At 37.9% G+C, this 64667-nt stretch overlaps 1 protein-coding gene across 1 annotated transcript; it reads right to left on the bottom strand.

Moving 5' to 3' along the window:
• Positions 1-40634: 40634 nt before the first annotated feature.
• Positions 40635-43841, bottom strand: LOC120249159 (transforming protein RhoA-like). Its single transcript, XM_039257644.1, has 3 exons — positions 43675-43841; positions 42166-42227; positions 40635-42120 (listed from the first exon to the last, which is right to left on the bottom strand). The coding sequence occupies exons 1-3, from the start codon at positions 43839-43841 to the stop codon at positions 41354-41356; spliced, it is 996 nt and encodes a 331-aa protein (XP_039113575.1). The 3' UTR covers positions 40635-41353.
• Between the last annotated feature and the right edge of the window lie 20826 nt (positions 43842-64667).

Consider the following 64667-nt stretch of genomic DNA (forward strand, 5'->3'; position numbering starts at 1 on the left):
ACAAACTGTGAGAACATGACCAGAATGAAAGTTGAACACTTAACTCACCGAGCCACCCTGGCACCCCAAGCATGAACTTTCAAATTGTGTTGGAACTATTCACTGTAAATGTGATTTGAACAATGTTATTTAATTTTATTTTGAAAGAAATGTTGCTAAGTATATAAAAAAAAAATGAAGCTGGAATAAGGAGATGAAAAGACTGGGAGTTTGTTGCTTTCTCACTAATTATCTTTTCCTCTGACCATGACTTTCCCTCTGAGTTCCCTCTTCTGAGTGAGGGCAACTCCATTCCTATTAGAACCTCTGAAGTTAACTTTGACTTTGCCCTCTCCTTCTATCCATCTCCAGTATGCAGTCAGACATTAGATGTTAGACATTCACTGACAAAATATGTTTGGAATATGACCATTTCTCCTCACTCCCACTGCTACTGATATCGTCACTGCCTTAACTAGGGCTTTATCCTTAAGTATGCTGGACCGCCATGTTGAACTTGCTGTTTTCAGCCCTTTCTCTTATTCCATTTAATTCCCAATGCTTCCAACAAGAATTTATATATCAAACACATATATGGAACACTCACACATATATGGAACAAGGTGAGTTTCAGGAGCCTGAAATATCCAGATGAAATCCACTAAATAGCTAATAATTTGGATCTCAAACATACCAGTAGAAAAGCAGAGTGTGTTTTTCTTTTGGTAAAAACTATCAGAGACAATATAGATAGATGATAGATAGATAGATAGGTAGACAGGTAGACAGGATTATGATAACTTTTTCTAAAGAAAATAATCCAAACTCATTAACAGACCATACAGACCTTTTCTCTGTCTCTCTGATTAATTTTCCTTATTCTTTGATGCGTGTCAAATAGTACTTACATCTAACCTTCCTTTCTCCTTCTGCATGGATTAGTATAATTTTTCCTCTGTGCCATCAATGCATCTTTTAGGCAACATTACACTATAATCATTTTTTTTTTTTTATGTCTTCCTCCTCCCTTAGACATAGAGCAACTTTAACGGCAGAGAACAGCTGTGACTTACCTGTATCTGGCAAGCAGTACTTTGTCCAGAAAAGAACATATGCTGAATATTTTCAAGTATTTGGGGATTATGATTTACCACAAGCAAATTAGCTATGGCTTTTGAAGTAAACAGTTTATTATTAGCCAGTTCATCCAGTTAAGTAGTCAACTTAAACACAATATCTTTATTTGACCAGTATGCTAGGAAGATAACTTTTTTCTTTCTTTTTTTTCAAGACAATCTCCAACCTAAATCATACAGGATAGGGAAAAATAAGTTGAATATCTTTCTTTTTTATGTCTGTAATGGAGAAATGTTGGGCAACTTGCTTCTCTAGAGGAGAGATGATTTTCAGAGGTAGACAGGTCTTTTCTGCCTCTTGAGGGCACTTGAGGTAAACTTTGTTTCCTTTTCAGACTTAAAAGGTGTCTAAAAGGCACAAAACTTTAAAAGGCACAAAACTTTGGTGCCTACAACAGTGCCTAGAACATGGTGTGAATTCAATAAGTGTTTATCAAATACCTGAATCTAATATTTTCTTCCCAGATATAAACCTGACCTTTATGTAAACTACTAAGCTCATGTTACACTTTCTATTTGCTTGCAAACTAATTGTATGCCCAGTAATTTAATTTAATTAATTGCTCTGCAAAGTGTTTGGGGAAACCCAGGGTGGAAGAGGCTGTATGTTAAAATCAAACACTACCATTTTCCATGTACCCTAAAGCACTTTACAGATTAATGACTTGAACACTATAGGTCAGGGACCACATTGGCAGAGAGCCAAACTACCCCCCGATCTGTTTTGGTTCACTCAAAGCAGTGAATAAGTTTTATAAAAAAGTAGAATAGTACACAGGGCACTGAAGTCTCCCTCCTCCCCTATTCAATAAATGCCACAAAATCTGATGTTTAGATACCAATCTCTGGCCAATGTCTTGGCTTAGATTATAGATGACATAATAGCTTCACAGCCGGGAAGACTCTCTAATTATCAGTAATGTGTTTTTGGCTGTACAAAGTGGAGTATGAAAAAAATAATTGGGATTCACAGGAGGAGATATAAAGGAAAAAAATTACCAGTGCACTTACATGTCATAATTAGTGAAAAATTTTATCTTTTGTAGATCAATGCTAATGGATTTGGAAGTTCTGGTCATGTTCAATAGTGAGGTAGTTTTGTGATCAATTTATATCTGTGTCTGTCTCATTAGATTATGAATTCTCAAAGTAAATAACCATGTCATTTTTATCCTGTGTCCCATGAACTAACCAATGTCTACCCCAGAGTAAATGCCTAGTAATGGCAGCTACTGTTACTTTTTATTCATAGTGCCTCTTGTTCAAATCTTCTGAGCCTGAGGCAAAGCTTAGATGGAAAATACAAACTCAGGGCTTTTACTGATAACACAAATATCTTATATAAATCTTTTACCATTGTCTGTTTCCCTAGAATTTTAGTTGTGTGATTCTATGTCTTGGTATGTCTAGAACTTTTTGATTGAATGCTAGACATTTTATTTGGCTTTGTTTTTCTTGGTGGAACCTTGTTTTGCTTCAAAATATTTCATCCTACCTTGAAGTGGAAGTTCTTTAAATTAAAAATTAAAAATTGATGTCAAATATTACAGATATTACAAAATCTATAAAAATAACTACTGCATGTAATGCGTCTATAAAACTTTTTTCCTACACATTGAGCTGCATGCTCTTTAATCGCTTCCTCATGTGACAACATATGTATCATAGATACATACTAAGAAAGAAATTATGTATTTTATATACATAATATTATTTCAATGTACTTGATTAAAATTTACTTTTAGTTACTAATAGATTAGAAAAATTTATTTCAGTTTTACAATTTATTATTAATGATATTAACATTAATTTATTAATTGATAAATTTAAGGAAACCTGTACAGATTTATAGTCATAAAAGCTGCTATTACAAATGCATTACTGACTTCAATACCGCTACCAATTTGTGCATTATAGAAATTCTGATAAATACTCTTTCACACAATTTCCATTATGTATAAATACACCACACTCCATTATCAATCAAATATATTTCTGACATGAGAAAATGTCTGTTGTGACTAAGCATTGATGAGAACTCAAACTTTTACTTATATTTTATATGTCTGATGACTGGAGTAATTTTTTTTCACAGAACAGCTTCTGGCTTTATACTTTTCAACTCTTTTTTTCTTTTCCAAAGTAACATGTTTGCAGAGCTGTGCACTACAGGACATTGGCCATATTATAAAATTGTCCTTGTCCTTTGCCCATGCATTATATTGCTAGTTAATACAATAGGAAATAAAAGTATTTCTGGAAGTCATTCTTATAATAGGACAGTAAATAGTCAATTATACATAGTAGTATTTGAAATTACATAATAGCCTCAAATTGAATTCCCGCTTAACTACATGTCTCAAAATCTGTTGGCCATCCGAATAGAATAGAATAGAATAGAATAGAATAGAATAGAATAGAATAGAATAGAATCAGAAGGGAATACACTGGAGGGAAAATTGAAACAGAAAGAGATAGTGATCTTACCTGACTGTAGTTCAACTATCTAACCTTCAAAAACTTTGCAAAAACATTTGATTACATGTTCTGGTGGGTTTTCCTGGGATCTAAAAGGTACCCATAGAAGTGTCGAGCTTCATTAACTTCTAAGTAAATCTGCCTTCCATATGTAGTGGTTGAGAGAAGGGTTATAGAAGGAATGGTAAGTTGGGGCACCTGGGTGGCTCAGTTGGTTAAGCATCTAACTCTTGATTTTGACTTAGGTCATGATCTCACAGTTAAGGGATCGAGCCCCACATCGGGCTCTGCACTGACAGCATGGAGTCTGTTTGGGACCCACTCTCTCTGCCCCTCCCCTTCTCCCACACACTTCCTGCCTCTCTGTCTCTCAAAAGAAATAATTTTTAAAAAACATTTGAAAAAGTTTAAAAAAAAAGGAATGATACGTTATTAGAAATGGACAAAGGATGGACTTTTTAATATGAAAATAAAAGGAAATAGCTGAATGGGGGGACTTAGGTGACTGAGGAAGAAAGATATTAAAGGGAACAAAAAATTGCCAAAACAAAAATTCCACTGAGAAAGATGTAATAATCTGGTAACAATTTTTGGTTACTTACTGTATGACTGGCCCTATTTAAATTCATGCTTTCATTTAACTTTGTAACATATATGTGAGGCTGATGATTTCTCTGAGCATTATTTTATAAAAGAGGAAACCAAGGCCTAGACAGGTTAAGTAACTTGCCTAACACTACACAGATAGTAAGTGGTTATCATAAACTTAAACTTGGGTTTGCTGGGATTCGTGGTCTCTGCTGATAGCCACCTTGTTAGAACAGAAACACATGAGAAGCTAATGTATGAAACTTACTATTTTTCTTGTTTGTTTATTTATTTATGTATTTAAGTATTTATTTATTTACAAGTTGAGGAACATTAAAGTTTTTTTATTTTATTTAAATCCAAAGGGAGGAGTTAGAGAAGTAGGGGGACCAGGATTTTCCTCACCCCTCAAACACATCTGACCTGAGGTCAGATCACCTGGAACACCCAGGAAACCAATCTGTGGAGTGGCAGAAGGATCTCCACAGCTGGAGAGAGACAGCTTGGCAGGATCGAGTTGTGTGTGTGTCAGTTGGAGGAGATAAAATGACATAGGTACAGAGGGGAGGGAAGCCTTTCTGTGGAGACAAAAGGGAGAGAAAGCAAGAAGGCTTCAGTATCAAGTCTGCACACGAGGAGGAAACCTCTCCGGACCACGGACTCAGACATGAGAATGACACAGAGTGCTGGTTTCCATTTTGCAAACAGCTTTAGGAGCTGAAACTCAGATGTTCCCAAAGCGGTGACTTTCTCTGGAGTAAAGCTGGGAGCCAGCTGTGTGTACTCCTGGGGAGCAGGGAGCAGACATGGCAGGTATCTCAGGGGTGGCCTCGGACAGAACAGTCTCCTTTCTTGAGTACTAAGCCTTTTATTGGCAGGGCTGAGTGGAGCTACCCCAGAACAGGGTCTGTGTTTGGTGCAGGGCCCGTGAGACATTCTGGTTTTGAATCCGAACTGTGCACCTAGGAGATGCAAGGGACTGAGGGGCAAGGCAAGCCTGCCACCCAGACTACTCTGTGAGGGCTGCCTGAACAGCCTGGCCTGAGACACCCAGTCTGGGGGGGCGAGATTGCGGTGTTGCCATTTTTCTTCCCATCACCAACATGGTAGGGTTTCAGGGAGCAGCACTGCGGTCCGCAACAGAGGCGAACTGCTTACATCAAAACCCTCCCCTCTGTGCCTGGCAACTGCTTATCTACCAGAGCAGGATTGACACGGTGCGAACCAGACTCTCCTCCAGACCAGCATAGCCACGGGTCTCAGGCACCAACAGACAAGGGTTTTTTGTTTGTTTGTTTGTTTTGTTTTTATTTGATTGTCTATTTGGCTTTCCCTTCCCTTCCCTTCCCTTCCCTTCCCTTCCCTTCCCTTCCCTTCCCTTCCCTTCCCTTCCCTTCCCTTTCCTTCCCTTCGCTTCCCTTCCCTTCCCTTCACCTCTCTTCTCCCCTCCCCTCCCTTCCCATCCTCTCCCCTCCTCCTCTCCTCTCCTCTCCTCTCCTTCCTTTTTCTTTCTACCCTCTTCTTTGTTTCTTTTGGAATCAGGTCATAGTTTCTGATTTGTTTCTGGTCAATTCACATATAGATACACACACAAACAAATGAACAGAAATTACACCCCCCCATATATATATATATTTTTTGATCCAGCAATTTTACTCTATTTTTTTTACATCTTTTATATCTCTTTATATCTCTGTATTTTTTTTTCCCTCTGGATTTAGCCTTATAGGTTTTTGATTCTCTGATTGGTCTTCTTTTTTTCCCTTTCATTTTACTCTTTTTATGGGATTAAGCTTCCCCCTACCTTTTGCCCTTTTTTCCCCAGGGTTACTGCAAGAAACAAATCAAAGCACACTTGGTGGAAGGTCCAAACACTCCACCACTCTGAGCAAGGAGGGACTCCGCAGAGGACTGGCCAGTGGGATGGAGCAGCCAAATACACAATAAAGGTTCACTCAACACACTCCAAACACACTTCCTGAAGTTCCAGCCCTGGGCAGTACTACTTTTTAATATAGTAGTACTCACAGGTGCAAAACACATAACAAGCAATTAAAACACAAAAAAGACAGAAACTTAGCCCAAATGATGAAATGGAAGAGTTCTCTCCAAAAGAAAATTCAGGAAGAAATGACAGCAGAGAATTGCTCAAAACAGGTATAACCAATATATCTGAATAAGAATTTAGAATAACAGTCATAAGACTAGTAGCTGGACTTGAGAGAAGCATAGAAGACAGTACAGAATCTACTGTGGCAGAGATCAAAGACCTGAGAACTAGTCACGACGAATTAAGAAATGCTATAAATGGGATGCAAAATAAACTAGCCACAGTGACTGTGGGGATGGAAAAAGCAGAAGAGAGAATAGATGAGATAGAAGATAAAATAATGGAAATGATGAAGCTGGAATAAAAAAGAGAAAAAAGAAATTAGTTGATCACAAGAGGAAAATTAGAGACCTAAGTGATTCCATGAAACAAAACAATATCTGTATCATAGGAGTTCTAGAAGATGAAAAGCAAGAGAAAGGGGCAGAAGGTTTATTTGAACAAATTATAGCTGAGAACTTCCCTAATCTGGAGAAGGAAACAGGCATCCAAGTCTAAGAGGCACAGAGAATGCCCTTCAAAATTAACAAAAACAGGTCAACACCACTACATATTATAGTGAAACTAGAAAAATACAAAGATAAAGAGAGAATTCTTAAAGCAGCTAGGGACAAACAGTCTTTAACTTGCAAGGGCAGACACATAAATGTAGTAGCAGACTTGTCCACTGAAACTTGGTAGGCCAGAAGGGAGTGGCAGGAAATATTCAATTTGCGGAATAATAAAAACAAGCAACTAAGGATCTTTTTTTTGTAATTTTTTTTAATGTTTTGTTTTATTTATTTGTGAGAGAGAGAGAGAGACAGTGTGAACACGGGAGGGTCCAAGAGAGAGGGAGACACAGAATCCAAAGCAGGCTCCAGGCTCCAAGCCGTCAGCACAGAGCCTGACATGGGGCTTGAACCCAAGAACTGTGAGATCATGAACTGAACCGAAGTTGGACGCTTAATCGACTGAGCCACCCAGGTGCCCCACAACGAAGGATCTTTTATCCAGCAACGCTGTCATTCAGAATACAAGGAGAAATAAAGGTTTTCCCAGACAAAACTAAAGGAGTTTATGACCACTAAACCAGCCCTGCAAGAGACTGTAAGGGGGGATTCTGTGACTGGAAAGCAGCAAAGGCTACAAAGGACCAGATAAATCACCACAAACACGAAATCTACAGATAACAAAATGGCACTCAATTCATATCTTTCAGTAATCCCTCTGAATACAAATGGACTAAATGCCCCAATCAAAAGACATAGGGTGTCAGAATGGATAAAAACCAAGATCCAGCCACATGCTGCCTACAAGAGATTTATTTAAGTTAAATCCAAGTTAGTTAACATATATTGTAATAATGGCTTCAGGAATAGTATTTAGTGATTCATCATTTGCATATAACACCCAACGTTCATCCCAACAAGTGCCCTCCTTAGTGACCATCACCCATTTAGCCCATCCCTCAACCACAACAGCCTCCAGCATCCCTCAGTTTATTTCTGTATTTAAGAGTCTTTTATAGTTTGCCTCCCTCTTTTTGTCTTATTTTTCCTTCCCTTCCACTATATTCATCTGTTTTGTTTCTTAAATTCCACATATGCATGAAAACATATGATATTCACCTTTCTCTGACTGACTTATTTCACTTAGTGCAACACATTCTAGTTCCATGCAAGTTGTTGCAAATGGCAAGATTTTATGCTTTTTGATTGCCGGGTAATGTTCCATTGTATCAAATCTTCTTTATCCATTCATCAGTCCATGGACACTTGAGCTCTTTCCATAATCTGGCTACCATTGATAGTGCTGCTATAAACATTGGGGTGTATGAACCCTTCAAATCAGCATTTTTGTATCCTTTTTCTTATTTAATTATTACCATAAGTTAGCATATAAAAATCTACTACTACCATCTTTGTTTTGCTAAATTCAAAATAAGACTTCTTTCATCAATAGTATGATTTTACTGTAGCAGTGAGAATTAACAAATATTTAATCATTGACAAACACCTTTTAACAATACCCAGGTGGCCTGCCTGGGTGGCTCAATCAGTTAATCATCCTACTCTTGATTTCAGCTCAGGTCATGACCTCATGGTTCATGGGTTGGAGCCCTGTGTGGGGCTCTGGGATGACAGCAGGGAGCCTGCTTAGGATTCTCTCTTTCCCTCACTCTCTGCCCCTCCCCTACTCACACTCACTCTTTCTGTCTCAAAATAAATAAACATTTAAAAACATAGCCAGTTATGAGGTATGACAAATGTGATGAGTATAAGTTAGCTAATGTTTTCAGAGCTTTTTAAACATCAAAAGGAGTCTCTGAGGTTTTAGCCTTATATACAATCTTGCTTTAATTATTGGTGGCTTGGAAAAACCATTTTACATCTTCTGATCTTATGGTATTGAAATTCACAACTGTAATGTTTTTCACGCAGACTATGTTAATGATGAAGGAAACCCAGTCATGTATTTCATTTCCAACTGGACAGATAGCAAAAACAGAACAAGATAAAAACCACACGTTTGTTTGGATGAACTCTTTATTTCTTCTAAGACAAATACATAAGTTATTTTTACTCCATGATTAAGACAAAAGAGGTGGAAGAGGGTAGTATTAAGAATTGGACTAGTAGTAGGGACGCCTGGGTGGCTTAGTCGGTTAAGCGTCCGACTTTCACTTAGGTCATGATCTCGCGGTTCGTGGGTTCGAGCCCCGCGTCGGGCTCTGTGCTGACTGCCAGCTCAGAGCCTGGAGCCTGTTTCAGTCTGTGTCTCCCTCTCTCTCTGACCCTCCCCTGCTCATGCTGTCTCTCTCTCTCTCCTAGCAATAAATAAAAACATTAAAAAAAAAAAGAATTGCACTAGTAGCTAGACTGTTAGTTTCCACGTCAAATTACACTTACATCTCCTGTCAATGTTGTTAATAGAGACTGTTATTTTACTAATCCTTATGATCCAATGATTCTTTTTTTTTTTTTCATGTTTTGGGGCACAGCAGGTGACAGAGTGGATTTGTTAAGCTGGGTGAGTTTATCCTTCTTTTATGTGTTCATTCAATTTTATGTTCGTTTCCTTATTGTACACATATGGCAATAGAAGCTGCTAAAGCAATCACTGTTATCCTGGAAAAACAGCAAGGCACAGAAGCAGATGTCTTATTTCTGAGATTCCCCCCCTCTCCCCAGGATTATTATGATTAAAGATCCTTCCCTCACCCTCCTTTGAAGAGAACCTGAGACTGCTTGCTAGAAGTTTTATTTAATGACTTGAGGGAAGGCTCAAATATCTCCCCATTATGGCAATCTACCCCAGGGCAAACAGCCCATGAACCTTATGGATTTATTTTATTTTTCTGTCCTCTCAAAGGTATTGCTCAGCCTGTTAGAATTTTTTAAACGTACTGTCAAATTTTAAAATTACATGAATGAGAAGAAAATAGGGAGTAAGGTCTTTGACATTGGGCTTTAGCAATATATTTTTGGATCTATGTCCTCAGGCAAGGAAAACAAAAGCAAAAATAAGTAACTGCAACTACATAAACTAAAAGGAGCCTTCACAGCAAAGTAAATGATCAACAAAATGGAAAGAAAACCTACTGAATGGGAGACAATATTCACAAATTATATATTTGGTAAAGGGTTAACATCCAAAGTATCTAAAAAGCTCATACAACTCAATATTAAAACAAACAAACAAACAAACAAACAAACAAACAAACACAGTGGCCCTTGGGTAGCTCAGTCAGTTAAGTTCTTGATTTCAGGTCATGATCTCATGGTTCATAAGTTTGAGGCCATATAAGGCTCCACACTGACAGCAGGAAGCCTGCTTGGGATTCTCTCTCTCTCTCTTTCTCTGTATCCCCCTCCACTCCAAAATAAATAAATAAACCTTTAAAAAACCACAACCTAATTAAAGAATGGGCAGGGACACCTGAGTGGCTCAGTTGGTTAAGCCTCTGACTCTTGATTTCAGCTCAAGTCATGATCTCACAGTTTGCAAGTTTGAATCCCACATCGGGCTCTGTTCTGACAACATGAACCTGCTTGAAATTCTCTATCTCCATCTTTCTATGCCCCTACCTCACTCTTGCTCTCTCTTTCTCTCAAAATAAACATCAAAAAATGGGCAGGGAACCTGAATAAACATTTTCCCAAAGAACATATACAGATGGCCAACACATGAAAAGACACTTAACGTCACTATCAAGGAAATGCAAATCTGCAATGATATTTCACCCTACACCTGTCAGAATGGTGATTGTCAAAGAAAAAAAAACAAATAAGAAATAAGTGTGGCAAGGATGCATTGTAAAGGGAAACTTTGTGTACTGTTGGTGGGAATGCAGAATGGTGCAGCCACTATGGAAAACAATATATAGGTTGCTCAAAAAATTAAAAATAGAACTACCATATGATCTAGCAATTCCACTTCTAAATATCATTCTGAAGAAAAAGAGAACACTAATTTGAAAGTATGTATGCACCCCTATGTTCATTGCAGCATTATTTACAATAGCTAAGATATGGAAGCAACTTAAATGTCTATGGTAGATTGGTAGACAAGGAAGATGTTGTGTACACACACACACACACCAGAATATTACTCAGCCATAAGAAAGAATGAATCTTACCATTTGCAATAAAATGGATGGACCTAGAGAGTATTATGCTAAGTGAAACAAGTCAGAGAAAAAACAAGTACTGTATTGTCACTATTTTCTTATTTTAGCAGTTTTCATAGACATGAAGTGATAGCTCATTATGGTTTTAATTTGCATTTCCTTAATGGCTAATGATATTGAATATCTTTTCATGTGCTTATTTGCCATCTGTATATTCTCTTCCATGAAATGTCTATTCATGTCTTTTGCCCATTTTCTAATTTGATTTTTTTTCAAGTTGAGTGTTGAGAGTTCTTTATACTTTATAAACCCAAGCTGTTTGTCTGATATCAGATGGCCTGTGGATGTCCAATTGTCTCAGTACCATTCATTGAAAAGTCTATTCTTTCTTCATTGAATTGCTTTTGCACGGTTGTCAAAAATAAGTTGAATATATTTCTGTGGGTCTATTTCTACGTTGTCTGTTCTGTTCCATTGATCTGTGTGTCTATCCCTACACCAATGCCAAATCTTGAAATCATGTAGATTAATTCCTCCCATTTTATTGTTCTTTAACAAAATTGTTTTAGCTATTCTCAGGCTTTTTGCTTTCCACATGAGTTTTAGAATAACAACACCCCAGGCCCCCATGTCTACAAAAGGTTTGAGGGTTTAAATAGTAATTCTGTTAAGCCTATTAGGGACAATTGACATCTTTACTATATCGTGTCTTCTAGTCCATGAATAAGGTATATCTTTCCATTTGTTTGGGACTTCATCAATTTCCTTCATCAGCATTTTGTAATTTTTAGCATACAGATCCTATAAATGATTAATTAGGCTTCTATCTAAATATTTAATTTTATTTAGATTGACTGTGAATGACATTGTATTTTTCTTAGTCTTCACATGTTTGTTGTTAGTATGTCGAAATACAGTTGATTTTTGTGTCAATCATGTACCTTACAACATTGGCTAACTTATTATTTCTAATAAGCAATTTATAGATTATTGGAAAATTTTCCCATGTCATCTGCATTACATAGTCATGTCATCTGCAGAAAGAGACAGTTTTATTTCTATTTATTCAGCATACCTTTTGTCTTTTAAATATAATTTAAACATTTTTAAAATTTTTAAATTAATGTATTTGTTTAATTGTTCTGGCTGGAACCTTCAGTAATGTGTTGAAAAGTAAGAGTAGTGAGAGCAGACATCATCACCGTGCCCCTGATCATATAGAGAAAGCATCCAATTTTTCACAATTAAGTATAATGCTAGATGTAGGCTGTTTGTAGATCATCTTTATGAGTTTGAGTAAGTTTTTTCTCTATTTCTAGCTTGCTTAGTTTTTTCTTTCTTTTTTTTAAACTCATAAATGGGGTTGGATTTTGTCAAATGCTTTTTCTGCATAAATGGATATGATCACATGAATTTTTTTCTTTAGCCTATTGATATGGTGGATTACATTGTTTGATTTTCAAATATTTAACCAACTTTGCATAACTGGATAAATCCCACTTGGATATAGTATATTATTCTTTTATACATTTCTGGATTTAATTTGTTAATATTTGGTTGGGGATTTTTACAGCTAAATTCATGAGAAATATTGGTCTGCAGTTTTGTTCTTTCTATACTATCTTTGTCCAGTTTTGGAATCAAGGTTACAATGACCCATAAAATGAATTAGGAAGCATTTCCTCTACTTACATTTCTTGTAAAAATTGTGTGAAATGGTGTTAATTCTTAAAATCTTTGGTAAAATTGAAATCGTATACACCTGAATATTTCTTCGGGAGTTTTTTAAATGAAAAGTACAGTGTTTTTAATGCTTGTCAAAATATTCTATCTATTTCATCTTGGCTGAGTCTTGGGAGTTTGGTTTAGAAGAATTGGTTCAGGGGTGCTGGGGTGGCTCAGTGGGTTAAGAGGCCGACTTTGGCTCAGGTCATGATCTCATGGTTCCTGAGTTTGAGTCTCACATTGAGCTCTGCACTGAGCCTGGAGCCTACTTTGGATTCTGTGTCTCCCTCTCTCTCTCTGCTCATTTCTGCTTGTTTTCTCTCTCTCTCAAAAATAAACATTTTTTTAAATAAGAAGCACTTGTTCATTTTCTATTATGTTTTGAATTTATAGTGCAGACTTGTTCATTATAACTTGTCCCTTATTATCCTACAAAATATGTCATAATCTTCCTCATTACATTTCTGATATTTATAATTTGTATTTTCTTTTAGTCTTTGTTAATCTTACTAGATTTTTATTGATTAGACTTATTTTTAAAGAAACACTTTTTGTTTCACTGATATTTTTCTATTATTTTCATTTTCAATTTTATTGACTTCTGCTTTTACCATTATTATTTCCTTCCTTCTGCTTGCTTTGATTTCATTTTTCTCTTTTTTCTAGTATCTTAATATAGAAAATGAAAATATTGCTTTCAAATAATTTTTTTCTAATTTAGTGTTATAAATTTCCCTTAAGTATTGTTTTTAGCTGCATTCCATAAATTTTGACCTGTTGTATTTTCATTTTCTTTTAGCCTATACATTTAAAAAATTTTTCTTGAGACTTCCTTTCTGACCCATGAACCACTTGGGAGTGTGCTTAATTCCCATATATTTGAGATTTTCCCATTTTCTTTCTGTTATTGATTTCAAGTTTGATTCCATTTGGATCAGAGAACATCTTATGTATGATTTCAATTGTTTTAAGTTCACTAATGTATGTTTTATGATCCAATATATGGTCTATGGGTGAATATTTCATGAACAATTGAAAGAAATATGTGTTCTGTTCTCGTTGAGTAGAGTGTGTTTTATAAAAGTCACTTAGATCCTGTGGATTTATGGTGATATTCAGTTTTTCTAAATCCCTGCCTTTTTTTCCTGTCTATTAGTTCTATTAATTGCTGTGTTGAAGTCTCAAACAACACTTATGGATATTTTCTATTTCCCCTTTTAGCTCTTTCAGTGTTCACTTCATGTATTTAAACTTCTTGTTTGGTACATATGTGTTTAACATCCTTCGATCCTATTGTCTTTATGTAATGTCCCTCTTTGTCCCTAATAATTTCCTTTGCTCTGAAGTTTACCTTATCTGTTATTAATACAGTCACTCCTGCTTTTTTTTTTTATTACTGTTTGTATGATGTATCTTTTACATCCTTTTACTTTCAAACTACCGATACCACGTTTGAAATAAATTTATTGTAGACGGTGTATAATTGGATCATGCTTGTTTTTCTTTAAGTTCATTCACTCTTCCACTCAGTTAGTTAGATCATTTACATTTAATATAATATTGCTGTGTTAGAGATTAGGTCTGCTGTTCTTTGTTTTTGTTTTTATTACCTTTGTTTCTTATTCTTTTGTTTCTTTTTTCTTGCCTTTTATGTGGGGGTCACTTGGACATTCCATTTTAATTTACTTATGATTCTTTGAGTATATTGTTTTCTATACTTAGTGGTTTCTCATGATATTACAGTATGCATATGTAATTATCACAGCCTGTAAGCCGTGTTTTATTATGTCAAGTGAAGTTTCAAAATTCTACTTTCCATTTAGGTCTCTTGAACATCTCCACTTTTTAAGTTGATATTGTTGATTTTTTTAATTTATTGTTTATATATATATATGTTTTTTTATATTTATTGTTGATGTTTCTTCTTTATACATTGAGAACCATATCAGATGTAGTCATAATTTTGCTTTAACCTTCAAATAAGACTTAAAAAACTCATGAGGTGAGCGAGTTTCCATTATATTTATCCCTATTTTTACCCATTCCATCATTCTTCCCCTTTCCCCCTGAAGGTTCCTGTCTTCTTCTGTTATTATTTCCTTTCTGTTTTCAGAACTTCAATCCCAGCAGGTGCTTTCTGGACTCCTGACGGCCAATGGGTATGAGTTTCAGAAAACATTAAGCCTAGGGGCTCCTGGGTGGCTCAGTCGGTTAAGCATCTGACTTTGGCTCAGGTCATGATCTCATGGTTTGTGGGTTCAAGCCCCACATCGGGCTCTGTGCTGACAGCTCAGAGCCTGGAGCCTGCTTCGGATTCTGTGTCTCCCTCTCTCTGCCCCTCCCCCACTCATGCCCTGTTTCTCTCTGTCTCAATAATAAATAAACATAAAAAAATCATTAAGCCTAGATTACTTAGTGCTTGTGGTGGAGGGTGGGATATTGGGCCTGTTGGCATAGCAGATGCCGACAGGTTAGGCTTACTGGTATAGGTACATGTGGAGCAGGAAAATGGGTCTCTATTCAGGCTATGCTACTGCTACAGTAGACAGGTCACCCTCTGACCCACCACTGTCACTGCTTTCTAGTAAGCCACTTTTGGGGCACCTGGGTGGCTCAGGTGGTTAAGTATCTGACTCAGTTTCAGCTCAGATCATAATCTCATGGTTCATGAGTTCAAGCCCCACATAGGGTTCTGTGCTGACAGTGTGTAGCCTGCTTGGGATTTTCTCTCTTTGCCTGTCCTGCACTCTTTCCTTCTCTCTCTCTCAAAATAAATAAAGGTAAAACAATATTTTTTTTTAAAAGCTGCTTTTACTCCAAAGTGGGGTGGGATATTACTGAAGGTGCCACTGCTGCACTACCTGTCATAAGGCTGGATTCCATTTTAGAAATGCTTAGATCTAAAGATATATTACTGTTGACTCTGGTAGGAACTTCATGCTTGTTTTCTAGTGCTGTCATGCAAAATTACCACAAACTTAGTGACTCAAAACAACATAAATGTATTATCTTACAAGTCTGACATGGACTAAAGGAAAGGTGTTGGCAGGACTGCAATTCCTTCTAGAAGCTCTAGTCTGTTTGTTGAACTTTACCAGCTTCTAGAGGACACTTGCAGTCCTATGCTCAGGGTCCCCTCCATCCATCTTCAAAGCCAGCAATGTTACACCTCTCTGACCCTGCTTTGATTATGACCTATCTCCCTCCTCTCTCTCTCTTTCTCCCTGTCTCTCTCTTCCTCACTCACTCATTACAGCTGGGCATGGTTCTCCACTTTTAAGGACTCATACAATTAAATTTGTCCCATGAATACTACCTGACAATGAGAAAGAATAAAATCTGGCCATTTGTGGCAACGTAGATGAGTATAACTCAAGGGTGTTATACTAAGTGAAATAAGTCAGGCAGAGAAGGACAGATAACATGTGTTTGCACTTATACGAGGAACAGGAAGAAATTAACAGACGATCATGGGGGAGAGGAAGAGGAAAAATAAGTGGGGAGAGAGAGGGAGATAAACCATGAAAGATTCATGAATGCTGAGAACAAACTGAGGGCTTATGGGGGTGGGGGCGAAGGGAAGGGGGGTGATGGGCATGGAGGAGGGCACTTGTGGGGATGAGCACTGGGTGTTATATGGAAACTAACTTGACAGAAAACTCTGAAAGGAAAAAAAGAAACTGTTCTATGAAACAATCCAGGAAAAAATCTCTCTCAAGGCATGTGACTTTAGTGACATCTGTGAAGTTCTATTTTTCTAGATAAGGTAACATATTCATAGGTTCTGGAGATTAGGATGAGGACATTTTTAAGGGCCATTACTCTGCCTACCACACGCTTAGGAAATGGTCTTGAGAAAATTACGGAGTTTCGCTAGCCTTACATTCCTATCTATATAATGGAATGCAAGATATCAAGTTGCTATTATAGAAGTAAAATAGTATATATGAGGAGTTTCAGGGTCCAGATGCTTTGAGATTATTTGAATTATCTAAATGGCAATTAGCTACATAGATGTATAAAGCATCTGCTTTCCTCCCTGGTATTCTTTATCTTTTCATCCTGGTAAATCCAGCCGTTGTCTAGCTCTAGCCAGTAGAGTCAGACCTTGTTTTACTGCTTAACTCAAGTTCAGTTTAAATTATCTTTATATCTCTCTTATGTGTCCAGGATTGGGTATGGTGGTTATTCTCAGCCCTGGCTGCTGACTATAATCAAGCGAGGGTAGAAAAAAATAGTGATGCCAAATTCCTGCTTATGATGGATGTTTGGGGAAGGACCTTGGAATTAGAAGGTCTGTCTTGTGGTTCCTGAAGCCAAATCATGGTCTACACTGAATTAAATCCTTTGAGAGATCATCTCCAAAAGGGAATTTTTTATCATGACTAATATTCTTCTTTTGCCAATATGTTTGATTTGTGCCAATTTTGGGTGGGGGGATTTGCAGCAGTTTGCTTCTCTATATTACATCCTTATGCTGTGGAATTAGTGTTGGCTCATAGCATCTTTAGCTATCCATTCCTTTCTCCTATTCTCAATAGCATGAACTTAAATCCTTGGGCAGATTTTTACCCATCATACTTCTCTGCTTCTATTCTTAGCAAACCAAGACTCTTACGGATGAACCTAGACATTCCATGGGACCCATTAGGCATGTAAGTCAGTTCCAGATCTATCATATGTTTGCTAAGGCAGATACAATAAGATTGTACTCTTGGCATTCTTCCTAGTGGAAAGAGAAGAAAATAGAATTTTATTTTTTAGCTGTCATCTAAGTGGGAAAATGGGCTATTTCCCTTTATACAAAATTAAGGGTATAATATTATCTCTGGAAGGGATCAAAATAGTTCAAATAAATCAAATTTTTTACTACATGATGAGGAAACAATGGCTGAGATGGTCAATTTTAAGTGTTCACTTGGTTGAGCCATCATTCCCTGGATACTTGGTAAAATGTTATTCTGGATGTTTTTGTGAAAGTGCTTTTAGATGAGATAACCATTTAAATTGGTGGAAGTTGAGTAGGTTACTCTCCATAATAGGGGTGGGCCTCATCCAATCAGTTGAAGCCCTTACTAAGCCAAAGACTTACCTTCTCCTACCAAGAGAGAATTCTGCAAGCAGATTGCCTTTGGACCTGAACTGCAAGTCTTTCCAGGTTCTCCAGACTGTCTCCTCTGTAGATTTTGGATTTACCAAGCCTTCACAATTATGTGAAGCAATTCTTTAAAATAAATCTCACTATATATATGTCTATCTACGCATGCTGCTTTCTGTTTCTATGGAAAACCTGGGCTAACATAGTGACCCATATAGATAAAGTGATGAGCCCAAGTTCACCCAAGGAGAAAGGGATACCATGAGAACTGGCACTTGAGTCTCATGCCTCATTCAATCATGGTCTTTCATGAACACTAATCCATAATGGGTCAGCAAACCATGGCCCACCGATCACCTCCTGCCTGATTCCTGGTAGATAAATTCCTGATTCCTGCCTGATAAATAAAGCTTTACATGAACACAGCTGCACTCATTCATTAATGTATTGAGTATAGCTGTTTCTTTGCCACAACAGCCAAGTTGTGTGGTTGTGACAGAGGTGTATTGCCCACAAAATTTAAGATATTTACTATTCAACATTTTATGGAAAAGATTTGCTGACCATTGTTGTAAGAGGCCATTTGATTTCTTTTGTTTTTAAATTTTTTTCAATGTTTTATTTATTTCTCAGAGAGAGAGAAAAAGAGACAGCATGAGCAGGGGAGGGTCAGAGAGAGAGGGAGACACAGAATCTGAAACAGGCTCCAGGCTCTGAGCTGGCTGTCAGCAAAGAGCCCCAAGCGGGGCTCGAACCCACGAACTCATGACCTGAGCCAACGTCAAATACCCAACCGACTGAACCACCCCAAGGCCATTTGATTTCTGACTACACTGAGGGGAATAATTCATCCACACTGGATCAGATTATTAATCTCATGTCATCTTCAGGCCAAAGTCTCTTAAAGGTTGGCAGTTTGGGCCAACTTGGGCAAGACTGAGGAAGCAGTAATATTTCTTGCCAGGTCTGTCAACCCACAATGTGGTCCTTAGGGCCTGCCTATTCTAACCATCCACCATTTGTTCTTCATTGGCTCTGGCTTCACATACTTGATAATGAACCTCTTTCTGGTTATATCCTGATAACATGTTCCATGGACTAAAATAATACCTCATTTCACATAATTTGTCCTTGGTATTTTGTAGCCTGGGGTCTACATCTATGTCTAGTCAGTCACACCCTGTCTTTTGATACTACTAATAATACCTCATTTTACAGGATCAAATTGTCTCAATGTCCTGAAATATCCCTTCAGAAACAGTATGAGACCTGCCATTGGGTTTTAGCATAGGAGTAAAACTCAAATTAGTGTCTATATTTGAACCCAATGTACTTGGCCAGGAATTTTTGTTTCAACATTTATTACACAAGTAACTTTTATCTTTGCATGTATGACAAAAGTATTTTGTATTGCTTAAATTATCTGGAACATTACTTAGAGCCTTTATTCCAGTGGGCGTTGGAATATGGAGACTTCCTGTGTCATGACAATTTCATTATAGGTACTTCTAATACGTGGAATTAGGTTTTGAGTGTGGGCCAAGAGTGGACAGAAAAGAAAATGAAAAATTAAGCCTGGGAAAGACTAATGGAATGGAGACTTCATAGAGATTTGATTTTGAATCAATAATTTGTTGTCTACAACTTTTCAGATCTGGTATTTCATTCTACTGAAGGAACGATGTAGGTTTTTATGCTTGGAAAAAGTGGGGCAGGCTGAGTGCACTCAGATCACAATAATGCTTTACAGGAGTAGCGGAAATTAGAACACAGGCGTCTCGATTTTCCTGTCCTGTGCTCCTTTTGGTAGATGCTTCTGTCTCCTGGGCTTGGCAATAATCATTTTTGACCTTTGCTTCTCTAGGCTATTGTGAAGTGATTTTGAGTTTTGTTAGCTTTCTTATGAGTTTGTACTAAATTGTGTCCATAAAGTAGGCTGAATTCCTCAGGGAGAGATTATAGCTATATACTGTGTTATTACTTAAAAAATGTTGTGTTTGTTACTTTTTTTTCCTCTTTTCTTTTGTCCAGTTCTGTGTATCCTGAACTTAAAGAATAGAGTCTCCAAAATGAAAGATGTGCATCTAGTGGAAAACACTAATTTAAGGGATGAAAATTCCTGGTGATTGCTTCTGTCAACCTTTAATAGTACATACTGAGCTTCATTAGTAAAAAGACGACTCAGATCTTTCCCTTGGGACAGATCACATAATCGGCCTTTGTGTTGATTTCACATTCCGTTCTTTAGAGACAGAACAAATTAGAATAATTGGCTGCTACAGGAAAAGCGCAATGAATTTTCTTATATTTTTGCGATGCATCCCTTAATAGGGGTTGGAAATGAGATCGGAGGTATGAACGTGAAACTCAGAAGGGCAATGGGAAAAGAATATTGTTTCTTTAAAAATATTCTTTCCATGTTGGCCCAGAAAAAGGAAACAGAAGAAATATGAAGCCAAGGAGAATATAAAAGAAATAATGCTATCTTCGTGCTAACAACGTGAGTGCGGAATTAGTAAGAATCAGGAGCCATCCTTTTCCACCAAGGACTAGGGAGCAAATGAAACCATAAATACTCCCAGCTCTTAGAAAACCTTTCGAAGCAGTAATCGCAGAAGGGTAAAGGCAATGCGTCAGGGCAGAGGTGTTCAGAGCAAAGGGATGGAAGGAGAACAAAAGGAGAGTGGATATTTTTAGAGCTGTCATTTTGAAATTTACCTGCTTCTGCTTCAGTGCTGCTTTGCCACCGTATTGGTCCACGAGAAATCCTCAAAGCTGGGGAAGCCATATTTTAAAATAATAGGATTAGACCAAGTGACTTTAATCAAGGTCTCCTTAGTTCAAGAGCATAGAGGAGAATATGGCAAAAGAGTGAGGCCACAAGAAATTGTTCACTAAGTCAATTTCTCCAAGCCTTCCTAACTAGGAGAAATTGACCATTGCATTCTGTCTCTTTAAGAAAAGTAACACTGAAAGCAAAGTACAAAGAATGTGAGGCCTGTTTAGAAAGCAAACTATATCAGTTAGTCACCTGCTGATGATAACAGCATTGGCTGAACTTTACGAGTCCTAATGCTTTACAATGAAGGCATTTCTCTGGGTTACAAATTCTAGGCAGGCCCAAACACAGGATGTCTGCTTCAGCATTGTACCCTTAGTGCCCAGCACTTATTGGCAGATTTTTTTTTTAATGTTTATTTATTTTTGAGAGAGAAAGAGACAGAGTGTGACTGGGGGAGGGACAGAGAGAGAGGGAAACACAGAATCGGAAGCAGGCCCCAGGCTCTGAGCTGTCAGCAACACAACCTGATGCGAGGTTCGAACCCATGGACCATGAGATCATGACCTGAACTGAAGTCAGACGCTTAGCCAACTAAGCCACCCAGGTGCCCTTTACTGGCAGATTTTAAAAAGAATATTTGTTAAATTAAAAGTGAATATTTGTTGTTTGTCCAAATCAGTGGATGTATGTGATTCAGAGTCTATTTGCAGGTTCTGGGTCCTACAGTGGATTTCAGCATCAGATTGTGAAAGTACTTGTGCTCTGGTTTGGCATTGTTCCCCATCTTATGGGTAAAGATTCTACATTATACGACTTATTTTTTTAATAAAATCTTTTTTTTAATTTTTAAAATGTTTATTCAATTTTGAGAGACAGAGACATAGTGTGAGTGGGGTAGGGGCAGAGAGCAAGGGAGACACCGAATCCAAAGCAGGTTCCAGGCTCTGAGCTGTCAGCACAGACAGCTCTAACCCACAAACCATGAGATCATGACCTGAACCAAAGTCAGATGCTTAACCGACTGAGCCACCCAGGTGCCCCCATCATAGAACTTTATACTGACATCCCAAAGGCCTCATAGGAATAGCTTAGCAAAAAATAATACCATATCCTATATAACTCATAATTTACAAGCTGCCCAGTACATTGGTCGTCTGGCCAATCCTCTGGTGGTTCTAACAATGTCTCCAGGATCCTGAAGGCATAGTCAGAATGGCTTAGAAATTTGGAGCCAAATATCCCCCAATATTTGATTTGCTTTGATTTAAAGTGGACTATTGAAATAAATAGCTTTAGACACAATATGGCGTTTTATTATTTGGGATGAAATCTGAGAAATAAAGAGGTTATCCGAAGCTTGCAATAGTGAAGTTCCCTCTGCTATAAAAGTTATTGTTTTTAAACAAGGACTTTACATCAGTAACACTTTTTTCTTTTTCTTTTCTTTCTTTCTTTCTTTCTTTTTTTCTTGCATGTATTCAGGTTAATTTCCTATTCTCTCTAGGGAAGTAATGGGGTGGTTGGTATGAGAGATGGTGTGACTCCCCAAAGTGAAAAGTATTAGTTTGTCACAATTTCCAGCTACCTAACAATTCAGGACATTCAGTCAGTATATTATGTGTAGGGGGTTATACTGTGGTTTAGTTATAAACTGTTTTAGGTTTGTTTTTGTATGCAAGTTCACATGCTCTTTTTGAGTTCTGGTGTGGTAGGAACCACTCCCTAAGGAGAAAGAAAAAAAATGAAGAAGAGAGATGAGAAGACTTCAAGGTCACCTAGATATGAGTCCAGCTGCCTACATCTCCCATGTTCCTATAAACTGAAACAACTTAATCAGACTGCATGTTTATGTGTATTACCATATATGAGAGACAAAGGAATAGAAAATGCATTAAAAAACCTATGCCATATGAGGTGGGCCGCTCAGTTCTTTTGGGTACGAACCCAACTGAGCAGTGCCGGCAAAATAAAGTTGCTTCCTGGAAAGAAAAGTCTCGGTGTCACGACTCTCTGAGCGAGAATCCTGCAACACTGGTAGATAAGTGTTTTGTATATTTGAAATACTTAGAGTCATATAGTGTGGTTTTATAGTCCATTCTTAGGATAGAGAGAGCCTGGGTTAGCTCTTGTCACTAGAAAGAACTGCTGTGTTAAATGTCTTTGCTTGTGTACTAATATATGACATGACATCTGTTGCGGACCAGGAAAGGGAGTTAAACTGTTATGGGTACCAGAAGATTGTATGATTAATCTTACCATATTTATCATAAAATCATAACACTAACACACAATCATTGTAGAAAGTTTGAAAAATTCCTGCCTATAACAAGATCAAGAAAATTTGGGGGGCAAATATCAGTGTAACGTTGTCCATGAATATTAGTGCTTTCATAATTTCCAGGACTTCAAGTAGGTGGGGCTTCTTATAAGTATATCTATTATACTTTATTTTAGTGATATTTTCATCATGTGGACACACACACACACACACACACACACACACACACAGAATTCTGTAAACAATAGCAAGACTTACATACTTCCGGTGTTTCAGATAGCCACATGGAGTAAAGAAAAAGGGAAAAGTTGACAGGGAGAAGGGACATGGGGGTAGCTTCTTCTTAATTGCCTATATCAATTCTAATGATAATTGCTTTTGACAGAAAAAGTAATTAGTGAGGAATTTCATTCCAGAAAAATGCATGAGTTTCGAGCCTTCTTAAATCTAAGTATCTCTTCCACAAAGGCAAGCACCCACGGCTTGCTTGCTTGCTTAGGTGACAAGGCAAGAGTGTTGTGTGGCATTGGATCTGCCAGGATGGGTGTGCCTCCCACGCTGATTGTCATAAGTCACTTCCAATGCTACTGTGTTACCATTCATTTAAACTGATATATTTTTGACAGATGCTGTACCTCAGTTAATTTTTAGAGCTGCAAACTGTCAGACGGCCCTGATGGCTCTGATATAACAATTGTTTGGCTGCTTTTCAGGGCAGTCTTGATAAGATAATGACCCGGAAGTATCATAAAGAGCAGGAAGGAGTTGATTCCTCCTTTGGTTTCAGAGTGAAATGGTAGTTGGAGAAGAGGCTCAAAGCTAGTGAAGAGAGAATGTGAGGGCATTAGTGAAAAGCCAGGTTTAAATTAATGTGAGGAGGTATGAAGAATCAACTGTTATAATATTTTTTTAATTTTAAAAAATGTTTATTCATTTATTATTTTAAAAAATAGTTTATTGTCAAGTTGGTTTCCATATAACACCCAGTGCTCATCCCCACAAGTGCCCTCCTCCATGCCCATCACCCACCTTCTCCTCCCTCCACCCCCATCAGCCCTCAGTTTGTTCCTGGCATTCAAAAATAGTGAGGGAGAAGGAGGGAGGCAAACCATGAGAGACTCTTGAATGTCGACTGTTATAATACTAAAAAGATCATCAAGAAGTATATCCATGATGTGTTTGTATTACAATCTGCTGAAAATAATGGCTTTTCTATTGGAAATAACCATGAAGTTAGGAAAAACAACCCATTTGGAGTGGTAGGACCATTTCAGAGAAGAGATAGATTGATTATAATGATTCTTGACTACAAATACCTTGACGAGTCCCTTCTAAGCTCTGCTGTAGAAAGCACAGCACAATGACAATTTGGAATGTATACTGACCACCAGAGCTTATTAATTTAGTCATTCAACAAACCTTTTTTCATCACTTTCTCTTGCCAACCACTGTTCTGGGCAGGGAGACTCAAGGGTGAAAAATAAAATTCACAAAACCAGGAGACAAATATCCTGGCTTTCACTGAGACTGTATTCTATTGATTCTGACAATAGACTAGTGTTTAAAGAGGGCTCCTTTAAGTTGCAATCACGTAAATGTGACAAGGTCATGTTTTTAGTTTAGGTATGTGTCTCTCATTCCTACTCAGGTTCACACCTTCCGCAGGGGAAGAAGGAACCACAACAACCAAAAATATCAAATCTCAGCTATTCATTTTCAAAATAATTTTTTTCCAAATTCTAGTGGAGACAGTAGCTTAACTGCTAAGATTTGTAAATCTCAAGAGGCTAGATTTTTTCAACTGCAGCCAAAATTTATCTATAAATAATAGCTTTGTTAAGGGTATGTGATAACGGAGAAGTTGGCCTTTCTTCCCTAACCTTGACTTTGCTGTGCGGGGAGAAAAGGTAGAGAAGAAATCAAGGTAAATGGTGTGGGTTTTTTGTTAGGGAATTCTAGCTCTTTAAAATCTTCTAGACGGGCACTTGGGTGGCTCAGTTGGTTAAGTTCCAACTCTTGATTTGGGCTCAGGTTATGGTCTCATGGTGGTGAGATCCAGCCCTGCATGGGGCTCTGTGCTGAAGGCTGAGCATGCTTGAGATTCTCTCCCTCCTCTCTCTGTTCCTCCCTTGCTCTCTCTCTCTCTTAAGGAAAAAGATAAGTAAAATACAATACAATACAATACAATACAATACAATACAATACAATACAATACAATAAATATTCTAAATAATTCTAGCAGTAAGGACCAGTGCCTCATTGCCGATCTCTTACCTTGGAGGAAATAGCATTTTTCTTTGAGGTCTTGAGAGACTTTTTGTTTTGTGTTGTTTTGGTTTTGGTTTTAATCAAGTTTACTGAGCTGTCATTGACCTACAATAAAATACATATATTTTTAGTCAAAATTTTGCAAGTTTAACCTACAGATACATTTGTAGAACCACTACCTCCTGAAAGAAGACCGAGAACAATTCTAATACCCTGGAAAGTCTCCTCCTAGCCTTATGCAATCATCTCCCCACCTCCCACCCCAGGGAACCACTGATTTCTTTTCTGTCATTATAGATTGATTTTGCCTCGTCTTAAATGTCATAGAAATTGAATAATACAGTAGGTGCCCTCATGTATCTGGGTTTCCTTTGTTCAGTATATGGTTTTTGAGATCCACTCATTTGAGGATGTTTTTAGGCAGAAATTGAGCTTGGGTGGGTGGCTTTGTCTTAGGGTATCTATCAGTATATCGGAGCCTTTAGCATTGCCTGTGTCTATTCTTGACTCAGTATTTGCCTTTTCCAAGAAGTTTAAGATTGAAGCCAGGGAGATTCTCAATATAATGGAGGTGACATGGTTGTTGTATAATTTTCTCAGCATAAATTGACCTGTTCATCATTATTGTATGGATAATCTAAGAAGATATTCTTCCTATTCTTCCTACAGTAACTTGGTTAATATAAAACTTCTAAAGGCAGCTGTCTGAGTACCTCTCTATTTTTGAGTTTTGCAAATGTTTCTGGAAATTTCAAAGGGTCACCACCTACAAGAAGCAGTTACTCACCTGAGAACTAATTTTTCTGTTCAAGCTGAGTCATCTCACCTTTACATCCCCTCTAATAGAATAGAGATGGCCTTGCAAAACACCGCTCCCTTATGGGATAAAAACATAGAGATTATTTAAGATGGATGTGTGTATGCAGTAAAGTGGAAAAAACAAAGACTCTAAGTTTAGCTTATTGTGTGCATTTAAGTTTTTATGGCATATGCTGATAATTTAGGGTACTCGGGTTAGTTTGGCTTCCATTCTTTATATAAATGTTGAAGTGTTCCACACACAACTTTCTGCATCCTCCTTCCTCTCCTCCCACCACCCCTTTCCTTCCTTCCTTTCCTTTCTAACTTCTTTTAATCTGCCATACTTCACCCTGCATTTGTTGAGATGGCACTTAGCTGTAAGATGATTGGAAGCCATGTAAGAGGTCCGTGAAATTTTGCTGTACAGAATGCATGTTGATCAACTTCGATGTTAAGAAAAGGTCTGGATTTCCCCATGGTAACATTTTCTCAGAGTCTGGGCCATAATATCCTGACAGGCACATAGAATTCATAGCAATTGCCCTCAAAGAGCTTACCTGCTAAAGATGCAGATGAATGTATTTAATTACAGCTTTATTCACAGCTACACCTATATACACAGTCTATTTTGTTTTATAGCATGATCATTGCCTGCTGTTTACCACTGTATACCATGCTAATGATGTGGTTTCTATGGCTTGTTAATTTCATGGCCAAATAATGTTGTAATTTATCGCACACTTTAGTGTGGAGAACTGAGACTCTATAAATTCTTGTGCATCCCCCCCATCCTTGGAATGTATTAAACTGAGATCAGGCAAAGTAATAAATTTATTTCAAATGTACTTGATAGCCAAGCATCAGTTAGGACTGACAGGCAATATTTCTTCTTCCAGCAACAGTAACTGTTTTTAAAGACTGAACCGTTGAACGGAGAGTTACTGAGCATAGGACTCAGTTCCTTGGATCACTTCTTAGAAAAATAAGGTAAAATTTAGAGTGTATGTATGTGTGGCTTATTCAAATATTGACTAATCAGCTACAGCTCAGCTAATTGAATTTGTCAGAATCATTTAGTACTTTATTAACTCTCTTCCCCTTCCTTCCTTCCCATGAGAATGGATTATTAGTGTCTTAAAACGTACCAGGTCAGCTTCCTTCTCTGTAAATCTGACTCTAAAAGCATACTTTACTCATCTAATGTAACTTACTATCTTTTAAAATAACTGTGGTTTAATTCTCTCTAAAATTGAAACAAGCAAAAAGCAGTACTTTCAAGGAGCCATTACATTTTAGAGCTTTGGAAAGTATTTAGTTAGAATTAAGGACAAAAATATTATTTTATGGTTATTGCAACCAAAGCCTAAAGTAGGAAGGAGGATTGTCCAGGTCGAGGAAAGGGGTTGAAGGTCAGGTTTCAAGCTGAGAGAGAATCCTCAAGGACTCAGTCTGAGCAGTTCAGACACTGAAATGTAGGCCACTAATGTTCTAGAAATGCTGGCATCTGGCCTTCAGTGTGCAGGATTGCCGGCAGTCAGTGGGTCCAGTGGGGCCCCTGGCTTCTGCCGGGGGCAAAGAAGACCACCCCAACTTTGGAAAGTGCCGCTGACCCCGGGGGCATGAGCAATGAATTCCCGTCAGCCTGAGGAAGCAGGTCTATCTGACTAATTCTGAATTTAGGTTTACCTCAGATACTTCTTGGTAATGAGTTGGGACAGGGGCAAGTCCAGTGGGTGCAGTTTTTTTAAATCCATGCCCCTGTGTTAGCAGCAGAGCTGCTTAAACCCTCTAAGGGATTCTAATATTTTTATTTTACTCTCTACTTAATCCTAACAGTCCTATGGTTAATTATTTAATAAATGAGTAATTAAGATCACGAAAAGTACAAATATATGTTAGGGGTTGAGGATAGGAGTGAGACAGCCTGGAATCAGGTACCAATAAAATGTGATCTTGAGAGGGGCGCCTGGGTGGCTCAGTCGGTTGAGTGTCTGACCTCAGCTTAGGTCATGATCTCACGGTTCATGGGTTCGAGCCCTGCAGCTGTCAGCACAGAGCTCACTTTGGATCCTCTGTCCTCCTCTCTTTCTCCCCTCTGCTTGTGCTCTCTCTCTCTCAAAAGCAAATATTAAAAAAAAAGAAAAAATATTTCTTTTAAAATCTTAAAATAAGATTTACCTAGTAGACTTGCAGAGACATTCATAGGGAATTAGTGTCTGACACCTACTCTCTCTATGTTTATAAGCTGGTTTCTAATTTTATTTTAACAACAGACCTCAGTGTGATGAATTATATTTTACCTCCACACTATTTCATGGACATATTGTGAAATCTGTGTGAGACTAAGCAAGTAGTAGAGTTGGTCTTCCAAGCATCTATAAACTTTTTCTGGAACAATCTGAAGTAGAAGAAAAGAGGGGGAAAAAGGAAACAAGCAAGAAAGATAGCCAGTGGTGCTGGAATCCCTCACTTGTGTTTGTGGGATCTCTGTTTGAAACTAAATGTAGAAACTTTAGAATTTTACATTTACTGATTTTTTTTTAAAGATGTTTATTTTTGAGGGGGGAAGAGGAAAGGATACGGGGGGATAGACTATCTGAAGCAGGCTCCATGCTGACAGCAGACAGCCCCATGCGGGGCTCGAACTCACAAACTGTGACATCATGACCTGAGCCGAAGTTGGACGCTTAACCAGCTGAGCCACAGAGGTGCCCCTTCTGATTGCTTTTTATCATTATTTGTCTTCGTTTTTGGATTTCTCTTTGCTCTTCCATCAGTTATACCTGCCAGTGTAATGTCTTTTTCAGTTTTAATCAGCACATACTGCCTGGTTTCCATCTGCGTTATCAACACAAACATTGATTGCATGATGACCCTGAGTTAACAAGGAAACATTAAATATGCCACTGGACACATTTATTAATTTCAGAAAAAAAAATTCCTGAAAGTGATGTTTAAAATATCCTTTCTTAAATTTGTAGTTTTTAAAAAATTCTTCTAATGTACAATAAATACCTCATTGCCTAAAAATGCAGCTAACTGAAGACTTCCTATATGTTGGTGAATGCATGCTAGTCTATATATATTTCTGCATGTATGATTGTACTAGAGTAATGGTCCAGGCTTCTGACTGCCTCTGATAAAGCAGTAGTTTCTATTGCGATTCAGTTGGTCCAGTGGATAATATCAGAGGTGAATTTCTAAAACTCTATCGCCTTTTCCAATCACTTTGAATATGTGATTCAAGCAGGTCAGACCACGTGATTATTTTCACCTCCAATATAATCCTTCAGGTACAACCTGAAAGTCCATGAGAAGATGATATTTAAAATAAATTTAGCATATGTATATTTTAAATACAACAGTAATTATTAGAGATATGGTGTTGCACTAGGTATTTCTCTTTTTTTTCTTGGCTTACAAAAAAAAAGGAAAAGAAAAAAAAAGACTTGCTTTTGTTTTCTGGTTGGTTTGCTAGATGTTTATGACCACCATAATAACTGTTAAATTTTCTCTTATATCTTAAAATATGATCTGAATTAGCAATGGAGATGGTGCTATGTATAGAGGCTGTGATATAAATATTTCCTAACTTCAAAGAACATGTAACCTAGAGCAATCATATCAACTGCATTTGTTTACTAAGTGAAATATTAGTGAGATGGTAAAGTGCTATACAAGCCTCGAACAGGCAAATCAGCTTCAAAAATAGATGTGCCAATTTTAAAGATTATTTTTAAGACATAACTACCAACATTTACTTGCTACATATATGAAACAACACAGCACAAAAAAGATATGGGCTTTATTCTAAGCCATTTAGCATCTGGGCATTCTAAACATCCTCCTAATGAAATTAAATCCAGAAAGAATCTTCTCTTCACGATCTCTTCAATGATCCTTGTTCATCCACAGTATTTCCCGTAATCACAAAGGTAGTACCAAGGGCAAGGAACTCCAATATTATTAAAGTTTCATAAAGCAAAGAAAATGTTAAGAATATAATGTCCCCAAACTGAGAAAGTTCTTGAAAAATAACTTGAAACAAAGCATTAAATTATTTTCTGCTTGTCAAAGGGCAAACATATATAAGTTGAGTTAATGAATGGTAGAGTTTTAGAGGGGACAATAGCCCCCCAAATGACCAGATCTCCACTGTCAAATGAAGCGGATGCTAACCGCATAGGGGTATTTAAATTTAAATGAAGTTTAAAATAAAATTAAAAATTCACTTCCTAAGTTGCACTAGCTGTATTTCCAACGTGCTTATTAGCCACACGTGGCTCGTGGATACTGCGTTAGACAGTACAGATATAGTACATTTTCATTATCATAAGAAATTCTATTGGGCCATACTAAAGATATACCTAGACATTCACAAAGAAAGCAATCCAGACCCAAGGACATAATGTAAGTCCCCCAAGGTCACATAACTATGTTCGTAAAGAAAAGCAGAAAGACACAAAAGAAATAGTAGCAGAGGCATTAGAGAAACCCAATGGCTTCTGGAAGCGCCAAAGTAGGATTTAACATACACACTTAGCTGTTAACAGGGTCGAGGCTCCTGTTGTTAGCAGGACCTACTTGTCTGAATTTGGACATTTAAAATTTTGTACAATGAATTTAATAGCAGAAAACATTTCAATGCACAGCTGTCAGACCCCAGGTAAATCAAGACATCTTGTGGGGGTTGTAGCTATATTTGGAAGGGTTGATTTTTTAAAAGCATCACACAGACTGGCCTGGTTTTATTAGTTTTTTAATTTTTAAAAAATGTTTTATTTATTTCTGAGAGAAAGAAGCAGTGTGAACAGGGGAGAGTCAGGGAGAGAGGGAGACACAGAATCTGAAGCAGGCTCCAGGCTCTGAGCTAGCTGTCAGCACAGAGCCCGATGCAGGGCTTGAACCCATGAACCGTGAGATCATGACCTGAGCCGACGTCGGACACACAGCCACTCAGGCGCCCCTGGCCTGGTTTTAAAAGGGATTCCTGCCATACACAATCAAAATGTGAAATCTTTTCTCACCTTGCAAAAGTCAAAGGCAGTCTCTGAATTTTCATTATTTTGTTGAAATCCGAATATTATTTTTCCATTCTCTGACTTGTTTTCATCACAGTGTGATCAACTATTGCCAAGGAAGGCAAAGTTAGATTTATCAATCAAAGTTTGCTATAGGCCCTCTAAATAATTGAGTCCTCAGGAGAAACAATCCTCATGTGTGCTTTTTTGGTTGTTTTAATATCTTCGTAAAATGTCATTTCAATACGTTTGGTTCTGTGGCAGAGGGTCCGTGAGATGTTTATTTTCTTTACAGGTCCAGAAAGCCTGTGAGTCAGGGGATAAGATAATAGGGTGAAGAATCGAGAAGGACTTCATGCTGAGGTAAGGACCATGTTCTAAAACCTCTTTGAGTTGGAGCCGAGGCTGTATTAGTACCCATAATTAAGCTAGAAAAAAACCTGAACACTGGAGGAGATGAATACTGTGAAGTCATGTGATTAACTTTCCTTCTAACATAAAAATGACCCTCATTAATTCTCCTCTTCCTCCTCCTGTCCCAGAAAAGGGTTTGAATGGTCCTGGGAGGAGGTTGCAGGTGGATTCTTGGCAGAAATGGAAAAGGCAGTTTGAGCAGACTAGCCTAGAGCCAATAGATCCAAAAACAGAAGCCGGGGTGCCTGAGTGGCTCAGTCCGTTAAGCATCTGACTGTTGAATTTTTGGCTCAGGTTATGATCTCACCATAGTGAGATAAGCCTCAAGTCCAGATCACACTGGGTGTGGAGCCTGCTTAAGATCATCTCTCTCTTTCTCTCTCTCTCTCTCTGTGTTTCTGTCCCTTCCCCCCTCAGAAAATAATAATAAAATTTAAAAAAACAAAGCAAATCACAGAAGCTGGTAGATGGAAGGCAAACTTTTCCCCAAAGTCCCAAAGGACAAGTCAAGTTTCTGGAGCAGCAAGTACGAGTCAGAGCATGTTCATTGAGCCCCTTGGACTCCCAGGAACAGTGACAGAAAGCTGGGCAGAGAGAAAAAAGAGGTCATTGAGGCTATAATATTCACAATGGGACTTAACTCCTGAAAGGCCTCCTGGAGCTTTGGCTTGCGCAGGAATCCAGCCTTCCTGACTCCCTGTGTCCTGTGATGGGCTGGCAGCCTCAAGGCCTCCCACTCTCCCCATCTGCTCCCAGGTCAGGTGGGGAACTGCTTGCAAACATTCTGCCTCTACTCTGCGCTATAGTAATCCAGACAGGACACTTGACCCCATTTTCAGGCTCTAAAGGGCAATACCACCCACCTAAAAGACTTAGCAACCTGGTGGCTTTTAGAAGATTGGGGGGAGGGGCAATGAGAACTCTGGTCTGCAGCAGCACCCCCTCTGCATTCTCTTCCCATCCCTCTCTATTTCTCATCCTCCTCTTTACTGGGTTACCCACACGGATTCCAGGTCTACTTCATTACATGGTCCCTGTACGAAGACTCTGCTGGGATATAATGAAGATGTTCACCTTGTACATCAAGCACTTCTTGTCTTTCCCCAGCAACCTAAGTCACCCGGAAGAGGAATTATGGTGCCAGCTCTTAAATACATTTTCATTTCTCCATTTCTGTACAAACTAAAAGCTCTTCCTTGGAGACTGCTCCTGGTCTTGATGGTCACCATGGTCTCTGTGGACCTCATGGAAAACCCTCCTCTGTCTTTGCCTGTTGCTGGCCTCCTGCAGCTCTTAGGTCTGTTCTGCCTCCATTACTAGGTCCAGTGCAATAGATGCTAGCCTAAGGTCATAAGTGATCTTCTAGAAGCTTTATTCCCATACAGTACACATTTAGAACTATAGTTCTCTAGACTGATTTTTATGCACCAAAGGTCAAGATTCACTATTTTTCCTTGTGGAAAACACATCATTCATTGCAAACATAACCTTCTCCCCACTGCACTGCGTGCCACCTGTCATGAGTGAAATAACCACATTCATTTAATGTGCTGCCGAGCCATCTATGTTGATTTACTTGTCTATCGGTGCACCCAAACTTCACAATCTTAATCACAGTAGCTTGATAGTATTACTACCTAGTAATAGAAGTCCTATAACTTTTTTTTTTTTTTTAAAGTTTATGTGATTTTATTTATTTATTTTTTTAACAAATAGTTTATTGTCAAATTAGTTTCTACATAACACTCAGTGCTCATCCCCAAAGTGCCCTCCTCCATGCCCACCCCCCCCCCAAAACAGAAGTCCTATAACTTTTAAAATCTTCTTCAAGATTGCCATGTGTATTTTTTACCCTTTACATTCCTATATACATTTTGACATCTTTATCATCATTAGCCAATTACCACTACCCACAGTAAAACCTGGTTAGAATTCTGTCTGGGATTACATTGAATCCATGAACAATTTGTAGTGAATTGACATCTTCAAAATATGTAGCATTCCAATCCCAGAACAAGAACGCATGCTTACATTTATTTAGATTATCTTTAACTTCCCTCAATACCAGTTGGTACTTCTTTGAATATTGTTCCTGATATTTAGTGATTTGTTTATAAGTTTAGACAATTTTGGATTCTATTAAACGGATATCTTTAAATATTTTTATTTTCTAATTGTTTGTTTCTGGCATAGAGCCCTACAATTAATTTTCTATATTGGCCTTTTATCCTGTATACTTACAAAATTATCTTATAAAACCTGTCAGTTCATCTGTAAATTTGGGATAATTTTCTATGTATGTTTTGACATTGATAAATAATACAAAGTTTCCCTCTCATTATCATGCCTTTTATTTCCCTTTGTTTATTGTACTGCCTATCTATTTCTCCCACATAATAGAAGGTGGGATAGTGTCCATCATTTTATTATTTCTTATCTTGGAGTGAAGCCTTTAATAATTTAACCATAAAACTTTGCTGTTAGATTTGTATATAGATGCTCTTTATTAGCTTACGAAAGCTCTCTTACTTTTCTAGTTTTTCCTGAGATTTTTAGATAACATTTTACTATTGAATTGTATCTAATTATCAAACATTTTCTGCATTTATGGAGATAATTTTGTCAGTGTACTGAATTTTATTGATAGAATTTTTAATGTTAAATCATTCTTATTTATTTCAGAAACAAATCTTAAATTGCTTAAACATTTTACTGTTTTTATGTGTTGTTTTCATTTAATTTTATTGTCAATTTATGATATTAAGTTTATGCTAGCTTAACAAGAAGAGTTGGAAAAATATTCACTTCTCTGAAAGAAATTTTCTTAAGATTTTTTTTAAATATTTGGAAGAATTTATTGGTGGATACAAATGTTCCTAGAAAGGTTAATTTTCAAATACATTTTATCTTTTTTAAATGTTTTAATGTGTATTTATTATTTTAGAGAGAGACAGAGACAGAGTGCAAGCTAGGGAGGTGCAAAGATGGAGGGAGATACAGAATCCAAAGCAGGCTCTGAGCTGTCAGCACAGAGACTGATGCAGGGCTCAAACTTAGGGACTGTCAGATCATGACCTGAGCTGAAGTCAGACGCTTAACCAACTGAGCTACCCAGGCACCCCATTTTTTAAAGACATTTTAAATTACAAATCTAAATTCATTAATAGACTTAAAATTATCCCTATGTATCTCACGTCTTTCAGGTATATAATTTTATTCAAGTGATTTGAATATTTTTAAATTTTTTAATGTTCATCTATTATTGAGAGAAAGAGAGAGAGAGCGAGCACCAGTAGGGGAGAGGCAGAGAGATGGAGACACAGAATCCGAAGCAGTCTCCAGGCTCCAAACTGTCAGCACAGAGCCCAATGCAGGGCTTGAACTCAAGAAATGCAAGATCATGACCTGAACCAAAGTCAGACGATTTACTGACTGAGCCACCCAGGAGCCTGTCAAGTGATTTGAAAATTTTTAATTATCAAATTTATTAATTTAAGACTGTGTAATATCCTTTTTATATTTTTAATTTCTGTAGGAACTGTAATAACATTCCAATTTTTCTTTAATAGGTATTGTTAGACATTTTTCAATCATATTTATCTTTTTAAAAAATCATCATTAGCTTTTTAATATTCTTTATTACATATTTTTCCTCCTTGTTATTAAGTTTTGCTTTATATTTATTGCCTTAATCTAAAATGTTGGGTTTAACTTGTGATTATTTTTGAAAATACTTTGATGTATATTTACTAATTTACAGCTCTTCTTTTCTTCTAATATAAATTTTAATACTTAAACTTTTCTGTACTCACAGCTTTATTTGCCACCCACAGATTTTGATATGAAATATTTTTATTATCATTCCATTATTAAAATTCTGGTTCCATTTTGTGATTTCATCCTCAACTTGTGTATTGATTAGATGTGTATTTAACATCCAAATATTTGAAAAATATTAGTTATATATTTTTAAATTTCTTGTTTGATTTTTTCTTTGAAAAAATACTTTTAGTACATTCAATCTTTGACACACATTGAAGCTTGCTTTATAACCAGCATACAGCCAATTTGTATAAATGTGCCATTTGTACCTAAAAAATGTGTATATTAATTTAACATGTGTCTTCTGTGTTAGTGTGGTGTTTTATGTAAATTTTAGACCAAGTCGTTAATAATTATATTCAGATTCTCTGTAATTTACTGATTTATTTTGTCCTATGTTACCACTACTATAATTTAGATTTTTCTATTTCATATATTGCATTGAAGTTTAGATTTATGTCTTGGGTAACACTGGGTTTCATTATTCTGCCTTATTTCTAGTGATAGTCTTTGCTTTTAAGTCTACCTTAACATCAAAATGGCTTCTTCAATTTTATTTTTTTATTTTCATGACATAATTTTTCCATCTGTCAGCCTTCTCTTTTAAGTTTTTTTTAAATGTCTATTTTATTTTTGAGAGAAGAGAGAATGAGAAAGGGAGGGAGAGCAAAGAGAGAGAGGGAGACGCAGAATCAGAAACAGGCCCCAGGCTCTGAGCTGTCAACACAGAGCCTGACACGGGACTCGAACTCACAAACCATGAGATCATGATGGGAGATGAAGTTGGATGCTTAGCTGACTGAGCCACCCAGGAGCCCCATTCATCTGTCAGCTTTCAATTTTTCTCTTTCCTTATAATGATTCTTGGTTTTTCTAAGTGACATGGACTTGACGATTTTTTTTTGTTTCAATAAACTTAGTCCTTTGAGTATTTAGATTTTGTTTGTCTGAAAATTTCTTTATTTCATCTTTTCTTTCAAACAACATTTCTCTCTCTAGAATTCTAGACTGGTAGTTACTTTCTTTGGTACTTAAAAATGTTATTCCCTTATTTCCCAGTATCCATCATTTTTGTTGAGAAATAGGCTGTAATCTTAATCTTACTGTTGTTCCTTTGAAACTATTATCTCTTTTTTTCCTCCAGCTACTTTTTTCTATTTCTCTTTGCTATTTATGAATTATACTGTGATGGTCCTAGGAATGATTTCCTTTGTATTTACTCTTGTTGCTAGTTTTTAGTGATTATTGAATCTCTGGCTTGAAATATTCTTTTTCGTTTTAGAAAACTTTCAGCTGTTATTTCTAAAATATTACTTTCTCTCCAATCAATCTCTCTCTTCTTTTTTATTTGACTCCAATTAAACATATGATAAAAAATGTTTACTATGCCCCATATGTCTCAAATGCTGTCTTCTGTGCTTTTTGGTTTTTTGTTTTCCTGCTTCAGTCTTAATATTTTTACTACCTGTCTTCATTTCACTAATTTCTCTTCACCCCCATCCACTCTACTACTGAGTTTTAACTTTAGTAAGTTTTTAAAAAAATGTTTTCATTTTAACTTCAAATATGTCACAGTTTCTAGTTGTCTTTTAAATGCACCACCTTGCTGTCTATTTTCTTGAACTTTCTGCTTAACACATCCCCTCACCCACCACCTCTCTGGTAACCATTAGTTGGTTCTCTATAGTTAAGGGTCTGTTTCTTGATTTGCCTCTCTCACTTTTTTTCCCTTGTGATCATTTATTTTGTTTCTTAAATTCCACATACGAGAGAAATCATATAATATTTATCTTTCTCTGACTGACCTATTTCATTTAGCATAATATACTCTAGTTCCATACACATCATTGCAAATGAGTAATATTCCTTTGTGTGTGTGTGTGTGTGTGTGTGTGTGTGTATACCACATCTTTATCCATTCATCAATCTATGGACATTTGGGCTCTTTTCATAATTTGGCTATAGTAGATATTGTTGTTATTATTAATTCTTGTTCTTTTCTTAGTCTTGGTGACTTTCCAATGAATACCAGACTTGGGATATGAAACACTGTAGAAAATCTGAACGATGTTATTTTTCTCTAGAGAGAATTTCCTGGTTTCAGGTAGGGTGCTGAGGGGGCAGATCACCTTAATCACTGAATAAACTTGATACTCATTTTCTTTTTTTATAAATTTCAGCTTAGATCTGTTTCATCAACTGTACTAACACACACATACACACACACACAGACTTTTAATGGTCCCAGCTCATATCCTTAGTTTTCAATTGGTCCGCTCTTTCTTGGTGGGCTCTGTACCTTAACTTTTATCTCTCCAGCATGATGAATCTGATAAATCTTTGCTTTGACTTCAGTTAGCTTTTGTTTACTTTCTCAGTGTCTTGCCTCGTCTACCTAAATCAAAAAACACCTCAAGGGAACATTATTGGTGAACATACAGCCCCATTTTCTGAACCTCTTTTTTTTCTGGGGTCTTGGTCCTTAAAATTCTTGCTGCCTTCTTAACCTTGTTAATGCCACCCCCTCATCCCCAATTCCCACTCTGATCTCTTATTGCCCTGAGACCTACTAGCTTTCTGTTTCTTAGCAGTTCCATTCAGTTAGGCTTTTCAGACTCTTATGGAGTTTGGTTCTTTTTAAAATCTACTTAGGGGTGCCTGGGTGGCTCAGTCGGTTAAGCCTCCGACTTTGGCTCAGGTCATAATCTCACAGTTCTAGGTTCGAGCCCCATGTCGGGCTTTGTGCCTGCTTCGGATTCTGTGTTTTCCAGAGTCTGGACTTGCTTCAGATTCTGTGTCTCCCTCTCTCTCTGATCCTCCCCTGCTCACGCGGTCTTTCTCTCTCTCAGAAATAAATAAAACATTTAAATCTATTTATTTTTAATTGAACTATAGTTGACATACAAAATTATATTCAGATTCTTGTTTTTCATCAATACTTTCAAAATGCCTGGACTGGAAAAGCATGTACAGAACATTATTCTTACTTCAGTTTCTTTCTCTAGTTTACTTTTCTAGGTCTTGGTTAACTCAGTAGCTTTCTAATGCCCACAGTCAAATGTAGTTAATAATTACTCTAGCTTCTCTAGTGGGTTTTTTTCCAGGGTAAGTTGATATAATTGGAAACAAAAGTCCCTATGCACCATTTTAAAATATGTTTTGTTGTCTTCTGAATTCTATGATGGCTTTCTCTCATCTCCCATAGCTTTTTCCTACCAAGAATTTCCCATTTTCACAGATTATTTTAAGATTAAAAATTATAATTAAGCTACTATGTTAATTTTACAAAGTTTTAATTTTGCTTTGAACAAGAATAGAGAGTGGTGAAAGGAATATGGAAAACTTCTTAAAAATTTTTTTAATGTTTTATTTATTTTTGAGAGAGAGATAGAGACAGCATGAGCAGGGGAGGGTCAGAGAGAGGGAGACACAGAATCCAAAGACAGGCTCCAGGCTCTGAGCTGTCAGCACAGAGCCTGATGCGAGGCCTGAACCCATGAACTATGAGATCATGCCTGAGCTGAAGTCGGACATTTAACCAACTGAGCCACCCAGGTGCTCCTTGGATTATGGAAAACTTCTAAAGATCTTCATTTCCAAGAGTAGTATCTAACCATATTTGCCGTGATAAATTAGTCAACTATGGAGGAAAACACTTTATGAAATCAGCATTATTGAATGGCAATCACGTACTAGAAAATTGTCTCTCTTTCTCACCTATGCCACCGATTCCCAAATGTTCAATAAGAGCCCCAAGTTATAGGATGGGACAGGAAGAGATGGCCTGTCATAGTAACTCTAAACATTGGAAGAATAAAATTGTAAATAAAGAAAATGTTCTAGAGTGCACCTGGGTATCTATCTCAGTCAGGTGTGCATCCAAATCTTGATTTCAGCTTAGGTCATGATCTCACAGCTCATGGGATCAAGCCCCAAGTCAGGCTCCATGCTGATAGTACAGAGCTTGCTCAGGATTGTTTTTTCTCCCCCTCTCTCTGCTCCTCCCCTGTTTGTGCTCATGCTCTCTTTCTGTCTCTCAAAATAAATAAATAAATAAATAAATAAATAAATAAATAAATATTAAAAAATAAAATTTTCCAGAATCTATTTGAAACATTTATTCCTAACAAACTTCTAGAATAATACCCCAAAATTTAACATAGCAACATGTCCTGGTAAGTAAGAAACTCTATAAAATTTATCTCATAATCACTTTTTTTCTGATTTTGTTATGTGATTCTCATTTTCATACAAAATTATTTTTATCTGGACTTCACAGTTCTTTTGTGTGTGTGCGTGAGAGAGACAGAGACAGAGACAGAGAGCGAGCACACACTCATGTAGGTGAGAGGCAGAGAGAACAGGAGAGAGAGAATCTTAAACAGGCTCCATTCCCACCGAAGAGCCTGACACAGGGCTCGATCTAACAACTATGAAATCATGACCTGAGTCAAACTCAAGAGTCAGACTTAGCTGACTGAGCCACCTAGGCACCCCAGTTCTTATTTTCACTATGGGATCAGTGGCCCTACATTTTGAAACTAAAACCAAGGCATGTGGCAAAATAGCTAAAATTGGAACCATTCCCCAAACCCCAGAACATATGACTTACAAATCTATAGAAAGCAATATTATATTTCTCTCTAGGTCTGGGGTAAGCTTTTCATACCTGCCAATCTAATTTGACTAATGTATTGTTTTTACAGTGCATTAGTGGAAATTAAATGGTAAATTCAGTCAAACAGTCATTCCATACATCAAAAAGAAAAATCAGTCAACACAAGTGTCTGACTGAAATGAATGAAGAAAACAATTCAAGGCAAACAATTGTCCCAGCAGACTTGTATAAATACGAAGTGGTGTCATGTGCAGAATTAATCTTTCCCCACCCTTAACTGGAGAAAACGCTGCCAGCCAATTCAGTCACTCAAATAATCCTGAATTTTAATATTCCAGTTTCATTTACTTTCAGTTAATGGTGACTGCCCTTCCTTCTCCTTCATCTGTCAATCAGTGGAGAATGTCAGAGCAGGAGACTGGTAATATTGGCATATTGTAATGTACTGCTCTGAATTCTACAGCTTCAACATTCTTAGACTAACTCAATGATGATCTCAAAGAGTCTGATGCAGAAAGGATATGTGAATTGAATCATAGAGCACCAGCCGTCCTTCTCAGCACTAACATCTCTTATTTCTGGCTCTGATATATCATAAAATTCTCATGAGGAGATTTTTGAGTGGGCAGCAGAAATATGGCTCCAAAGCAGGCACATTGAGAAGAAACATTGTCCTCTATGATCACCTTTCAAGTTGACTTGTCTTTTACTTGTAAACCAGAATTCACCGTGAATTCCGTGTGGCTAAAAGTTAGGTAATCTGGTGGGGAGTGTGCCTGATTCTTTTAGTTTTTTTTTATACTCTAACTTTTAAAGCAATATATTTTTATTTTTATTTTTATTTTTTTTCAGGTGATATGGCCATCTTTTATCAGAGAAACTGACAAAACGGGAATTTGAAAAATGAATTTTCCATCTGACTTTATTTTCAAATACACTTTCTTTTTTAAAAAACCAATACACTTTCTGCAAGGATGACAAATATCAGTATTAGGAAATCCAATTATACAAAAAATACTACATCTAGTCTGGGGTAGATATATTTATTTTTTGGTAACATACATTAAGTGGCACTAATTACACAGTAACTATAAGGTAACTAACATGAAACCACAGAACTGTAACTGCCACAGCTGCATGGATTTGGGTCTTTCTGGATGAGCACATTTTCAAAAATTGGATGCCCATCACAGAGTTATGACAATATCTGTTAAGGAGTAAAGCTCTGAAGTAGTGACTCACCAGAGTACCTTGCAGCTGACAGATGACAGACAGGACATGTTAGTTACAAAGTAGTTACAGCCTAATTCACAAAAGTTACCAACTGTTTCTCTTTCTAGAAAGAAGCAAGAGGTTAAGAAATTCCTTGAATTAGCGCCTGGTGTGTCAGGTGGGAGTGCAGAGGAGGGCTGTTAGAGAGCGGTGTCAGAAGGACCCCGGTGGTCAGGTGGGTTGGACATCATTAATAATCATGGTTGGCTTCTAAATACTGGTAGCAAGATGACTTCTGATTTTAATCTTAGGTAAATTATAGATAAATGAAAAAGGCCAGTAATCATACACTAAGATTAATAAACAGCACTTCAAAATTAACCACATGAGGGCTGTGCTTGCAGCAGGGTTTCACAAGACAAGGCACCCAGATTTTTTCTTCCCACGTCTGGCTTGCAGAGCAGCTCTCGTGGCCATTTCAAAAACCTCCCTCACTCCATCTTTGGTCTTTGCTGAACACTGCATGTACCCAAAAGCACCAATCCTGTTCGCCATATCTCTGCCTTCTTCCGGTTTCACCGGCTCCTGCTTCATCTTGGCCAGCTCCCGCCTTGTGTGCTCATCATTCCGAAGATCCTTCTTGTTCCCAACCAGGATGATGGGCACATTGGGGCAGAAGTGCTTGACTTCCGGAGTCCATTTTTCTGGGATGTTTTCTAAACTATCAGGGCTGTCGATGGAGAAACACATCAGTATAACATCAGTGTCCGGATTGGAGAGAGGCCTCAAGCGATCATAATCTTCCTGCCCAGCTGTATCCCACAAAGCCAGCTCTACCTGCTTTCCATCGACTTCAATATCTGCCACATAGTTCTCAAACACTGTGGCTACATACACCTCTGGGAACTGGTCCTTGCTAAAGACGATGAGCAAGCAAGTCTTGCCACAGGCTCCATCACAACAATCACCAGCTTCTTCCTGATGGCAGCCACGCTTACACGTGTGCTGCAAGACCCACGGCCTGTGTGCCAGAAGTTCTACAAGTACCTTGAACTTCTCAGATGAAAGGCACTCAGGCGACGACTCGCAATCCGACCTCTCCACGCCAAGGGCGCCTGTCCGAGAGTCGCAAGCTCGGAGACTAGCTCGGAGACAAGCTCGGTGACAACGGCGGGTGGCTGAGGAGACGGCGGCAGACTAACGAGAGAACCGAGAGAACCGACGGAGGGCGGCGGGCGGCGGGCGGGGAGCTCCAGCGAGCGAGGGCGGTCGGCGGCGGGAGGGCCTTAAAGCAATATATTTTTAAATAGTTTAAAGGTTATTTGAATACTATGAGGTTTGTTTATGCTTTCAAATGGCCTGTTTTCTGCAACAAATTTGTATAGTTGAAATGTACAAATTTGTATAGTATACAGACAGCACATGAAAGCAAGCACAATAGATGGCTTTTCTGCTTTGAAAGAACTGTGCTTGTCTGAGTCACAACGGGATGCATTCCTCATGAAATCGTGTGTCAGGAAGGAAGGGAAGGTGATTTCCTTAGTTTAAGTTTATGACACCAAAGAGGACCCTCTGAATAGCTTTATAAAAAGGGTCTGCATGGGGACGCCTGGGTGGCTTGGCTGTTTAATCATCTGACCCTTGATTTCAGCTCAGGTCATGATCTCACGGTTGGTGAGTTTGAGCCCTGCATCTGGCTCCTGCTTGGGATTCTCTCTCTCTTCCTCTCTCTGCCTCTCCCCTGCCCTTGCATGTGTGTGCTCTCTCTTTCTCAAAATAAATAAATAAACTCAGAAAAAAAGATCTGCATAAAACAGAAGTAGCTTTAAGAAGGATAAAACCAAGTACTGGCTAATATTAGGAATTTTCTGAGTTTTTGTGTTGGTAAAATAAGAACATGGCAAAGGTAGCCATAATAATATTAACATGTTACCACAAGCCATTTTGCCGGGGGAGGGGGGTGATGCAAAGATAAAATGTGGGTTAATAAAAGCACTTTGCAAAGAGAGCCAGCTCTCAATGATTCAGCACAATTCATTCAGGTTGTCGAGTATTCTTCTTCTTTGCCTCCTTCTTGCCTTTTGGGCATTTCATATTTCTCAGCACATCTGAAAGAAGACAAGGTGAAAATAGTGGGTTAACCATCCAACCAATCCAGTTTTCCATTTTGGAGTACCTCTCACAGGATGAGTATAGATAGAGAGCTTTAGAATAATGGAAGATAAGAGTCTCTTGGATCAGTAATAGGCTCTCTCTATTTGGGCAATCTTGTGCTCATTTAGGAAGCTAAACAACAATTGAATGGTGAAAATAATTAGAAGCGTGTACACTTCTAATTCAGGAAGTAATTAAATGCTTGTTCAGATCATATACCTGAGCAAGGAAATTTCCCTTTTTCCCCCGATGTGACAATCATGGACACTGGAGGAAATCTGTGAAATTCACCTACCGCTGCATGCATGTATCCATCCAGGTACAAGTGTAGATATTTTGAATCTTGTGGATTTATTCATCCTGCTCCTGATTTCCCTAAGAACTATTCCATCTCCTTTTCTTGTTCTGCTGATCCTTGGAAGCTCTATGTCCAGGGGTCCACTGTGCACCGGCTCATGGTTATATATAATGAGAATCACTGGTGTGAGACCAGGAGCTGAAGGAAGAGAGAAGTCGCGGTATTTTTCTGTCTCCCTTTGTCTCTCTCCTGGTGGCATGTGTAGCAGTGGTATCATCACCTCTGGGGCTCTTGACCCTGAAAATCCTGTCCGCCAGGTGATCCTGAACGGATCCTGAACGTTTTTGCAATGTCACCTGCTCTCTCTGGCCCTCCAGTATAAGACAGTAGGAGTTTCCTCTTCTTAATTACCTCTGGACTGTCTTCACGTCCCTTGTTTGGTCTCATAGTTCTTTCGTGACCTGTGTAAACCAATTTTCTGCTCTAAATTCCCTTTATTTTAGCATGTTCAATGCTTTTGTTTCCTTGACTAGATTCAGGGATACAATGGGTATGATAATTCCTCTCGTGACTCACTCACCAATCAGTGGGTACCAACAAATTCCCGAAACTTTAATCTCTTAAATTTATTAGTTTATAGCTACATCAACTAACTGTGGTATCTCAGCCATTCTTAGAATGTCTCAGCGGTAGCATGATTTAAAAAAAATTTTAACATTTATTTATTTTGAGAGACAGAGACAGAGAGTGAGCAAAGGAGGGATAGAGACAGAGGGAGACACAGTATCAGAAGCAGGCTCCAGGTTCCGAGCAGTCAGCACAGAGCCTGACGCAGGGCTCAAACCCCGGAACTGTGAGATCATGACCTGAGCTGAAGTTGAATGCTTACCCGACTGAGTCACCAGCTACCCTGAGGTAGCATGATTTTAAAGATCTTGAGAGGGGTCACATGCCCCCTCCATCAGCTTCACAGTTTCCTCCCTATGTCACATGTAAAAATCATCTTTTAACCTAGTAGTATCTAAGAGGCAGAAGAGGGATTGAGAGGAGGAAACGTAGGTTCTAGAATCAGCTGTATCAATTTCAAGTGTCAGCCATACTTCTCTATGTTCTCTGACAATATAAATACTTCAGGTATTGGTCTGTATGACACTGAGAAACAAATATAATTTATAATCAACAGCTTTTGAGATATGCAACTACCACATCTATTTTTTTCTTACAAGGCATTTTCCCCCCACGATATAACAAGTATGAATCATTACACAAAACTAAAGGTTCAAATAATGTCATAAGTTTTGAGAGTTTTTTTTCTATCATTTATGCAATTTATTTTGGATCCAGATACAAATCACCAAGTTTGGGAAGTGCTCAGTATCATCCAATAGTGGGGTGAGAAAACTCTTCCCTTAGTTTGTAGAAAAATCTGAGGCTTTTCTACTGCACCCAGAAAAGTGGGAGGACTTGCTCTTCAACTGCAAAGATCATTCTTGCCAATGCTCTTTGATCAGACTGGAATGATCCCTTCAAAGGTGGGAGTGCTTCCAAAATATCATGGCTCACGCTCCATAGACACAACATATTTTTAAGTCTTGCTATGTCATGGGTACTGTATTCGAGTTGTGAGTATTTTCCTCTTCTTCTGCCTCAGTAACCGACATTACCTTAGGATCAGATCACCCTCACCAGACATTAACAAAACAGCAAGCCACTGATACACTGGTAAATGTTTAGCAACTGGTTTGCTGTCAAAATGAAGTCACGATTGTGGTGTTTGTCAGTATCTGTGGGGTGAATGCCCTACCATGGCTGATTTCAAGTTATCAATGTGACGTCACTGAAAGCAGACTTGGGAAGAGATGGGCAACAGCATATTTTGTATGGTATTTCCACCATACACATTCAATATGGGTAAATAACCTCAAGAGCACAGATAATCAGCAAATGTAATTTAAATCTGTGGCACTCTTACAAGTGCTGGTGCTCATCTCTACATTTTTAGTATTCTGTCACCCATAGACAACAGTGTGACAGAAGCAGAGGTTTCTTGGTGTTTGTCACTCATTTAAACTCATCTTACTGACTTGTGTTTTTCTCAACCTACTTCAGATGTCCAAAGACCAAAGGAAGATTCCCTCTTACAACCTAACGCCATTGGAAAAAACCATCTGATACTCATTTGTCATTAAGTGTAAATAATTTAAAATGACTTTATGGGGCGCCTAGGTGGCTCAGTTGGTTAAGTGTCTGACTTTGGCTCAGGTCATGGTCTCACAGTTTGTGGGTTCAAGCCCCGCATCGGGTTCTGTGTCTCCTTCTCTCTCTGCCCCTCCCCTGCTCACCCTCTGTATCTGTCTCTTAAAAATAAATAAATGCAAAAAAAAAATTTAATGACTTCAAATGTTATTGACTCTCTGGATTTAATTTTCTTGTTGTTGTTTTGCACTTTAATAAGAATGACATTTTTAGCTAATTGAATGAAGCATAAAAGAATTTCAGATGAAAAATTATAGTTTGGGATATTAGTGGGTTTTTTTGGGCATTTGAGGAGCCTATTTGGCTTAACTACAGTATTGGGAGAAGGATCCTTAATGTATGGCCAAGAGGTAGAGGAATTCCTACCATTCATACTTGATTAATTTATAATCACCTATTACATGCTAGTCATTGTGCTCATTGCTAGGTACACAGGGGTTAAGGACCATGGTGATGCAACTTACTATCTACTTCTTGTTTTTACTTGTGACCACAGAGTCCACACGGTACCAGGGAAATAGTAAAGACCCCAGCCCACAGTGCCCCACATTGCATACTCAATAAGTACATTTTGAAATGCTATTTAAAGCTGGATGAAAGATAGGAACAATTCTTCTCATCTTCCTTCTATCCTGAAATATCTCCTCGTCTCTACTATGTGTCCATCTTGTTTTTTGCCTTAAGGAAGAAAGGATTGGTTTAAAAAAAAAAAAAAGCATTATTGAGGCATAGAGAAAAATGAAGCAGAATATAAAAATATTTTGACAATCAATACCTGAGATGGTATAAATAGCCATGAGACCAAATTTAATTGAAAATGGTGCAACAAAAATTGATCACTTAAATATCAGCTGCCAATATTTATTTGACCCAAATACGCAGAGTCAATGTTCAAATAATGTTCAAATTTATAATCAAATATAAATACATAGACTAGAGAAAATGCTTATATGGGACTACTTTAGCTTCCTAAATTAATTCACCAAAACTCAAATACTGTCCTTTATAACATTGGAAATGAAAGCTTTACTTTTTAATAGGAAATCTGCATCTCATTGTAAAAATAGAACTCTTCATTCCTGGCCTGTGCACACTTTCAGAAGCAGTAGTTTCTGGAGTGCTGAATACTTAGCATAAAGACATTTAATCTTGAAAATTCATTTCAGGCATCAGACACCTGTGTGTGTGTGTGTGTGTGTGTGTGTGTGTGTGTGTGTGTGTGTGTGTGTATGGAGAGAGAGAGAAAGAAATAGGATTATTAAAATGAAATGACCACTTCCTGGGAGCAAAAGGCTATATATATATGATGAAGACTCCCCAAAGTGATACCTTCTGCATTATCTTGTGCAATCTTAAGTCTGCAAGTACAAAAAAGGAATGAAAAAATGAGGGACAAATACAATTTACACTGATCATTAATGTAATTACAGTTCCTGGTACCACTGGGGTCAACTATCAAAGAGCAGAATAACCAGTTTAAGAAGTAAAACAGTCCACCAGATTGATCAAATCTTTTCTTAAACTTGATCTTTAGGGCAATCTACACACAGATATAATTATAGTTTTATTTTATGACATTTTTCCTACTTTAATGAGAATTAAGTGGCAGAATGGTAATATTGAGCCCTAAATTTTGGTTCAAGTTTTGCGATTTGAGCTAAGTCACATAGCTTATGTATGCCTTCTGTTATAAAAGCAACACTTTCCTTTCTGAAGTTTTAAAGGACAATATTTAACAATAAGTTTTGATAAATTAAATTTATGAAGGTTACAAAAAGTCCTACATCAGAATTTTCTCTCATCTCAAGTATTTACATTGGATAATAAATTTAAAGGTAAGTCATAACCTCAGTTATCCACACTGGGTGCTTTCTACTGTACCAAGACATCTTTTACCTTAAAAATCAAGAGTAGAGTGTTTTCAGTTCATTGGTATGAGCTGACACTTAGGTACTGAGAGTTAGGCATAACTAATGTTTGTTCATGAATGTAAGATATCTTACAGAAGTGGTGAGCAAATCTTCGGTATTCAGATTGAGTTTAAAGTCAACTGCTGGGAAGATATGTTCCAGAGAGTTACGTGTGTTTGTAGATCAAATGATTTCTGTGTTTCTATGAATTTTGGTGTGAAATACTCAACCGACAGAGCCTCAAAAATTGATTTATGGTTTGTGGAGGAGAACAAAAGGGCGATGTGGCAGACACGGCTAATGGACCAATAAAGATTCATACTTTTCTTAGGTTGTTTGCAACTAGATGGGGCCATATGGCCACCTCTCCCTGAAAGAATGTGAGTGGAAATGACGCACACCTCTTCAGGAACGAAGCAGTTAAGTAGGTGTATCTTCTCTGTGGTGTCTTCTTTTCAAATACAGAAATAAATAGATGAGAGCGGGATCCCTGTAGACCATGAAGTCAGGAAACACCAACTGGACTTCGTACGCGTCAGAAATAATATCATGAGTGACGTCACTGAATTATGGAAGGTTGGTGGCTATATTAAAGTATTGCTTAATCTTTCTAATGCGGAATTCAACATTTTTTGCTGACATAGCACAAGCTCCAGATATTTAAGGGCTATTAAAGAATAATGCCATAAATTGGGGGGGTCAGGGTGGTTCAGTCCATTAAGTGTCCGACTCTTGATCTTGGCTCAAGTCATGACTTCACGGTTCATGGGATCAAGCCCCACATCAGACTCTGTGCTGACAGCTCAGAGCCTGCCCGGGATTCCATCTCTCTGCCTCTCCCCTGCAGTCTCTCTCTCTCAAAAATAAATAATTAAACTTTAAAAATAAAAAAAAGAATAATGCCATACATTTATTTGTGATCTGCCAGTTTACGGCGCTTCCCTTTGGAATTTACACAACATGATGAAGTAGTGAGGAGGGCAAATCCATAGGAATTTTACTGGGTCAACAGAGGCTCAGGAAATTTCCCTTAGGGCACACTGCTAATAAGTGTCATAATGGAATGAAATGAATGTAATGTCCAATCTTTTCCACTCCTCTTCTGCCTGATGGAGCCTAGAGTTAACAGACTACAAGTACAATCCTAAGATTCAGTTGCATTTTTTTCCTTCAAAGGTTTTCTTGAAATATATCATATGCACAGGGAAATACATATATCATACATGTTTGGCTTCCAAGGTTTTCATTAAGCACAACTATGTTACCAGCCCCCAGATAAAGACCTACTCTTCCATCAGTTACAAATTCCCCTCCACAGTGACAGCTTCTAATCTCTAACTTTTAACCTATAGACCTAAGGACTAGTTTCACTGCACTGTAGTCTATATAAATTTAATAATAGGCTATATGTTCTTTTGTGTCTTTTTTTGCTGAACATTATGTTTAAGAAATTTATCCATACCATTGCGTGGAGTTGAAGATTATTCTTTTTCATTGCTTTATATTATCGTCTTGTTTATGTAGGTCAGTGTATTAATACCTTCTGCATATGATGGGCATTTGTGTGGTTTTCACGTAGGTCAGTGTATTAATACCTTCCGCATATGATGGGCATTTGGGTAGTTTTCACGTTGGGTCATCAGGAATAATTGACAGCAGTTTGAATCCGACATTTTGCTAAAAGAGCAGAGAAGTGACAAAAACCAAAGCACGCGGAAAATAAGGCCTATGAGAAAGTGTCTCAGGCTCACCATTTTCATCTATATCTCAATCCTTCACATTGCAGTAGACCTATTCTTACAGGAACAGAGGTGATCAGAGGACATTTGGCATCAATATTCTGTCTGCCCTTTTTAAAAGTTATTTATTTATTTAGAGAAAGAGTAGGGAAGGGACAAAGAGAGAGAGAGAGAGAGACCCAAGCAAGCTTTGCACACTGTCAGCACAAAGCCTGACGCAGGGTTCAAACTCATGAACCGTGAGATCAAGACCTGAGCTGAAACCATAGTTGGACGTCTAAGTGACTGAGCCACCCAGGCATCCCTATCTGCTTTTACAAATAGAGGTAACAAGTATCCTTATTACTCGGATCCTCTATATATATCTACCTTTTTTAATATGCTAAACAAAGGAAACTTAATTTTAAACTTTTTTACAGGGGTGCCTGGGTGACTCAGTTGGTTAAACATCTGACTTTGGCTCAGGTCATAATCTAGCAGTTTGTGAGTCTGAGTCCCACTTTCGGCTTTGTGCTGACAGCTCAGAGCCTAGAGCCTGCTTCAGATTCTGTGTCTCCCTGTCTCTGTTTTCTTCCCTGTCACGCTCTGTTTCTATCTCTCTAAAATAAAGAAACATTAAAAAAATTTAAACTACTTTTTTTAAGAAAACATACAGAAATTAATAGACATTTTAAGGATGAAAATATCAATTTAGTATAAACAAAGAGCATTGGGCTTTGAAGTCAGAAAAAGTGAAATTTAATTCGTATCTTAGGGACTTTGTTTAAATAACTTCTTCAAGGCTCCATTTTGCAATTTGTATGATGGAGTTATAGTCCTGCCTCAAAAAACGTTTTATTGTGCAAATATTACATAATGTGAGGGCCCTTGGGAATTCTAAAAGAATTACACAAATACTGGTCATTATCAGGGACAAACTAACAAAGCAAGTGAATGTTAAGGCCAAATGTTCATGATAGCTAAAACAAATCTGCAGTCAACTCTATTGAGCCTTTCCACATTGAATTCTCTCTCTCTCTCTTTCTCAGCGAGCATACTTTAAGTCTACTTTTATTTACTTAGACAACAAGAGAGCGAAAGAGACAAAGAGAAGAAGAGAAAGCTATCCAGGAAACATTAAGCTTGAAATTCTTGCCAAGAACTAGACAGGCTCCCCATAGAGTGAGGTGTTATGGTTATCAACAGCCATTTCTCCACTCTCTTGGGACTCATAAACTGGCTAGATGTCCTCCAATTTCCACCCTGGACATTAAAGTTCCCGGGTGCATTGTCAGCATGTGACTACACCCTCCCCAGGGAGTGCACATTCTCTGTCCCCCCTCCTCTTCTCCCTGTTAGAGCCAAAGTGCACTGCAATCAAAGGCACATTTACAGGTCAATGCGTTGAAAATCGGTTGTCTTCAAGTTTCTGATTTTTAAATACATTTGTACAAATTGATCCAAATGAAAAATAGGCTGGGATGGGAAAAATGAGAGCTGCCACCTTGCATTAATATTCACAATATTGTCTACTTATTTTTAGTTTCTGGATTAACATAGCACACGGACTTGGCTCCTGTCTCTGTCAATAAGAAAAGGATAATAAAATGGGTAAATGCAAAGCAAAGAATTTGTGGACTGCATGCTAAGTGTGATTTTTCAAGTTAAAAAAAAAATGATTTTCATCTGGGAATGAACTAACTTAAAGATTTTAAAAGCCAATTTCAGCTCAGCTGCTGGGGTTTGTTTGAAATCTACCACTGACTGAGGTGTGAAACTTACATTTGATACAGTAAATCTTGTCGACTGTTATTTTAAAGGACTGAAATGTGCTTTTATAGCAAAATTGTCTCAAATAAAAAAATACATTTTTACAATCTCACTCTGTCATAAACTTTCATGTCAGGTTTTGGCTCCATAATACATTCGGAAGATGCATTATACAGGAATAGGAAGGAGGTGTGCATAATAACTTGTTTTATTTTTCATTGTAAGAGGCAGAAATGGTCCTATACCATTCATGTGATCAAAATATTAAATATGCCATAGTTGATCAAAAATTACCAATAAGTATATCTTGAGTCATAAGAGTGTTGCTTCTTGCTGCAGAATACTTTTTTTTTTAATTTGATATAATGTAATGCCGTACATACAGAGTTCTATGGAATGTGGTTGTAATTTCTTTCAAGATTAATAACTCTGGGCTAAAACTCCAAAACTGAGGGGTAGCTAATTTATATCACTGTCACACTAACATTTCGAAGATTGGGTTTTCTCAAAATAGTTTGAAATAAATTATAGCTTTCTCACTGTTATAGGTAATATTATTTCAATTTTGAAAATAATTAAACAGATTCTATTTATGTGAATATAAAGTCTACTTATGTGGATGTGTAAGAGTATAAAAACGGAGGCTTGAAATGACATAAAATCACTAATATTTATTAACCACTTCAATATTGTGTGTCAATAGATCATTGGCATAGCACATGCCAATAGATAATGATAAAATTGGCAAGCAATTTTTGTCTCAATGAGAATTTCTTTTTAGAGCATTCTTGTTTATTTGTTGACCTTAGGTATTTGAGTGCCCTAGAAAGGAATTTAAAAATAAAAAATCAGACTGTTAAAAAGATCACACGACATTGCTCACCTCTTTCAATAAACACCAATATGATACACTAACAATTCCCAGTGAAGAGTTCTCCACTTTTAGACTTAGCCTTTTAGGGCTTTAGTATATTTGTATTTATGTATACTCTTATATAACTAACGTAGGATGCTCATAATGTCCCTTCCCTTACTCTGACACTACAAAATGTTCATAGGGAATAGGGAGATTCAAACAGGATGAGTAATGAACAAGTGCTTTGGAAAAACCAAAACCCTGATTCTTGTGCCAAGCACCGAGTTTGGTATATTTTTTACATTTATGAATCTGTTAATTCTTAGAATAACTTCATACGATTATTTTTGCTTGACATGAGGGTCCAAATGTGGATTGTGATGATTGTCACTTGTCAGGTGGGTGTCTAGGGGAAAACTCACTGTATTTTTCCATTACTCATCCTCACAATATTTCTGACACCAAAATGTATGGGATTTTTCTCACACTAACCAATTCCCCAGCACTGTCTCAGCGTTCTGTAAGTAAATTCAATTGTGACTCTACCCAGAGTTAGTGTAGACCCCACAGGTTAAGGGCTCAGTCCCACAAGATCCCCCTACCCTTCAGGTGCCAATCATGACTAGTAGGTCCCCACGTTACCCACAATCTCTGTCCCACTTGGCTACAAGTTATTATTGAAAGATAGTTTTAACAGATACAAATGAAAGCCAGTGAAGATGTACTTGGGCTGAGCTCTGAAAGGATCCCGAGTACAGGAGTTCTTCCTTGTGAAGTTGGGGTTTCGCCACCCTCCAGGCACACAGGGGGGTTCATCAGCCTGAAAGCTCTCTGTACTTTTGGAGTTTTTATGGAGTTTCCATCCTGTAGGCATGATTGATTATTAACTTGACTTCTGGCTCTTCTCCCCTCTCTGGAGAGTGGGAGGTGGGCTAAAAGTTCCTGTCTTCTAATCGTGGCTTGGTTTTTCTGGGGACCAGCCTCCATCTAGGAGCTCACTAAGAGTCCTCTCATTAGAACAGAAACCATCTTTATCAACCAGAGGCTCCACAGGATTTAGGAGCTCTGTATCGGGAACCAGGGTCAGAGACCAAATATTAGAACAAAATATCCTCCTACCACGCTTATTGCACAGATTTTAGGAGCTCTAAGCCAGGCAGGGGGCAGGAAACCAATGTATGTATGTCTTGACATTTTACAGTGGGTCTACCCTGCTAAAGCATGGCAGAGATGGGCTTTTAATCTAGACCATCACAATAAACTCAGGGCACTTTCTCATTACATAAAATTCTAAGGCGATAGTGACATTGTTAATGTATTGTTTAATGAATCCTTTTACTGAGAAGCACTAATACAGACACAGATTACTGCGGGGTTGTTAATAAGTAGTTCTTTACAGCCAGGAATTTGTAAAGATAAGAGACACAAAATATATAAGCTTCTGTGATTTACCCATGTTATTATTTAGGATATTAGTAAACTTGGCTTTTTCGGACATAAGAAAACTAGTAAGAGTTTAATTTAAGTGCTGATGAATTCAACTTGACAAAAATGTTGACACATCTCATGTCTGTATCAACAGAAAGATTTCAGAAGTCTGACTCTAGCAATTGCACTCTTGGAGAATCAACCCATATGTCACTAGGATTCTTAATACATTTAACTAAAGTGGAAACGAGAAATATTAGAGCAGAAAGATTCTTTTTATATTCAATCCAATTTAACAAACGTTATTGAACTATTACTTAGTAAAAAGTTCTGTTTCAGAGACTGTAGATACATAGATGAAAAATAAGTGATTCTGGCTCTTCCTGACATCACATCGAGAGCATTTACCCTGGTTTAGGATATACCCTATAAAGCCTGTTTCTCTGATCCTCTTACTTAAACCAGAAGAGAGACTCTGAGCATCTACCCTCTGTTGGAAAGACCCAAGATGATTTGCAGACATTCTGTGTCAATTTTTACTACCATTGCCCAAATTCCTAGGAATTGGGCACTGGCTTATATGTACCTGTTACAGTTTTCACATACCTATTACTCAGAGCATGGCCCTTGGGCTAGTAGTATTGGCTTTCCCTGGCGATTTATTCAAAATGTAAAGTCCCAGTCCCATCTCAGGCTTACTACATTAGAATTTTCATTTTAGGAGTGGTTGGTTGGCTCATTTGGTAGAGTATGTGACTCATAATCTCAGGATGGTAAGTTCAAGCCCCATGTTGGGCATGGAGCCTGCTTTAAAAAAAAGAATCTTCATTTTAGAAGATTTTAGAAGATTTCTAGGCTTAAGAAGTACTGGTCTATACTATTTTGAGCAAGAGTGAAAAAGAGTTGCTGGAAGGAAACTAAGAAACAGATGTAAAGAATAATTACATATCAATAAAGATAGTGATCTCTCCTGTAATTAAGTTGGAATTGAAAATCCAATGAAATCTCATAAGTGGGCAGGGGATAGTGACTGCTATTATTTAGGTGCATGGAGAAAGCTGCCCTGATGATATGACATGTAGGCAGAATTCTGAAGGAAGAGAAAGAACAAGGAAGTGAAAGAGTAGAAAGAACATCCCAAGCATAGGGAATAGCAAATGCAAAGTCCCTGATCTAGTTTATGAAGTAAAATTTCTGGGGTGCCTGGTTGGCTCAGTCAGTTGAGCATCTGACTCTCTATTTTGGCTCAGGTCATGATCTCATAGTTTATAGGATTGAACCTTGCATCAGGCTCTACATCGACAGTGCAAAGCCTGCTTGGGATTCTCTCTCCGTCTCTCTCTGCCCTTCCCCTGATCATGCTCATGCTCTGTCTCTCTCTTTTTCAAAATAAATACTTAAAAAAAAACTTCTGGTTTTCCATGGCACCAATGGGAAGAACTTAGGGGGGAACATGTCCATCTATTAGGAAAGTCCATAGAAAATTCCTCTCTATGAAGTTATAGTAGATCATCTTATACATAGCAGGCAAATTGGAATGAATGTGGGCAATACTTTTTATATATGGTTGGCAATCCCTTTTTATACCTATTAAATGAAGTATACTATGTAATTTTCATAGCAAAGAGAACTGGTCATCTTTCTTAGGATCTTGTGAATCCTCTCAGAAGTGAAAAACAGTTACTCTGCATTAACCACTAATATATTAAGCAAATCAATTGAGCATCATGTAGATGTTTTAAAGTAATTAAATGGATTAAGCTTTAGTTCTAATTTTTTTAATGTTTTTTTTTTTTTTTCTAGGACAGAGAGAGAGACAGCGTGAGCAGGGGAGGGTCAGAGAGAGAGGGAGTCACAGACTGAAACAGGCTCCAGGGTTTGAGCTGGCAGTCAGCACAGAGCCCGACGCAGGGCTCGAACCCACGAACCGCGAGATCATGACCCAAGCGAAAGTCGGACGCTTAACCGACTAAGCCACCCAGGCGCCCCTAAGCTTTAGTTTTTAAAGGGATGAGGGAAGAAGCAGTTTCAATTACAAAACTTTTCATTTTAGAAAGAAAAAACATTAGCTTGTATTCCATGAGTATAATGCTCAGGTAGATGTAACACACAAACACAAACACGCATTTCAGATCCCTGTGTCAATGTTGTGGCAGCTATGGATTGAAATGCAATGGAAATCAATCAAGAAGAGAGAGGCAGAGGGGATGGGGAGACATAAGCAGAACACAGGAGGAGGAAAAGTGGAAAGAAAAAAACATTTATAAAGGAGAGAAAAAGAGAAGATGAGGGTATAAAATAATAGAACAAGAGATGAGAGATGGAATATTCATGCAAAATGAGAAGGGGAACCATGAAAGTGGCCTAGTTCATTCTGAATTATTAGAGTAATGGATGGGTGTTTTTTTAATTGGGTTGTTTGGTTTTGCCTCCCCTCAATTTCAACCTGGTTATACACTTCAGAGTAGTTTAAAATGCCACCTCTGTCTTTTGAAAAGTGATTACAGAGCAAACTTCCTTCATCGCTCTTTCCCCAGGAGCCAGCCGAGCGTGAGGCTGTACTCTGAGTGGAGTCCCCACGCAGCCACCAGAAATGGTGGAGCTCTGGGGTCTGTACGACCAGTGCCAGGACAGGTTCACAACAGGTTTGGGCTGGATTCCAAACAGGGTTGGCAACACACGTCTCACTCTGCAGTAAATAAATGTGTGGCATGTTGGAGTGTCCACGTTAATGGCCGGGTGGCTCCTTGAGGACCAAGTGGAGTCAACGGCTGGGCTCTGCCTCGGTGCCAATTCTCTTGCCGTGAACCTTGAAACCAACACATGTAGAAAGACATGGCCATCACTTCAATTTCCACTTTAAACTTGATGTTCCGGTGTCATACCTTGGCCTCCTTCTTTTAGTGTTTTGTGTCTGCTCCTTGGTTAGTGCTCTGGGGAAAAAAAAAAAGACTCAGAATTGGAATGAAATGGCAAGGGCATAAGTGTTTTCAAGACCCCAGGTAGGTAGTGGAAAATAGCCTTCCCAACTATTGAGAGATGTTTTTATTTTGATTTGTTTTCATATTATTTAGTCATAGAATTAGTGGGACAGTGAGGTTCTTTGTACTTTTCTTATTTCAGCAACTGAATTTCTATAACAAACTCCTATGTGTTTTGAATTATGTATGAATTCCTATGTTTTGACTTTTAAACTGTCAGTAAAATCCACTTTTATGATTGTGAAGAAGTGATAACTACATAAAAGAGGGAAGTTTGAACACTCATAACTCAACAACGCGTACGTTGCTCTAACTTGCTCTTTTTTAGCACTTCACATTTATGTTTTATTTTTTCCTCCTTCTATCAGCTCTGACATTGATGTCATTCATCCACAAAGGTAAGAAGAGTACCAAACGTATATTTATATCTAAATATAAATGTACCTTGTTGCAGGCCCTCTTAGAGGAAAAGTAATACCAAGGAGAGAAACAAACAAACAGAAATAAAAGGACTTACAATCAGTGGACACAATGCAGACAATCTAATGCATGTATATTAGTTTCTTAAAAAACAAAGCCAAAGAAATTGCCCAGAAGACTAAATAAAAACATGAAAAGAATAGAGTACTTGAGAAAAGAAGAATAAAATGATCCCAGGAGTTTCACCATAAGCAATCAGAGAAAGGCCAACAGAAAATATAAAAGGGAAAACAACTCCAAATAAATTCTGCAAGAAAATTTCCAGAACTGAAAGGCACACATCTTCAGGTGGGAAAAGCTCATTGGGTTTCAAGCAAATGAATAAAATAAAACTGGAAAAAATACTTAAACCTAGCAGCAAATCTAAAAACAATAAACAAAAAGAGGAAGTCTTAGAAGCTTTTAGTGTGAGGAAAACAATTATTATCAAACATAACAAAATAGAATTCATCTGCCATCAGATTTCTTTTTACTAAATTTTTTTAAAAAATTTATTTCTTTTTGAGAGAGAAAGAAACAGAGTGTGAGCAGGGGAGGGGCAGAGAGAGAATCCCAAGCAGGCTTCCTAAACTCAGCATGAAGCCTGACGCAGGGCTCGAACTCAGGAACCGTGAGATTATTACCTCAGACGAAGTTGGATGCTTAACCAACTGAGCCACCCAGGAGACCCTAAAAAAATACTGCTAAACTACATTGGAAGAATGAGGGAAAGAAAAGTGTGTGTGTGTGTGTGTGTGTGTGTGTGTCCATGCTTATGTGTGTGACTGGGGGCAGGGTGGACTTAATTTCCATAACAAAAATAAACTGATAATATCTGAAATTGATGATTGAAGAAGTAGTAATACAAGTCAGTTATTTTAGAATATTGAGATAAATAGAAGAAGAAACAGCCATAAAAATTAAAACCTTTTGGGGACATGGTTGGGACATAAAAAAGTGGAGGGGGCTGCTATTTATATTTAAAACCTTTTAGAAAATATGTGACTTGAGGGGCACCTGGATGACTGAGTCAGCTAAGTGTCTGACTCTGGCTCATGATCTTGCAGTTTATGGGTTTAAGCCCCACTTTGGGCTCTGTGCTGACAGCTCAGAGCCTGGAGCCTGCTTCGGATTCTGTGTCTCCCTCTCTGCCTGCCTTTGCCCACTTGTATGTCTCTCTCTGTTTCTCAAAAATAAATAAAAACATTTTTAAAAACTTTAGAAAAGGAAAATATGAGACTTGAAATTGTTTCATTCATTACTTTAATATAAAATAAAAATAATTTTAAAAAGAAATACACATACACTACTACCAATTGTAATGTTTTAATCTACTAATATAAATGTAGTTCGTTTTTATATTATCAATACCACTCAAGATTGTGAGACAAAATATACTGCATGGGATTAAGAAAATGATCATATAGGGCACCTGGGTGACTCAGTTGGTTAAACCTCCAACTTCCTCTCAGGCCATTATCTCACCATTCATGAGTCCACATTGGGCCCTCTTCTGTCTGCACACAGCCCACATTTGGATCCTCGGTTCCCCTCTCTCTCTCCTCCTCCCTCACTTGCACTTTCTCTCAAAAATAAAAAAATAAAAATTTTTTAAAGAAAATAATCCTGCTTTAAACCTTGTAAATGACTTCTTGTCATTTCTTGTAAATGACTTTTTTTTAAGGGAAGAATTTTGTTCTATCACAAGGAATTGTGTAAAGAATTTGCAGGATTTGAATGTATGACGTGGGCCCAGCGGTTTGCATATTATTCAGATTTTGACAAGTTTTTTTTTGAAAGATATTAGTTAAATTGGTGAATAATCCTAAATTGATTAAAATCCAAAACATTGATGTATTTTAATTCATAATACCAAACCAGCCCTGAGATGAACTCTGTGTTTGTGTGCACATGTGCATGCACGCGTGTGTGTGTAGTGTGTGTGTGTGTGTGGTGGAGGAGGAATGAGAAGGGACGGACACAGGGACAAGAATCACATAGCTTTCCTAGACCCCAAGGATTACTATTGATGCTTCTGATCCCTGGGGCTTACGGATGAACTGTGTTCCACTCCACAGCATTCTTTACTTTTGGGCAATGCATTATCAGAGGAAACTCTCTCTTTGTGTCATTAAATCGGTCCAGTGGCTCCTGTCTTTTGAGGTTTTACCAGTTACACTGACAGCATTTCTGCATCATTTCTAGTTTCCTTCCCTTTGTTCTCCCCCTAAGTGGTACATGGTTTCCTCAGATCTTCTCCAGCCGATTTCCCCCACATAGTGCTCAGAGCAGCAGCGGCAGGGATGAGCCCCCCCACACCCCCATCCCCATCAGTAGACAAAGAGCCTAATTTAAATCCTCTCTCATGATTCAGGGTCCAGCTTTGAACCCACCTCTTAATCACAACACAGACCACTTCATCTGCCTCGCAAGATTTCTTCTTAATTCTTTCGTTAAGTGCCTTTATTTAGTTATTTTGATTGTGTTAGAATTCCTGTTTGTTTGATTACGCTGTAACCTTGCAATTATGATTTTTTTCTTTTAGTGTGCCACATGCTCTGGCACGAAGAAAAGGTTTGCTGAGTGTCAAGTGTTCTGGAACTATTTAGAGGTCAATGGCCCTCTAAAATACAGCACCTGTAACATTGATTTGCAAGACAGATGTGCTTTTAAAACAAAGTGCATTCAGAAATGGTCTCTGTAGGGATAGCTTATTTTATGCTAGGGAAAAGGGAAGGCACTAGAATGTTGAAGATTGCATAATAGGTACCCAGTTCCCTTTGGGGTTGAGGGGAAATGCGGAATCAGTTAACTATTCATTACTATGCTTAGAAAGATCCAATATTAGCTTTAATCAAAATCATATAACCAAACTTCTTTTTAAAGAATACCTAGTCCCAGGGCCAGCCAGGGTGTTTGTTTCCCTAGTACAGGCCTCCAGTGCTTGCTGACTGATTGGATAGTGACATTTACCAGTATTAAGTTAATTCAATTCCATCCAATTCAATCAGTAATCTTGTACCAATTACATTGTGCAAGTACACTACTGGCAATACAATTTGCCTACGACTCAGTTCCTGTCCTGAAAGAGTCACAGTCTAGGAGAAGGAATAAACAGATGATTAATTAAGCATACCAGTAGGAAAGAAGCCATCATGACGACCACAGAGACAACTTTCTATACCTGGAGTTAATGTGCTCACAAATGCATACGCAGAAGTTTAAAGCACTTCTTTCTTAATTTTGAAACATTTTTAAATACCTTTTTTTTTACTCGTGCATCTCTGTTTACCACTTCCTAGTGATTCTGAATTCTTCTAGTGATTTTGACTACTCCCATTCTGGAAACGGGAGTATTGATGCATTTGTGTGAATATCTTCTGGAGTAAAACTTGATGGGACCAGGTGCTAGGTCTCCATTCAGGAAGTTTCCTTTAACCGAAAAGCACTGAGCTTCAAAATCTAATCCGGGGTGTCCCCCCCATTCTTCCTGAGTTGTCATTGTCCAGAAAAGCATCATCGCTTTCGTGTGTTCTTGAACATCAGCTTTGGCAAGAGGAGCCTATCATGCAATTATGTAGGTCCCTGAGTGCCAAAGGGTAAACCTCTCCAATGCCATTTAAATTAACCAAGAAGGCCAAATGTTAAAAAGTCAATATTGTGACTAAGCAGGGGAAATTCGTACCCTGAGCATCATCCCATCGGCAAACCTGGGTCTGATAAGTGATGAATAGCAATATGAAATGTGACTTGGTTTGAGAGTGATTTTGGATGACGTGTTAGAGCCTGATCAAGCCAGCAATTAAATATAATCAGAAGAGAGAGTTGCTTCAAAATGTTTCATTTCACTTTGGTGGAATACGATTCTACAGAAAACATTCAGAATTAAGAGGCTTGTATGTATTTAGCTTAATTAAATATTTAATCACATGTCATCTACCTATTATTTCCACTCTACGATTTTCCATAACACCCAGAAGAGTTAGCTAATTTTTAACATTTCTGTTGACTTTCTCAAAATTGAACACTATTGTTTTATGCTTCTATTCACCTTGTGGTTGTCACAGAATCTCTTCCTCTCATCACCTTCTGCTTTGGTGGGGAAACCAAGTGGAATTAGTAATCACTCACGGCATTTAGAAGCTCAGCTGACCTGAATGAAAAGCTCAGGGCACATCCAGGTTGAAAAATGAAATTGCTTTGCCTTGTTGCAATCCTCACATATTTCCACTCCACTCCCTATAACCGTCTCTTATTCTTAATCAGAAGGAAAAATGTAAGCAGATACGTTATGTAAGACAGTGGACTAAGGACCGGGCACCGGGTAGAGGCCATTTAATTAAAAGGTGTAAGATGAATAGACTGTAAAATTCAGCTAGTCCTATATAAAAAGAGGTGGCTTAGCAGAATTGAATGATGATCTAAGTTAACACATGTGAATTTCTGGAAGAGAGAAAAACAGCTTTGAAATCTTATTAGCTTTGCTTTTACTTATATTGTGCTTCACGTTCAAGATTATAGGCTAAGTAAAAAATTTTTACAAAATGAAAAGAAGGAAGAACAGAAAGGACAGATGGAAAGAAGAAAGACATCAGTCATGTAAGTATGTAGTTACAGACTGCAGTCAAAGAATACTATTATGATTTGCTTGTTTAGTATTAAATGTCCATCAGCATATATCTTAATAGTTTTCAAACTGTTTCAATAGTGATTAGGACCAACAAATGTCTGGACTGTGACTTCAAAATAGCTTACCCCGAATTTATGATAACAAAGAGGAATTTTGTGATGTTTGCTAGGGGGCACTGTGAGGCCATCTTTGCCTTGTTTGTTCCTTTGAGTTGTTAGTGGTTGGTCCATTTTAATTATCTGTGTTTCTGTGAGACATGAAGTATTACATTGTTATTTATGGAGTTTTCAGCTTCATAATGTTTTTTTTTTCCTAACTACTTTGACTCCACGTATTTCCTGTGCCCTTCAAATTCTATGTTTTCTGGTGGGATTTGGGAAACTTGCAAACACTAGATTATAGTGGGGGCTTCATCTGGGAAATGTAACTGAATCCCACCTTCACTATGGAGAGTGACGTTTAGGGCCACCTGGATGGCTCAGTAGGTTAAGCGTCCGACTACAGCTCAGGTTATGATCTCATGGTTGGTGGGTTCGAGCCCCGTGTTGGGCTCTGTGCTGACAGCTAGAGCCTAAAGCCTGCTTCAGATTGTGTGCCTCCCTCTCTCTCTGCCCATTCCCTGCTCATGCTTTGTCTCTCTCTCTCTCTCTCTCTCAAAAATTAATAAACATTAAGAAAATTAAAATTAAAAAAAGGAAAGTGATATTTGTTTTCCCCTAAAATTGCCAGGTCTTAGCACATCACAGAGTTTTGTGTTGAACATCCAAATCTTGGGACTTGTATACTGAAAAGCACTCATTCTATTTTGACATAAACATAATAGATTTTTGAAAACAAGATGCTATCCTCTCTATCACCAGCTGGGCCTGGGTTCACACATGACCACACTGCAATCAAATAAAAATATTCAAAAGCACCTGGGGACAGGACAGACCTCTGAGTCTTCGTTCAGAGATTTTAATTTTCTAAGGGAAACAAAAGTAGTTTCAGAGTCACTGCTGCTTGGACCTTAGAGCACCATAACCTAGCCAATTTGGGCTTCTTCTGATGCCATTTGTCCACAGTAGAGCTCTCCTAACTAAATGGTATTTGGTATTTTCATGGTCCAGGTAAAGCCACTCAACAGTTGAATTCTTTCATTCAAATTCCCAGAAATTAAGAGAACAACTTTTAGTGTAAATGCTCCAACAAGAAGCAGACTGAGAACATTCACAAGGTCAGCAGAAAATGGAGAATTCTCAGCTTGATTGTCTGTAGCGATTTCAGACATGAGTAGTCTCAGCTTCATTTGCAGGGGGTTAAGTCAATCTTTGCTTGTGAGTTCAAGTAGCAGTCAATAGATTTTGCAAGGGCAAAGGCCACCCAGATGGGATATATTTACAATATTTACAATCCTTCCCAAAACTTCCACTAAAACTCACTTCATTTCTATGAAGCCCAGTTCCTAGGGTGGGCCCCCTGCGGTGGCCAACAGATGTGTCTACAAGGCATAATAGAGCCTTCTTTAGCCATCACATTCCAATTATTATTTGGGTGGGCAACTCTTACCTACCCAATACCTATTTATCATTTACTTCCTTGCTAACACAATGCCAATTTTATTGGGTGTGGCAATTTCCCAGCTAGAAAACCTTACTTTTCCTAACCTTTTTTGTAGCTAACATTTCCCATGTGAAACAATTCTGACCAACGAACTTGAAAGAAAATTTTGTTAGGTGCTTCCAATGAAACATTTAAAATGGGACAACCTTGGCTGGCTTGTCTGTTAACCTTTCATCTTTTCTACTCTCCTTTATTTCTGGAACATAGATTCAATGATGATGCATTAATTCCCCAAAATTAAGAGAACAACTTTTAGTGTAAATGCAGACCCATCTTGGGACCCATGTTGGGATGGCTGAGCACCATGACAGACAGTGCTTTCATAGAGCCTGTGCCAACACTGGAATCCCTAACTCACTCTAGACTTCTCATTACCTGATTAATAAAACCTCTACTTTGTACAAGCCACTGATATTTCAATTTCCCTTTAATGTAGCTGAACTAAGTTCTTACATGAGCAATTTACATAATGAACAGCAAACTTTAAATATCATCAGTTTCGTATTTTATTTTGAAAAACCCAAACATTTTATTTTCTATACCATAATATACTTAAAGTGAAATTGATAACCCCAGGGGCATCTGGGTGGCTCTGTCGGTTAAGCATCTGACTTCAGCTCAGGTCATGATCTCACAGTTCATGAGTTCTAGCACCGCATGCTTCGGATTCTGTGTCTCCCTCTCTCTCTCTGCCCCTGCATCACTCACATTCTGTCTCTCAAAAATGAATACATGTTTAAAAAAATTTTTTTTAATTGATGATCCAGGTAATGCCACATTTATATTCTGGCTTCTGATAGCACATCATGTCACTGTGTATCCAATATGGAAGGTACAACATTAGAATAAAGTCCAGGAAATTTGCAACAAAATATATCCCCTGAAAATGCTAGCAGTAGGTTAAGCTTTAGTATTCTCATATCTAAAATGGGAATAAAATATTTAAAACATCTCATCGTCAAAAGGAATACATAAGATGAAGCTAAATCACCTAACACTGTGACTGGAACAAATGCTCTGGCCACATTTCTATTGAATGAAAGGCTGAAGAAAAAAATAAAGGAAGGAAGAAAAGTCATGAGTTCTCCTGAAAATATGAAGGTAACTTTAACACTAATGAGAAAATTTAAAGCAGAAACAGAGCAGTTCAAATCAAAGTGTCTCAAACAAGATAGATATACTAGATGGAGTAGACCACACCAACCGGACTTGTGTTAAAAAGACAGGAGCGATCTAAGTTTTTTAAAAAAAGATGAAGAGCAGAGGAGGAGGGGCAAGATGGCGGAGAAGTAAGGAGCTCTATACTTGCACTCGCGCCCATACATCACACAGAAAAGATCTGAAGCCATTGGAAACCTTACAAAACCTGAGAGATTGGGAGACAAAGGACGCAGAATCCACTGAGAGAGGCTTCTAACGTGAGTGCGAACCGGGGAAGATAAAATCGGGCCGGGATTGGAGACTAGAGGGTGGGAGGCAATCCCCCTCTACCCTCTACGGGGAGTGAGAGGGGAAAAGGAGAGAGTCCGAAACAGAAAAACCTCCGCACGGAGGAGAAAAACCTCCGTTAGAAAGACCGTACTTGCCAAATACCTGCACACCAGGTCCCCTCGCGCCAACTGGTCCTGGAGGGGGCTGAGCACACAAACTGCTTCTTTGTGCT

This window comes from Hyaena hyaena, unplaced genomic scaffold (assembly GCF_003009895.1).
Source record: "Hyaena hyaena isolate Hyena2069 unplaced genomic scaffold, ASM300989v1 scaffold_629, whole genome shotgun sequence".
Lineage (NCBI taxonomy): Eukaryota > Metazoa > Chordata > Mammalia > Carnivora > Hyaenidae > Hyaena > Hyaena hyaena.

What these genes read in the sequence shown, in the direction of transcription:
- LOC120249159 (XM_039257644.1), bottom strand. Translation starts at nt 43,841, where the DNA reads ATGAGACCAAACAAGGGACGTGAAGACAGTCCAGAGGTAATTAAGAAG. An exon ending in CAGGGTCAAGAGCCCCAGAG is followed by an intron (nt 42,228 to 43,674) that starts GTGATGATACCA and finishes TATTGCTTTAAG; the next exon opens with GCCCTCCCGCCGCCGACCGC. An exon ending in CCCGCCGCCCGCCGCCCTCC is followed by an intron (nt 42,121 to 42,165) that starts GTCGGTTCTCTC and finishes CCGTCTCCTCAG; the next exon opens with CCACCCGCCGTTGTCACCGA.